The sequence below is a fragment of the Mustela putorius genome, unplaced genomic scaffold (genome assembly GCF_011764305.1).
Source record: "Mustela putorius furo isolate JIRA1106 unplaced genomic scaffold, ASM1176430v1.1 tig00003899_pilon_pilon_pilon, whole genome shotgun sequence".
NCBI classification, from domain to species: domain Eukaryota; kingdom Metazoa; phylum Chordata; class Mammalia; order Carnivora; family Mustelidae; genus Mustela; species Mustela putorius.
This window is the reverse complement of record NW_025422048.1, coordinates 16,509,831-16,581,919: the sequence shown is the minus strand read 5'-3', so window position 1 is coordinate 16,581,919 and position 72,089 is coordinate 16,509,831. Positions and strand designations below refer to the sequence as shown.

The following is a 72,089-nucleotide window of genomic DNA, read 5'->3' as shown; positions in this document are numbered from 1 at the left end:
TGTGGAAATTAAACAACACATTCTTTTTATTTTATTTTAACTTTCAAAAAGATTTTATCTATTTATTTGACAGAGAAGGAGAGAGTGAGAGCACAGGCAGGGAGAGTGGCAGAGGGAGGAGCAGAGGGAGAGGGAAAAACTTGTTCTCTCCTGAGCAGGGAACCCAATGTGGGGCTTGACCACAGGATCCTAGGATCATGACCTGAGCTGAAGGCAAATGCCCAACCGACGAGCCACCTGGGTGCCCCACAATACATTCTTTAAAAATATATATATATACATATATATATGTATATATATATTCATATATATATGTATATATATTTATTTATTTATGTATGTATGTATTTATTTATTTATTTATTGGTTGCCTGGGCAGCTCAGTGGGTTAAACATCTTCCTTCAGCTCAGGTCATGATCCCAGGGTCTTGGGATCAAGCCCCCCATTGGGCTCCCTGCTTAATGGGGAACCTGTTTCTCCCTCTTCCTCTGCCACACCCCCTGCCTGTGCTCTCTCAATCTCTCTGTCAAATAAATTAATAAATAATATCTTTAAATTTATTTATTTAAAGTTTATTTATTTAGTCATCTCTACACCCATTGTGGGGCTCAAACTCATAACCCCAAGATCAAGAACTGCACGTTCCTCCAACTGAGCCACCTAGGTGTCCCTAAACAATACCTTCTTAAGCAATGGACCAAAGAAAATATCAGAAGACAAATTACAGTAGACATTGAGATGAATATGAATGAACATGTCAACACAACATACCAAAATTTATGGGATACAGCTGAAGTGGAGGGATATTGACAGCTATAAACACTTACATTAGAAAGATTAAAACCAATAACCTAACCTTCCACCTTTAGAAACTAGAAAAGCAGGATGAACTAAATCCAAAGGAACTAAAAGGAAAAAATAAAGATTAGAGTGAAAATTAATGAATCAGAGAATAGAAAAGGGATAGGGAAAAATCAAAATTTAAATTTAAATTTTATTTTATTTTATTTTTATTTAAACCAAAATTTATCGCTTTGAAAAGATAAAAAAAAAAAGACCCTCACAAAACTGGAAAGTATTTAGCTCAACTGACCAAGAAAAAAGAGCAAAGACTCAATTTCCCAAAAACAGAAATGAGAGAACATCACTACCAAACTTGCAGAAATAAAAAGGATTCTAAGTGTACACTATGAATGACTATGAGCTAACAAGTTAGATGACTTACATAAAATAGAAAAAATTATTAGAAAGACACAAACTACCATAACCAGGGTGCCTGTTTAGCTCAGTGCAAGGAATGCACAACTCTTGATCTCCAGGGTCATGAGTTCAAGCCCCACTTTGGGCATGGAGTCCTACTTTAAAAAATGCAAATAAATAAATAAATAAATAAATAAATAAGACAAGCTACTATAACTCACACAAGAGGAAATAGAAAAATCTGAACAGACTTGTATTAAGAAGAGTTTGAATCAGTAATTTTAAAACTCCTCACAAAGAAAGGCTTGGGATCAAGAGGCTTCACTTCTACAAAGTTCTACAAAAATATTTTTAAAAGAAATAACAATTTTCACAAACTGTTCCAGAAAATAGAAGAGGGAACTCTTCCTAACTCATGTTATAAGGCCAATACTACTCTGACACCAAAATCAGACAAAAACATAGCAAGTGAAGAAAACTAAAGACCAATTACTCTTATAAAACTAGAAACAAGGGGTGCCTGGGTGGCTAAATCAGTTGAATATCTGACTCTTGGTTTTGACTCAGGTCATGATCTCAGGGTTCTGGAATCAAGCCCTGCGTCAGGCTCCCCACTCAGGAAGGAGTCAGCTTGAGGATTTCTCTCCCTCTCCCACTGCCCTTCCCCCTGCACTCTCTCTCTCTTTCTCTCTCAAATGGATGAAAAAAATCTTTAAAAAAAAACTACTAAAAACAAAAATCCTCAACAAAATACTGGCAAACCAAATCCAGTAACATATAGAAAGGATTATACACCATGACCATGTGGGATTCACCCCAAGGTTACAAGGTTGTTTCAACATCCAGAATTCAATTAATGTAATAGACCATATCAGTAGAATAAAATATAAAGCTTGCCTAATGAGCTCAATACATGCAGAAAAAGTACTTGACAAAATTCATTATCCCTGAATGATAAAAACACTCAACAAACTAAGAATTGAAGGGATCTTTCTCAAACTGATGAAGGACATCTGTGAAAAACCTACAACTGATGTCATACTTAATGGTGAAAGATTGAAAGCTTTCCCCCAAAGATCGGGAATGAAACATGGACGTCTGCTCTTGTCACTATTGAATATTTTTAAAAATTGAAACATACTTGACATATAACATTGTATAAATTTAAGATGTATAGCATGTTGATTGGATACATTCATATACTGTAATATGATTGCCATTGTAGCCATAATTGGCATGTCTGTCACCTCACGTAATCATTTCTGTTTTATGCCGGGAATAATTAACATCTGGTTTCCTTAGTAAATGTGATGATTATAATACAATATTGCTGTCTGTATTGACTATACTGAGCATTAGATCTCTAGGACTTATTTAGTTACTAATTGCAAGTTTTCACCCTCAAACCATATCACTTTTATTCAACATTGTATGGACAGTTCTTTTTTTTTTCTTTTAAAGATTTTATTTATTTATTTGACAAACAGAGATCACAAGTAGGCAGAGAGGCAGGCAGAGAGAGAGGAGGAAGGAGGCTCCCTGCTGGCTTTAACCCACTGAGCCACCCAGGCACCCCTGTATGGGCAGTTCTAACCAAGGCTTTGGTGAGAAAAAATAAAAGGCCTCTAGATGGAAAATGAGGAAGTAAATAAAACTATCTCTATTTGCAGATAGTATATATCAAATCTTAAGGAGCACGCTAAAAATATACTAGAACTAGTAAATAAGTTCAGCAAGGTTGTGGACACAGGATCGATGTACAAAAATCATCTGTCTTTCTATACGCTAACGATGAACACACCAAAAATGAAATGAAGAAAATGATTCCATGGGCACCTGGGTGGCTCAGTCGGTTAAGCGTTTGCCTTCAGCTCAGGCCATGATCCCAGGGTCCTGGCATCAAGCCCTTCATCAGGCTCCCTGCTCGGCCAGGAGCCTGCTACTCCCTCTCTCTCTGTCTGCTGCTCCCCCTACTTGTGCTCGCTCTCTCTATCAAATAAATAAACAAAATATTTTTAAAAAAAGAAAATGATTCCACTTATAAAAACATCAAGAATAAAAAACTTTGGAATATATTTAACAATAGAAGTGCTGACTTGTGGGACGCCTGGGTGGCTCAGTTGGTTAAGCAGCTGCCTTCGGCTCAGGTCGTGATCCCAGCGTCCTGGGATCGAGTCCCACATCGGGCTCCTTGCTTGGCAGGGAGCCTGCTTCTCCCTCTGCCTCTGCCTGCCACTCTGTCTGCCTGTGCTTGCTCTCGCTTCTCTCTCTATGACAAATAAATAAAATAAAAAAATCTTAAAAAAAAAAGAAGTGCTGACTTGTACACCAAAAACTACCAAATATTGTTGAAAGAAATTAAAAATCTAAAAGATTAAAAATCATCCCATATTCACACATCAAAAGACTTAGTATTTTTAAGATGGTCAATACTCCTCAAATCAGTGTACAAATTCAGCAAGGATTTGACAGTCCTCTATCAAAAGTCCAGCTGGCTTTGTTGAAGAATTTTATAAGCTGATCCTAAAATTCATCCGTAAATTCAGAGGACCCAGAATAGCCAAAACAACCTTGAAAAAGAAGATCAGAGTTGGAGGATTCACGTTTCCTAATTTCAAGACTTACTCCAAAGCTGTAATAATCACGGGAATGTGGTGCTGGCATAAGGGTAGACATACAGAACAATGGAAGAGTATCAGAACTAAACACTCACATTTGTGGTCAACTGATTTGCAACAAGGTTGCCAAGACAATTCAGTAGGGGAAAGGATGCTGTTTTCAACACATGGTGCTGGGGCAACTGGCTATCTACATGCAAAAGAATAGTTTGGACCCCTACCTCCCACCATATACAAAAATTAATTCAAAATTGATTACAGACTTAAATGTAAGAGCTGAAAGATCCTTTGAACAAAACTGTTGAACATGGAATACATACGTTTTCACAAAGTAAAAACATCAGGTTTTCAGATTTGTAAGAATTAGTTTCTAATTCCCCAAATATGTACATTCACTTTGTATCTTCCCCAAATATGTACAGTCACTTTGTATCTTCCCCAAATATGTACATTTACTTTGTATCTTCAAGTTACTTTTGGTAGACCAGCTGTTTGCCAAACAGGTCCTTTGCATCTGTGAACTCATCATAAAGGATATTCACGTCTAAAATGACCATAATTTTTTATAAAAATTTTTATTTATTTATTCAACAGAGAGAGATCACAAGTAGGCAGAGAGAGAGAGGGGGAAGCAGGCTCCATGCTGACCAGAGAGCCCAATGTGGGGCTTGATCCCAGTACCCTGAGATCATGACCTGAGCCAAAGCAGAGGCTTAATGCACTGAGCTACCCAGGTGCCCCCAAAACGACCATAATTTTTTAAAGTAGGCTCCACTGTGGGGCTTGAACTCATGACCCTGAGATTGAGAGTCAAATGCTCTACCTGATTGAGCCATCCAGGTACCCCAAAAATGTCCATAAGTTTGGAACACCATGAAATATATTGGTCATCATTATACGTCAACCCCCTTTTCCTCAGGGAAAATGGTTTGAAAGCACAGCAGTAACTCGAAATTGCAAAATCAAAGCTGGATCCAAATAAGTTAGAGTTTTCGTAAGAAATTGAGAAAGTCCTGTTTAATTTGACTGCCCTTTTCTGGTGACATTTTATTTTGATGTCTAAAGCCTTCTGATTTCCAAAATTTACATTGGCACTGTCGGCTGAATATGTAGATAGATGAGCAAAATTATACAAGATATCCACAATCTTTTGTTTTATGTTTTCTGCAGTTTCATTATGATCTTTGTAGAAATCAAGAAAATGATTTAAAATTGCTTTTCAAATCAAAGTATCTGAAAGCCAGGAGGAACATTTTTAGTTGCTGTGATTTCACCCATCAGTGGATAGACTGTAGAAAGCATAATCCTTGCTAAGGTCTGACAGAATCAGCTCTTGGAGCAAAATTTCCTCTTTTGTTCAAATACAGGACATTTTCGTTGTGACCTCCGAATCAGGAAATCTAACGTTATTCAAAGAGCAATCAAGAGAATGACGCAATAATGGGTGTTTGTTGCTGTGGGATGCCAAGCAAAATCAGTGGCCGCCAACGTTGACTGAGTTTTCGTGTTCTTTTTGGGAGACTAAAAACTTCAGATTGATGTGTAAGTCCTATGAGTCTCATCCAGAACTTCTGACATTCCGGCTCTGTATGGGCCTTCACATCCCCTTTTCTGGCATGCCTAGTCCCTAGTTCTTTTCAGCTTATTTTTTTTCAGAAAGCTGTGTTTTGGTTATTTACCTCCCTAATCCAATTGTATGTATTCTTCCATCTGTCATCAAAATGACATAGTCATTTAGCTTTCTCTTTGGAAGCTTTCTGGGTTAAGCTGGGGTTGGCATTGTGATTGTTTTCAGTTTCTTTATCTGAATACTTAGAATACATGTACAATATCCATAACATTAAAAATTAAAGTAACACTATCTCCACACAAATCACAAGAACTAATCCACAGGCAGTCCAAGACAGCATGTCACAACTCACGCTGGCAATGCTCTTAAGTTGCAAACTTAAGTTGTGTCCTTTCAAGGGAGCAGCAACAGCTATGATCCGCTATCGGGAACTGGAAGTCATGGTCAGGGTTGATGGTGACTGTGGATAGATAATCTAGGCTATATCTATTTGACACTAAAAAGAGTGTTGCTTTCAACTCCTATATTTGGAGCTGTGGTTTGGGTCTCATACCTTTCCCCCCAGACATGAGCAACCATTACCAAAAATGGATTTTTCACGTCCTGGCGTAGAGTTTCCCAGGATTCAGGACTCTCAGTGTTGAAACTGGGACAGTACCACGGAAATCAGGATGGTTGGTCACTCTCTTATACCTTTGGTAACTCTCCAGAGTACTGAAAGGGTTGTTTCTGATAGTTTTGTTCAGCATTCTAGTGGTTTTTGGGAGAAGATTTGTTACCCTCCTTCATTCATTGTGTCAGAAGTGAATTGCTCCCACTGTGTATTTTACGTATTATGAGTGTGTCTTTCTCTTACTAAAATGTAAACTCCATGGCAATAGGGAGCTTTGTGTGTTTTGTTTACTGCTCTATCCCCTGTGCTTAGCACATTGTGGGCAAATAGTTCTACAGTAAACGTCTTGATGAATAAATGAATTAATGATATTTGCAGGAGTATGGAAACTACTTTGGAGGAGGGGAAAACTGAATCAGATACGCAAGTCTGTAAGCTAGTGGAGTGGTCCAGATTAGAGCTGGTAGAAATGGTGGAGGAGATTAGGAAAAGTGGACTGATTTTAGAGATGACCAGGAGACACAATTGCCATGATTAATGATAGAGTGGAGATGAGCAGAAGTGATGGGGTAGGGAGCCGAATGGGGGTTGGTATCAAGGATGACTCCTTGATCTCTGGCCTGCAGAACTGGGTGAATAGAGGGGCCATGCAGTGAGTCAGCTAGCCAATGGTGGACGGGTACCAGCTTTATAGGGAGAAGGTCATGAGTTCTCTTTCAGACATATCAAGTTTGAGATGCCTTTGAGATGACGAAGCAATTTCAAATAGGCAGTTGGCTATATTGTCTTAGAATTCAGCAGACAGATGTTGGCAAGAGAGATGGATGAGTGTGTTACCATGTCCATGGGGGGTAAATAAAGTGATGAGTGTGGGTGATTACGAGGGAGAGTGAGGATAGGACCCAAGATCAAGCTACAGTCAAATCCCCATTGCATTCAAGTTTTCATCAGGATTAAAGAGATTCCTTGATGGGCAACTGATACCCAGGTTTTAAAGATTTTGAAATGCAACAAATAGAAGAGATTTCTAGGTTTTCTCCTACGTTTCCTTTAAGTCTTATTTTTACAGATGTTGTATGTTTCAGGGCAATGCTTGGTGTCCATTGGTTATGCCTAAAATTCGGGGTAAGGGTGACTATGGAGGTTTATGGTTCTAACTTTGAAAGTATTTATCAAGCCCTGTGTGCTTATCACTGTGCTGGGTGCTATGGAGAAGGTAAGGGATATCAACTGTGCCTACTCTTGAGGAAGTTTCAAGATGTGGGTGGGAAGAATTGCATATTAAAATCAGAAGAGACCTTAAAGGTCATCTAGTCTGATTCTGTCATGTTTTTCAGAATGTAAAAGCATGTCCCAGAAAGACGAACTGACTTTTCAAGTTCAAAATGAAGTGATAGAGATCTGATTAGAAGCCAGGCCTCCTGATTTCTCGCCTAACCAAGTATGTTACTCTTTTTCACTGAAAAGGATTCATTTAGACAACAAATATTAACTGAGTGCCTACTATGGGAAGGCACTGTTCTAGGCTGTTATGATATGACGTTCCCTTTCCATCTGCATCTGCCTCTGGTGATGAAGAGTAGGATTCAATAAGCAGAGTTGATTGACAACTGGGTGTGGCTTACAGCTGTCTCGTCTGCTTTCCATTCGTCATCTTTTCTTCTCCATGCTTGAAGGAAGAGGAAAGAAGTGGTACATTAACATATGAAGCAATTAGAGAATAATATATAGTAGACAGTATATGATGAGCTGCTGAATTGCACTGCGTGACTCTCTGTGCAACAGAGGCATGGGAGCCAAGGCCCAGAGTAGAAGACAAGGGCCTCAGACAGCAGTCACCGTTGGCACCACGACATGTTCCTTTGAGAAAGTTCAGTAGATGTTTATTGGATGGGCACTGGGCTAGGTCCCAAAGAGCTCTCTGTCTTCGTGGGAGAGTCAGAAGTATGTGTAATTTCAAGTGATGAGCTAGAGGTCTGGCCAGGATGCTATGGAAGCCTTGGAGGTAAGCTTTACCCAATCGAAGTGTGAGTAAAGCTTCTGAAAAGCTAAGGGCTGACACCTAAAGGGCTTCCTGAAGGCTGCTACATCCTGGCTAGTCCAAAAGGAGTTGTAAAGGAGTCTAGGGAGGCAAGAACAGTAGGAGTGAAGAAACAGAGGATGAAAACAAACAAACAAACAAATAAATTAAAAAAAATTTTAAAAGAAAAAAGAAACAGAGGCTGGATCTAGATGGTATTATGCTGAGTGAAATAAGACAGAGAAGGACAAATATCCTATGAGTTCACGTATATGTGGAATCTAAAGAACAGATCAAATAGACAAAGCAAAAACAGATCCATAAATACAGAGAACAAACTGGTGATTGCCAGGGAAACGGAGGTGGGGATGGGGCAACGTGGGTCAAGGGGGGTGGGAGGTACAGGCTTCTAGTTATGAAATGTATAAGTCATAGGGGTGGAAGGCACAGCGTAGGGAAGATAGTCAGTGGTATCATAATAGCACTGTTTGGGGACAGATGGCAGCTACATTTGTGGTATACACTTGTCAAATCACTATGTCATACACCTGAGTCTAATGGAACATTGTGTGTCAACTATACTTCAAAAAAGAAAGAAAGAAAGACAAGCTTATTGAAATAATAAAAAAGAAACAAAGGCTTTTTGTCTCTCTATTCCACTTCTCAGAAAAACTGGAGATCATTATTAGCTTCTCGTAAGTGATAGAAGATTAAAAAAAAACACTCTGTATCACCTCCTATAAAAATAGCTCTTGTAGTTATTATTTATTGCGCTCTATGGGCCAGAAAACATGCTAAGTGCAGTATGTGGATTATCTCATGTAATCCTCAAAAAAAAAAAAAATCCTTGAGAAAGTTACTTCCATCATTCGCAGTTTACAGATGAGGAAATCAAGGCACTAAGAATTTAATCTGAAGTCAGGATTCATGCCCAGGCCGTTCAGGTTTTTACCTCCCAGTATAGTTACACCTCATTGTGAGTATTAGCTCCTTCAAATCTTAGTCATGTGTAATTCTTTCAGATTTTGGACTGATTATCATACTATTTGAGATTAGTGTAGACCTTTCTGGTTTTGTTATTTAACCAACAGCCAAAGTAGGACCAAAAGGAACAAAGATGCTCAAGATCACCCAGGACCCAGTGGCACCTGTCTTCACTAAGATACATGCCGAAGAATGATATTGATCAGAAGGAAGTCTCTCAGGCCTGCAGATGTAACTGACAAAATGCCCAGGAGGTAAGAGTTTATTTTCGTTTTCTGTTTGAAGGCTGTAGGTTAGTGGTTCTCAAACTTTTGTGCATACTGTGGTCTTACCAGGGGAGCTTGTCAAAAATAAATTTGCTGGACCCCACTTCATGTCTGTGCCAGAGTCACTGTAGGGCTTAGGCTGCTGCATTATTCACCAATTTCTGAGATATTTTCATTACATTCCAAATGTACTTGTCCCCATTCTTCATGATATTCCCCTCCCCATTCTCTGTTTCTCCTCTTTTCCGTTCCCCATTCTCCATGGTTTTTCCCTCATTAAATATTTATTGCATATTTACTCTAGGCACAGAGTTCTCCAGGCTGGGGATGGAGCAGAGAACATGGCACAACGAAGCCCCTGCCTCGATGGAGACAGATAAAAAACACATAACCAAATAAAGAAGAAGTGCTACCTAGTGATTAAGAGTTTGGCTTCTGGAGTCAAAACAGATGTAGGCTTGACACATGGTTCTTCTTCCTAGGGCAAGTTACTTAATTGCTCAACAGTCTCTTCCTCTGTAAAATGGGCCTAATAATATTCCCTGCCCTTCACGGCTGTTGTAAGGATTGAATAAGATAACGTGCATAAAGCACTTAGCAGAGTGCCTGGTACACTGTCCGCGGAAGTCAGTTAACTCATTATTTTGCAAGCATCAGCACTATAAAGCTTAATTACTTCCCCAATATTGCCATCGATACATTATGTCAGCTTCTGTGTTTATTTAACATCCAATAAACAATGTCTTAGTGATGTCCACGTGCCTCTAAAGCATTTCCCTCTGCCACAGGTCGCTGGTTTCCTAGGCAGATTCTGTACCATACTCAACGTCAAACTGCTTAACAAGGAGAAACATCAGAGCCGGCCAAGGCTCCTAGTTCCTCAGTTAGGTACCCAAGTAGCTCCATAGCCTGGACTACGTAAAGGGTGTTCTAAAACCTCACTAATACACTCAGTGGAAGTTAAATAAACAAACAACAAAAACTAAGTAGAATAGCATAAGGGACCAAATTCTGGCCGCTGACATTAGCAAGTTGATCACTCAGATGATATGGCAGTTAAGGGATACACAGAAAAAATAACCATCCTTCGTATGGGTTGGGGCAAGAATATTCATGTACATCATTATCTGTCCTTGTTCTCCATGACAACTTTGCAAGTAATACCAGTCTCATCTGACTGATGTGTAAACTAAGTCTCCGAGAAGTCAAAAGAATAGCCAAGATCTGGTGTGCCTGGGTGGCTCAGTGGGTTAAAGCCTCTGCCTTGGGCTCAGGTCATGATTCCAGGGTCCTGGGATCGAGCCCCACATTGGGCTCTCTGCTCAGCAGGGAGCCTGCTTCCTCCTCTCTCTCTCTGCCTGCCTCTCTGCCTACTTGTGATCTCTGTCAAATAAATAAATAAAGTCTTTTAAAAAAGAAAAAGAATAGCCAAGGTCACTCTGCTAGTTAGTGACTGGCCAACAACTCAAACACAGGTCTTCTGACTATGCCCCCAAAGTGGGGCTCGAACTTATATGCTTGGGATTGAGAGTCGCATGCTCCACCAACTGAGCCAGCCAGGTGCTCCTACACAGAAGTATTTTTAAAAAGGCAGAAGCTGTCTACTTTAAAAAATAAAAAATAAGAAATGTAAGATGTATCCAATATACAAAATGCAAACTTCAGTTCCATATAGGGGATATTGAATTCTTTTTGTTGTAATTTTACATTTGTTTGTATTACTTGATTAAGGTCTGTCCGCCACTACACCAAAACGGACTACATCCATTTTCATCTAACATGTTGTAGGTGATCAATATGAACTTGATGAATAAATGAATGATCCCCTGGTGTTGATCATAGCTAGAACGGAGGTCACAGGCATGTAGTTGAATTTAGCCTTTGTTTTAGGCAGGAGTAGAAATATTAGAGGTATCTTACACAGAAAAACTGAAGATGGGAAAAGGAATTACTTTTTAGTTGCTGGAAAGGATGACTTTGCTTGTACTGGACTTAGTGATTGAGCTAAAAGGCAGGACCAATCCAAGAAGAGCAGATGGAGTTGTTTACAAGGTGAAGTCTAGATACCATTTCAATTCTACAAAAAAGAATGGAAGGCAGTTTCTTAATGTGTGGATCCTCAACAGATCTGCATCAGAATATCTGGGAAGATTAAGAAGTCATCTTCCTGAACCCACTACAGCATCCCAGGGCTGGGACGGGGGGGGGGGGGGCTGGTGCCAAAAATTTCTGCATTTTTCACAAGCTCTCCAGGTAATTCTCACTTCCAAATTTTGAGAATTGCTGGGCTGGAATCACAATAGACCTGCAGCAGGTCTAAGACTCTGACTAGGGAAAAGTCTGCATTGTAAGGTAAGAAGAAGGGAAACCTTGCAGGAACAGACTGGAAGCACGGCCAGAGAGCAGGAGTCATGAGTCTCCATTAAGGGCCAAAGAAGGTGACAGTTTAGGAATAAGGAAACTTCACAAAGTGTCAAATGTAAAGAATGAAGATAGAGAAAAGTTGTGAAGATGGAATCCAGATTTTTCTGGGCCTGGACCTGTCCTTCAAGATCCAACTCAAAACATTTCCTCCCCAAGGATGTATTTCCTGCTCCGCTGAACAGAGCCCGTCAATCTTCGTAGTATGTAATTCTATTAGAACATTTTGTCTCTTGTACTGAAATTCGGTTTTTCTTCCTCGTTAGAAATACCAGGTTTTCATCCTCATTAGACTGAGAATTCCTTGAAGGCAGGAGCTGTTTCTTATTTCTTTTCAAATCTCCAGTGTCTGCCATAGTTAAGAGAATAAGTGTGCCCACTGAACGTGTGATTGGGAAGGAATCGGAGGCTGAGAACACAGTCTGGGAGTGAGGGTAGCAGAATCTTAAGTGTTTGAGGGCAAACAAGAGAAGCGAATAAGTAGAGAAGCAGTTCGTCTAGAGCATGGAAGAGACGTGATTAAAACCACGGCCTTAGCTTTAAAAAGCTGGAAGGACAATTCTTCCTGAGTTTTGAAGGAAGCTATAAAGGGTGGGTGTTCAAGGCAAAGTCACTTAGCTCAGATGGTCCAACTCTAAGTATGTCAGGAAGTTAAGGCTTTTGCTGAGAATGAGGTCCAGAAAGTGGGATCTAGAGCCTGAAGAGGGACTGGAAGAGTGTCAGTGGGAGCATGCTGGTGGGTTTATAACAGATGAAGAGATCCTCTGCTATATCCTCAGGCATTGTTAATAGCGTGTTATCACAATCTGACTCTTTTCTGTAGCCCTTGAAATGACAGGCTGCATCTAGTCATGCTAGTCATGCTAACTGAAACTGGCTAGCAGACCTGGGGCCTGAAACTCACAAGGGTTGCTGAGCTCTTCCTCTCTGGAACATTTCCTGCACTTTCTTTCCACCTCTTAAGGCACGTGCTGCAGTCCATCTCCTATCATAGCCATTTGTTTTTTCCTTGTTAGATGGTAAATAGTTGAGGGCAAAGGCTGTGTCTAATTCACTATTGTGTTGTACCTTCGCATAGTGCTTTGTACGTGGTAGATGGAGGATGGCTGTACCAGGCACACACCTTTCTGTAGCATTTATTTCACTATAACCTATTTGTTTGCCTCTTTGTCTCCCTTTTTAGACAATGACCTTGAGGTTAGGGATTGAGTTGATCTGTGTCTCTTTTGTGTTTGAAACTTAGTAGTTTCGCAGATGTGTATTCCGTAAAATCTTTGAAATGAGTGCATTAATGAAAGAATGATAGCAAAATGCCAGGATTCTGGGGGAGGGATCTAAAAAGAGGACATACTGCACAGGCACTACATTTTGTCACTTTCACAATCATCAGTCTCATTCTGACACCAGTAGGTGTGTAAAACTGGTGAAAATAATGCTGGGGAACCTGTTTATAAATACTGTTGGTGTTTGGAACACACATTATGGATCTTATGTAAATTGCCAGCCTCTCCCTTTCACTGTAGAGGGCCTGAGTAAAAGGGCTAAGGGTCCTGTGCAGCTAAATCACTGCTTTGTCCAACCTTATTTGATACCTGTTTGTATGGGATACAATGTTACATGAACATGGTTACTGTTTTCTTTAGGATTACAATTTAACGTTGACATTGCAGGGAAAAATAAAAAGAATGATGAAACAGCATAGTAACAACATTGGGTCGCAACAATGGAAATCCACCACGCCTCCCTCCCCTCTTTTACAGGAAAAATAGCTACATAAAAGACATCTTTAAATTTTCATCTGTTTGTTAGGGCTTTTTTTTTTTTTTAAACCACTGACATTTAGTCTGTGAGTGTAAAAGAAAATAACAAAAGCTGACCCTTGCAAAGGGCATACTATGTGCCCCAAGTGTTATTCTACATGATTTACATGTATTAACTCATTTCTCTTACAGCTCTTTGAGACGGTTACCATTGTGATCTCCATTTTGGACATGCTGAAACTGAGGGACAGAGAGGTAATGCAACGTGCTCAAGGTCACAGAACTAGAAGTGGGGGAGCTGGGATTCAAACCCAAGCAGTCAGGCTCCATACATCAAAAAGGAAAGCGCTCCATGAGCTGTCGCGTTTACCTATGTTGAGTTACAAAGGAAATCACTTATCTTTTTCTGATTATGATAATCTCCGCATTTATAGAGGGCCTGTTATATGCGAGGGACGCTCATACACGCTTAACTTGCATTATCTCATTTCTTCTTCACAATAAACCCGTGAGATCCTATTTTTAATCCCCATCTTAGAGACCCCCCCCCCCCAAAAAAAATCATTCAGGTACAGAGATGAAAATGATCAGCCCGAGGACTGAAATCCGGGCCGACTGACTCCACTACGAGCTTCTCAGTCTCTCCTGGCAGTAAGATGAGAGAACGGAGGACCTCAAAGGGATGCCACGAGAGTACAATGAAATAATGGATGTGAAAAGGCCTCGGTGAACAAGTGCAAGGATCAGGCCTACCCACTTCAATCACTGTTGAAAACTGGCTACCCAGGGCCCCTGTCCAGTGGTTTCTAGTCCCAACCCTGCCCCTTCCCCGTCCGACCCACAGCGATATCTTTGAACCTCTTTTTCTCTATCTCCTCGGCTCCTGCCCCCAAACACTTGGCTGCGCGGCGGACCGGAGAATAGAAGGTACGCGCGCGAGCAGGAGGCGGAGCTTGCCGCCCCGATCTGTCCTGGGGGGTGGCCTCCGCACATGCGCCGTGGTTCTGAGGCTTCAGTTGCCCGGCCGTGCAGCCAATCGGGGCTCGCGGCGCGCTCGGGACGTATTAACGCTGTGTTGAGTCGTTGCGTGCGAGGGGGGCGACGTAAGGGCGCTCGGCGAGCCCGTCTCTCCTCGAATGAAAGGAAACAACCTCCGGCGACAGAGCCCCGCTCCCAGGCGCTGCCGGAGAACCGACACCGACTTCTTTCTCTTTCCCCTCATTGGCGCTTCTCCGCTGCCGTTCGCCTCCGGGCCCCGCCGGTGAGTCCCCCCGGTAGCTTGGGGCCCCCCATTCTCTGCCCGGCGGGAGAAGACAAGGAGGATGGCGGTGGCCAGGCCGCCGCCCCTGCCCGTTGTTAAGGGGGACTCTTGGTGGTCTCGCTTTATTGTCAAGGACCCCCGAAGCGCCGCTCGTTGAAGGCGCTTGGCGAAGAGGCTGCTGAGAAAAGTGCTTTGGGGGAGCTAAGGGAGAGGTTAGGCTTAAGCCTAGACTTCGGGGGAGGGGGCGCAGCATTTAGGGAGGAAAAAATACTGGGAATTTTTAGTCTTTGCCATCGCTTAGGACATATTTGGGAAGGAGGGAGACTCCCAGTTTGGGAAGCTTAAGAGGAAGAATGGTTAGGATGGCAAGAGGGTTAGCTTTACGGGATGAGAAAAAACTCTGGGGTGGGGGGAATTAGGGGCGAAACTGAGATCTGAAACGGAGACTCTTTGAGGGCGAACTCCTGGGGAAGGAGGGTTAAAGAAAGTGGTGGGATATTTGCCTGGATTCGGGAGGATTGGAAAAGGACGATTAGGGGACCCTGACTTGCCGACCGCAAGGACCTGCTAAAGTGTTTTAGAGGAAGATAGTTTTGCGAGTTGATCTAGCGCTTGATTAGAGGGAGGTCGTGGAGTCTAGTGTGTATTGAGGAATAAATAACGGGGAGAGGACCCGGTACATTATGTGTATCGTCCTTTATTATATGGACGAACAGCACGGCATTCTTCTGAAATTTGTTCGTTTCGATATCCTGCGTGGAAGTTGAAAAATCCTTTATTTTTGAAAACCCTTTTCTTTTCATCGGCTTACTACGTAATATCAGGTCTTATTCCTACAGTTCAAATTCTTTCTTACCCTTGGGTTTGAAACAACTGGAAAATTCCTTCAGTTTCCTTTTGAATAACCGCAAAAAGCAGTGCGAAGCATGTAATAATATCGTGCAACCAAATTCAGGTGCCCTTCCGGTTCATTTCTTATTCGTTTATTTCTCTCCGCTCTAACTTTCCTGACAGAAATACTGCTTCTTTGAGGATCACGTTTATGTATTCTGAACTGTGTATTTCAGCTTGATTGCGTGCGGGATTGTTTGATCTTCCGGAACTGCAGTTTTTGTTTTGTTTTTCTGTGAAAATGGTCTTTCAGATACGAGACATTGAATGAGCTCTCGACTTGGTTCTTCAATGCTCTCCTTGATGTTTCAGGTTATTTCTACCTTGGTTCTTTACAGCATCTTGTAAAATCAGGAACGCATTGATGGCTTCAGCGTAACTAATCGAGCTTTTATATTTTGCCAGATATTTAGATGTTTTTCACGCGGATACCTTTGCTTTTTTATTTCTGCTTTATAACACTGTCCATAATATTCTGTTTCTTTTAAGGAAAAGGTTTCATTGTTGGGCGAAAGCATCAAAGTTTGATCTCTGCATGCGCTGAAAAACCTTTTAGACTGAAATTAAAAGGCCATATTGCTGTGTGGATCATTATGAATCTCTTAATATTGGTCCTTGGAATGCCCTTATTCTCCCTAACTAGAGACCACAAATGAGACAGCATTAGATAAAAATCTGTATTTTTATGATAAAGACATTTTTGTTAGGAGTCATTGTTTCCATGATGTTCCCCACTTCATGTTTCACTAGGAGGCTGTAAAAAATTAGCAAGATATGCACAGATGCATTATTTGAATTTTAGTGGAAAAATCCATTTAGTCATTGTACATTGGGGAAAGTTTTTAATTGGTTTGATGCACTTTTTTAGTGTTTCTGTTCACTTTACCATTTTATACTGATTAAGACACTAGAATATTTTTGAATGTAAAATAAAGCATACCTTTTTTCTCTCTTAGATTTTTGGGTCTTTGATATCTGGAAAAGAAAAATTCTCAAAATTAGGAGCACAAATGTACCTGTTTATAAATTCAAAGAGGCAGAATTCAATAGATAGAATCTGAGGGACACCATTTTCAGGATTAATTTCAAGAATAAAAAGTGCTTTTCTACTCCAGGACTTTTTAAAAAACCTTAAACTGGTTTTATAGCATATGCTAGGATTGAACAGAAATTACACATTAAAGATGTCTGTACATATTAGATTCATTATGTGCCATCCTTTGAAATGGCCAGGGATGACCGGGAGAAATGCTGAATGCATTACAGTGGTTTCAGAGTGCCTACTCTTCATTGCATAGTAGTAAAGAAAGCTAATTTAGAACTCACATAGCAAATTTTAGTGCTATTTGTGAATTTTGGTGTTTCGCATGGTTAATTCTAAAGATTTGGCAGCTATATTCTTGATAAAGCAACTGAACACATATTTGCCTGTACAAATGCAAACACACTTCCCCTTTTGTTTCTTTTGTTTCTCTGTTAATGTCTTTTTTTCTTTAATCCTAAAAGTATTTGCTGCCTGTTTTCAATCAGTTTCATGGTTTATAGCCAGTGCTATGAATACAGTACTGTTGTAAAGTATCCGATGCCATTTGGAAGACTGAGGTATTTAAAATTGTCGATAGCATTAAGAGTTTGTTAAACCCATCAATGCGAAGACTGTAAAGGCCTAGGTATAAATGGATTTTAAAAAAAAAAAAGAACCGTTTCTTTGTGGCTTCACCTTAAATTGTAATCCCATGTCTGCATTTTTATATTGTAAAATACTGGCTTGCATCTTCCACCTTCCTGGCATCCGGCAGCTACTGTTCTTGATGGGGAGTAAGTGCCTTTCAGAGAGCTACAAGGTAGCATCAGTGAGTCCAGTTTTCAACATAGTATCATGAAAGCATTTGAGTATACAGAAAAATGGGAAGAATTTCGGGGGATTTTAAGACAAAAATTGGAGATGTTATTGATTGTGTTGTGTGTTGTAGCAGCCTGGATCCAGAACTGCTTAGGTTGGTCGATTTGGGAAAACCACACAAGTCACATCACTGATTTTACACTTGTTTAGATTCTTAAGAATCCCTGTTGAGATTGATGATCTAAATCTGACACCGTCTATGTCAGAGCTTTTCTCCCCCACCCCCTCCTTTTTTTGGGGGGGGGTTGACTCTGCTACCTATAATTATAACTTGACTAGATTTAAGGGTCATTCAGAAAAATTTTCCTTCCTTTTAGACAATATTGCTAATTTAATGTGGAAGTTACTACATTTAGAGCACCACTGTCAGTTTGTAGCTTTAATTTGATAAGCAGGCTTGTGGAGTAAGCCCCAGAGTCAGATAATATAGCTTGTTAAAAATAAATAATTGGTTCCTAAAGTATGCTTTTTGGAATAGATTGTTATAAGCTTAATTTTTTTCTTTACTCTAAAAAGGACTACAATAGCAAAACTTATTAAGGATGTATATACATGATTTTTTTTATATACTTAAAAATAATTCAGATTTTTTAGAGTAAGTGTTCCAGAGTCACGGTTAAGTGCATTCATTTGTCTTTTGTTGGTTTATCACTATGTGAACTTTAAGGAATTGTGCAATTTTAGAATTCTGTTCACTCTGCATATTGTGTCCTTCTCTTAGAAGTTTCTGCTCTGCTCTTAGATACATAATTCTTTGTCTCCTTGAAGAGGCATCTAGCTATATTTAAAAAATATTTTATATTAATTATGTCAGCAGATGGTTGTTTTAGTATCACACATTGTACATTTTTTTATCGATACACACAGAAATCTTTTTAATTATTTCACATATCCCCTAATTTGGAAACAGTTTGATTTTCCTGAATTATTTCATTACCTTGTCTTTATGCATACGTTCATTTTTTTTCCTTACAGAAGCGTTGTAGGTTTTAATATTAATTTGTCTATACTAAATAGCCATTTAAAAATGCATATGTTAAAACTTAGGTTAAATATTAAACAACTTACATGACTGTGCAAATGGGTATTAAAGTGAAATTAACCATTTTGTTGCCCTTTTTATTCTCTGTAGCATTTCTTGAGGCTTAAAGTGGCATTCTAAAAGCAATTTAAAAATCATGTCAAGCTCAGTTGAACAGAAAAAGGGGCCTACAAGACAGCGCAAATGTGGCTTTTGTAAGTCAAATAGAGACAAGGAATGTGGACAGTTACTAATATCTGAAAACCAGAAGGTGGCAGCACACCATAAGTGCATGGTAAGTATAGGCCGGCAACCAAGACACCTGAAACCATGAGAATCCTGACAATGAATATTTCCGAATACGAAAAAACTCAGTTAAATTTTTTAAGAGATGGTTTCTTACGAATGCTATGCCATTTTTACTAGAAAATTTCCTTGTAAAGTTAACATCTTATTCACTGTTGCACTGCAATTTCTTTAAATGTGAACCTTAATTTTTTTTAAATGTAATTTATAGCTCTTTTCATCTGCTTTGGTATCATCACACTCTGATAACGAAAGTCTTGGTGGATTTTCTATTGAAGATGTCCAAAAGGAAATTAAAAGAGGCACGAAGCTGGTAAGTTGGTATTTCTGCCTCTTGAGAATAAAACTTATTTTAAGCTCATTAAAGAGGAAATTGCTTAGTTTACAGTGTATTGCTTTATTAACATTATGATTTTCAATTGCAGTCTTTTTTTTTTTTTTTTTCACCCCCTGAACCAGAAATTCCAAGGTTGGGCTTAACTTGTTTACCACGCAACAAAAAAGGAGCGAATCAATATTTATATTATTCAAATTTTTTTCCTTTTCAAAGAGTCAAAATGTTCTTGGAGGCTGTGTTGACTCAAAAAAACAAGCAGTTTGCTTAATTTGAATATATCGTGTGTTGAATTCTTCATTCAAAATTTTCATGAACCAGATGCTTTTTCATCTTCTCTCATAAAGTCATTGTGGTCATCATGAATGAGGATGACCCTGCCCTTTCAGCAGGAATATGTTAGCACTTGCTGTATTGGACTGTGGTTCAGCTATATAACCCCGCATTTATAACTTAGTATCACTTTTGACGGATTTCACTCTTTGTCTGAAGCTCTGTTACACTGAATGGTCCTGTAATTGTTTTCTACCAGCAACCAGGTGGGCAGGATACTATGTTGCTCTGTTGGAAAAGTAACCTCATCTCAGTTGGCCTTTGTGATCCATTATGGTTTACTTCGAAACACGTCTCTTCATTTGGTTATTATTTTTCCCTTTGAACCCTTTGTTGAAATTATGTCTGCAAATGTGCCTTCAGTTGCTTCACTATTAAGTGCTGCATTATTTTAAAGGTGGGCTTGGCAGAACACAAAGCTGTGTTCTTCAGCGCTGGATGATCTCATGTTTCACAAAGAATTTGAGGAGCAGAGAGCTAGGAACTGTCATGTCGATGACCAGGAATAACCTATTTTTTTTTGAAGTTGTCAGTCTGATAGTAGCAGGGAAAAAAAAGCAAATGAAGAAGTTCAAGGATTTGAGACTGGCTTTAGGATAAATAGTCTAAAACCCTAGAATCAGTATTGGCACAAATGGGAATTCAGAGGCCAGTTTTTGTGGTAGTGAGACCTTAACTGAAAGTATTTCTCCCCCCCACCCCCAAAACTGTAGTAACTATAGAATGCTTCATTTTTTTTTTTTGAATGCTTCGTTTTTTTTAGTGTGATTTTTATTTGGTGGTTTCAGAATTCTTCCATGTTTTTATGGCTTGCTGATTTTTGAGAACCAGAGCAGTATGTTTTTATTTCCTAGTCCTTAAAAACAAATTCAGAGGTAAAGAAAGAATACTACTTACCAGAAAGTGGTTGTACTGTAAACCTCATCACCCCATTATTTATTCCCTGGCATTATGCATATGCCTGGAAATGCGTCTACATCCTGAGTCGTTAGCATTTTTGTCACTTGGCATGGCTGCTCTGGTCCAAACGGGAGCAGTTTTGGTCTCTGATGTTACTTATTATTAACGAACGCAGTGCCTGGTTTTACATGAAGCAGCGGTGTACATCTGGCAGCATTGGTAAATCCAGCGGGCATTTCATTTATTTGGATGTGTTTGTGAAGACAGCATCAGAACATTGTACAAGCTTCACTAATATAAATTGTTTTGATTAATTTTTAATGGTATGGTGGGGGGAATTCATTTTTCCCCAAGTGTAGTGAGTTATAAAGAATTAAGTTTGTCCCTTGATCTAGAAAGTGGAAGAACATTGGAGGTGCAGACCACAAGCTATAGTAAGTAACAGACTTGGATGTGACTCCTAGCTCTGTCGCTGACTAGCTGGAAGACCCCAGGCAAGTCATCTACTTCTCTGCGCCATGTTTTTCCTCCCCTGCTAAAAAGACAGGACTTGTCTCACAGGGCTGTTGTGAGAATTACAAGAGAGGCTGGACAGGACTTAGCATGGTGCCTAGCACGTGGTTAGGACTTGATAAATGCTAGCTACCACTGTAGTTATTGTTTATAGATAATAATATCCTGCTGATGTCACTGTAGGCTAATGAAAAGCATGCTGGGCTGGGAAAGTCATGAGGCTTTTTTTTTTTTTTTTAAATAACTCTGCTACTGACACATTATGTAACTTTAGCTAGGTCGTTAACTTATTTGTCTTTTTGCCAGTGGTAAACAGATAATGCTGTATCACCACTTATTAAACAGCGATGTCCCTTGGCTAACCAGTTCTATAAAAGACAGAGTGAGTTACCCTAGGAAAGGTGTTTTAAAAAGCTGTTTTGAGGCTATGGGCACCTAGTAGTAAGGAATAGGGTCAAAAGGAAAGAACTCTTGAGCCTAGTACGTAGTTTTGCTTCTTTCCCTTCTCCCAGCTGTCAGAATTTAAATCAGTTACATAGGGGATAGGGCTAGAGCAGCATTCATATATTTAACTTTGACTTCTAGGTGAAAAGTAGGTCATGAATACCTGTCGAAAATAAACAGGAGTGCTGGTCCCCGGGTGCTTTCAAGTCAGGTTCCAGGCTATACCTGGTGTTGGCTTAAGATAGGTGCCCACTCGCCCCAAAGAAAAATAAAGAGAAATGAGACTGGGGCTTGTGGTGAAGGTGTTTAGGTAACCAGATGGGTCAGAGTCTTGAGAGAGTGAGAGGTCACAGAACAGGAGGTACAGGTATATGGTTTCTGTCTTCTTACTGCCACAGGCAGTTTTCGGAGGTTTTCGTGTCAGTCGCAAAGATCAGGGGAGGAAAGTTATTCTGTGTGAGGAAATTCATCTCTTTTGCATTACCTTTGAGCTCCAAGATGGACTGGGAAGAATTTGCCAGGGTACTAAGGATTTTATCATTTGAGTCTTTGTTTTTGCAGTTAAGACAGATACGTATTTTTCCAGAATGGTTTCCAGTTTCTTCTGCAGCCATATGGAGACGCCACATCTGTACCATCTACTCTTAATTCTCCAGCCATCTAGCCAAGAAACGCGAATTTCCAAGTAAAATTATATGAATCATCGTCACCGTTTTCATTTTCTTTAAGGAGATACTTGGGAAGAGTATATTTGAAGAACATACTCTTTCTGGATGAAGCTAGGTGGTGAAATCATTAGCAGTATCTACGCTGGATAATAGTTACTGTTGGAAGTGGTAACTGTCAGATGTATCACTCTGAGAACAGGAGTTCAGAGGCCGTTTGGTTCACCTTCCCCACCCCCTATGCAAGGTTGCCTCCAAGCCAACCAACATAAGATTTTCATCTCTGCTATTCTTAAATATATCCAGAGGTGGTGATTCTACCCAAGCAGCTTGAATCATGACCGTAATTACATGACACTCTTCAGAATTGAGAAATTCGTCCTTCTTTATAATTTAATTATCTTGCTTAATTTAAGCCATTAATTCTAGGTCTCTCTCCTTCCATTAAAGGCAAGATTTGGGTTTTTTCTTTAATAAAACTGGAAAATCTTTCATATACTTGATGAGTATACTCAGGTCACTCCTAAGCTTTCCCCTTTTTGGACTAAATTTTATAGGTCTAAAGAAATCCTCTGAACATTTTTCCTGTCCCCCCCCCAATAGTAGAAATAGCTAACATTTACTGAACACTTAATATGGTGGCAAAGTACTTTAAATACAGGATTCTTTACAATCCTGACCATCATAATGTGAGATGGGAAGTTTTAATTCTCCCTTTAGGGATGAGGAAGCTGAGGCCGGCAACTTAAGCTGACTAAGGTCCTATTACTAGTAAGTGGCAGAGCTGCCATTCGACTTCAGGGCCAGTGAACTGCCCAGCTAGAATCTTGATTACCCCAGGTTATACTAGACTGCCTTTTAAGCTACCCAACCCCAAATCAGATTTTAAACAAATGTAAATATTAGAGCTTAGTAGTTTTTTTAAACAAATATGGAAATACTATTGGATTTAGGGTATAATATGACACCTTTTCATATGTATTAATAGCATTGTTTTTAGGACAGAAATCTTATATAGGTACTAGGTAAGAATATTCTGATTCTTCGCTACCCTCAAGATATTTTTTGTGGCCCCTAAAAATGGGAAGACCAATTTGACATGGTTCCAGTGGAGTGCTGGGTGCCCTATAGAAATGGGGTATCTAATTTTGAGAGTTTATGATTTAAATATTGGGTATGCCATGAATCTGTGTATATGACAATTCATAGATACAACTTTTTCTTCTGTGTGGGAGGAGGCTTGCCTATTTAGGTAAGACTGCTTCCTAGAGATGGTGAAGTTTAAAAAAAAGGGGAGGGGGGTGAGTCCAGAAAATAGGTTAATACTAGAGTGGGTCACTGAGACCTGCAGTAATGGAATCGAGTTGAGTAAGGTCGGATAATGGCAGGTTCTTTAAACCGTAGGCAGGAGTTTCACCTTGGGTAGGTGGGGGTGGGGATGGGCAAAGCAGTTTTCAGGAGAAAAGGGATGTACAGTAGTCACTGCGGAGAATGAAATAATCATGGTAGCGTGTTTGTCTGCTGTACATTGATGTCCTGCAGCAGCGTCTTAAAACTCAGCCTCTCTGAACCATTATTCATCATCTGCCTTGCCCTGAACCCTGAGTCTTTTTCAGAATCCTTTACCTTCAACTCTTCCTTCTTACATATCTGTCACACTGGTTCTCCTTCTGGGATGTCTCTGCTATCTTTTCTTTTCTTTTTCTTTTTCTTTTTTTTTTTTAAGATTTTATTTATTTATTTGACAAAGATCACAAGTAGGGAGAGAGGAGGAAGCAGGCTCCCTGCTGAGCAGAGAGCCTGATGTGGGGATCGATCCCAGGACCCGGGGATCATGACCTGAGCTGAAGGCAGAGGCTTAACCCACTGAGCCACCCAGGCGCGCATCTGCCATCTTTTCTTTTGCAGGGCTACCCTGTGCCTAGTCCTCCTTTTCCCATCCTTCCAACATACTGCTGCTAACTACTGGATCTCTACTTCCCTGACTTCGAACTTTTACTGATGCCTTCATGTATACAAAATCATACCCAGAGGCTGCCCTTCAGAAGTCATAACTTACCCTTTCCATCCTTGATCTGATTCTCTCTCCTCTTGGTTTCCCAGACATCCTCGGTGTGTCCCTACTGCTGTGCACATACTGACATTATTCATCCTCGCTGTTTCTTAGCTGCCTCTCAGTTCTGTTTTTGACTTCAGCTCAAACTTCACCTCTGTCATAGAAGTTTTTAAAAAAAATTGTTTTTATTTATTTGAGAGAGACAGAGATCACAAGTAGGCAGAGAAGCAGGCAGAGAGAAAGGGGGAAGCAGGCTCCCCGCCGAGCAGAGAGCCTGATGCGGGCCTCAATCCCAGGACCCTGAGATCATGACCTGAGCTGAAGGCAGAGGCTTAACCCACTGAGCCACCAGGCGCCCTGTTGTAGAGTTTAACATCACATGCATTGTGTTTGTTGCATGTGTGCAAGCCTTTCTTCCCCACTATATTCTGGTCTCTGGGAGGGTAGAGACTTCTTTCGGCCTAGCATAGGAGTAAGTGGGGATAATGCTTGGAAGACACTTGGCACAGCCCTTGGTGTCTCATTAGCATTCTGATAAATAGATGGGCACTCACTGATTGTTGGATTTGAGGAGAGAAGAGCTTCAGTTGGATAACAGTGGGAAACCTTAATAACGGGCTAGGTGTAGATTGGCCAGGGAAGTAATGGTAGAGCATAAAATGCCTCTTTTCTGGTTAATCAGTGCTCTGGTGGTTTGCATCTCTAGTGGTTTGAAAAGGAAGGGGAGAAATCTAGTGGGAAACGTGCTACTGGTTATTTTTTCAGGACAGTGGAGAGCTGTATATGCCTCAGCCAGGACCGTTTGCATGTTTCTTCAACATTCCCTGACCCAGTGTGGTATTATTTTTGTTGTTTCCTTAGGCATGGAATTTGTCACGCCCTTGTCCTAGAGTCTAAAATTCATCTCTCTGTCCATTTGTCAGTTATTTAATTTAGTGCCTACTTTGTACCAAGCATCATGTGAGACACTTCAGTAGGTGCCACTATGAATACATACAGTTTAGCCTTAGGAGTATGTAGAGAATGCCACGGGAGAGCTGGGATAAAGGACCATCAGTAACTCTACTTGAGAAGTCAGAAGGCTTCATAGAAAGTGACACTTGAAATGTGTTCCAGGGGGAAAGTGATGCCGTAGAAGTCAGAGGGGGAAGAGTTTCAAGGAGGAGGAAGTGGGCAAAAGTATTAGGTAAGTATTAAATGCCAGTGCTATTTAAAGTAGAGTGAATAGCTCATTTAGCATTCAGTAAGGGCAAAATGGAGTGCCCACAGTGCATAGAATGCTCCGACTGTTTACTGCATACAGAGAAGCGGAAGATGCCAGGTGATTGGTCAGTGGTGCTACTAACCCTTGGAGCACTGGTCCTGAACCAACTGTGAAATCTGAGTGGGCCGTGCAGGGGATTGCAGGCATATATTTTTTGAGAAAGGTTCCCAAAGGATTTTTTAAAAGATTTTATTTATTTGAGAGAGAGAGAGATCCCAGGACCCCAGGATCATGACCTGAGCCAAAGGCAGACACTTCACCAACTAAGCCTCCCAGGCGCTCTGCCTCCCACCCCTGCAAATGATTTCTGGTGAACACTTTTGGTTATGGACCATTGCCTCAGGAGAGGGGTTGGCAAACTTTGTGTCCAGGGCCAGATTATAAATATTTAAGAATTTGCCAGCTATATTATCTCAGTTTCAGTCACAGGCAATACTCAAAGAAATGAGCATGTCTGTGTTCCAATAAAACATTATTTACAGAAATGGCTGGTGAGCTGGATTGGACTTACAGGAACCCTGTCCAAGAGTATTTTTGTGGAAAAACAGGTAAATTCCTCCTGCAGATTTGTTCACTGGCCTTATTGTCATCTGTGCAACTAAGTGTAAATCCATCATGAGCGTATTTCTCTAAGTGTGTATTTTTTTTATAAAGCTCAGATTATGGCATGCGGATTAATTTTAATGCGTGCAAATATTTTACCTGTCATTTATATTAAAATGAATTTTGCTTTTCTTTGGAGACGGTTAAGGAGAATGAATATAAGGCGAAAGAGAAACTTCAAGTCCAATGATGGAGAAAATCAAGTCTTTGACTATTAGTGAATAAGTTAATTTTTTTCCCCTTTGCCTTCATTAAATACTTCTTTGTAACTGTGAATACTGTAAATTTATGTCATTACATAACTAGTTCTCATTTATTTGTGCTAATGGAGGAGAACCCAAACCAGTAATGTAAAATAATGTTTGTCTGGTTTGGGGGGATGTCTTGGTACTTACTTGAACATGGATGTGTATTTGACGTTCTTCCCCGATTAAGGATAGCAGGCAGCATGTTTAGAGTTCAGAGTAGCCTCAGCCTGAAAGACCTACCCCTGAGAACAGCCTGAACCTATTGATCTGTGCCCAGAAAAACTCGGTCTGAATGTTTTCAGGTGGAAACAAAAAAATACCCTTCAAAAGCTACAGTAAGAGAACTTAAATTTCTCATCAGTGATGACTCATAAAGTATGAGTATGGAGTATGTGATATTCACAGCAAGGTCAGGGACTAGGTTAAGGAAGAACTCGACAGGCTTACTTAGTTCATGGCCCTCCGGTTCTGAAAAGATTTCTGAACTGATTTGTTCAATAGCAGCTTAGATTTAGTCTGTTACTCTAGTAAAAGCTTAGATTTAGCCTGTTACTCTAGTAAAAAAAAAAAGTACTTTTCAGTAGCCCTGATTTTTAGAAGCACTTGGGATTTAAGGTCCTACCCTATCAGGTGTGTTTTTTTCTGATGACTTTGATGACTTTCAGATGTCATTTTTGCTTTCTAGCTTTCCATTTAGACCTAATTATTATGCAGAGTTTATTATTATTGATAATGTGAAGTTTGTGTTTTTATAAGACCCTCTTGAAAACACTGGACTATTTTTTTCAGTTGTAGCTCTAGCAGAAATCAGAAACAGTCCTGAGTTCATGTTCCTCCCCACCACGCAGTGCTATTCCTTTTAGGAATTTTTTTAAAAACATTTTATTTATTTATTTGAGAGAGAGAGCGAGCACAGAGGCAGAGGGAGAAGCAGACTCCCCTGGGATCAGGGAGCCCAACATGGGGCTGGATCCTAGGACCCCGAGATCAGGACTTGAGCCAAAGGCAGACGCTTAACTGCCCGAGCCACCCAGGCACCCCATAGGAATTTTTCTTAAGATTTATTTATCCCTTTTTAGAGAGAGACAGAGTGAGAGAGAGCAGAAGGAGGAGTGAGGAGAGCAGAGGGAGAGAATCTCAAGCGGACTCTGCTTTGAGTGTGGAGCCTGGTGCAGGGCTCGATCCCATGACCCTGAGATCATGACCTGAGCCAAAATCAAGGGTTGGTCGCTCAACTAACTGAGCCACCAGGCGCTTCTTTTTAGGAATTTATAACCAGTAAATCAGACAGCTGTCACTTAACCAGATAATTCAGAGGTCACTGAACTTTCTAACCATACTGGATAGGCGAGGGATTCCATTGCTTTACTTAAAGCAGTGACCCTGGAGTTTAGGAGCATTTTTTAGGCAGCTTGGAAAACTTACCCCAACTGCCTTGTCCCATGTTTTTACTGGAGGTAGTAATTATCTGTTACTGAAAACAGCAGACACCGGTGTAAGGTGAACTGACCTCACTTTATTTTTGTCTCATGTCTCCTGTGCAGATATCCTAGGTAGCCTGTTCCCAACCCAAGTGCTCTTGGGATGTTTTCTTTGCCTACAGGTCTCATTTTGGAACCTCTTCTGCGTTCTCGTAGGTTTATAGCCCTTTCTTGGGAGCAGATGTCAAGAGTAGTAACTACTTGGCCGTGAGTATTTATATCTGTACGGTGGTGATCAGTCCCTGATACACATTGTCTATACGCAGCAGTTAAGCTGGGCACAGCTGTCTTAGCAAGCCCTTTGTCCCTCGCTTCCCTGTGACTCTGGCTAGCCATCAGACTCTAGCTTTTCCCCCCGAAAGCCACCCCTTTCTGCCCAGCCTAGAAGTTGGGAATCTCATTTTAGTTTCACTTTGTGTCTCTCTGTGCCCTTGGATGAGTTTTCCCTATGGTTTACCCATAGCTATGGAGAAAGCAGTATTTCTCCTTTTATTCCGTAGGACTTCTTCCTGTTACAGACTGAATCTCAGCCCTGGCCTGGCTCAGCTGACTGAGGAGCAGGTACATGCCAGTCTCTGGCTCCCGCAGGACTTCAGCTAAGTCATCATCCTTTCGGTTCCCGTTGTCGGCTCTCGGGTGTGACTTAGTTCCTCTTTAATCTGTGGGTCAGCCCCTTGAGACTCAGCTTGTTGGGTACAGCTTGACATTAGCGTCAGATAGCTTCACAGCTTTTAGAATAGTGCTTACCACAGGCAGGGAGGGTGCAGACATGTTGGTTAAAGGGTACTAACTTGCATTTCACTAATTTTTAAAATATTGTGCCATATAGCCTGAATATATATATATATAACTTTTAGCAAAAAATTTTTAAAGTTAGTATAGCTTCTGACCATACTGTAAAGATTACGTGCAAACATCTGCAGTAGGATGGGGCCTCCCCCCCACTTCCCAGGCTCCCTATTTCAGAAGAGGTGATCGAGTTTTGAGGCTTGCTAGGTCTACTAGGTAGCAAACTGAAGAGAGGAGGGAAAATGAAAGAAAAATCATTATCAACAAATGTTCACCTCTACTTAAAGAGCTTGAAATCAGGTTGACATTTATACTTCTGTTGGGGGCAGGAAATCAGCCCTCAGCAGAGTATTTGCTGTGTGGGACAGACATTTTTGCAGGGGGAAGAGGTCCACAGTTAGTTCACCATGATCCTGTCAGGTTAACTTTCATTTTCCCACATTTGCAAGAGTCATGGGTAGTGTAAACTTGATATGAAATGGTAGCTCACAGTCCTTCTGCTAGGAGCCCAGTAGGGACTGTGACAAATTTGAGGGCAAATGTTTTATGTAGGGGCGCCTGGGTGGCTCAGTGGGTTAAGCCTCTGCCTTCGGCTTGGGTCATGATCCCAGGGTCTTGGGATCGAGCCCCACATGGGGCTCTCTGCTCAGCAGGGAGCCTGCTTCCCCCTCTCTCTCTGCCTGCCTCTCTGCCTACTTGTGACCTCTCTCTCTCTGTCAAATAAATAAATAAAATCTTTTAAAAAAGAGAGAGAGAAATATGGTATGACATTGCCTGGGTCCAGCACACTGCTGCCTTGCCATTTTGGAGACCCCATGATCCTGTGACTCTATTTCAAGAGAAGTCATCTTTGTTTTATCTCCCATAATTTTTTTTTAGGTGTACCAGAAACCTATCTGGTTTCCCAACTTCTTTAATTTTTCTTTTTCTCTCTTTTGATTCTCAACCTTATATCTCACAGGGCTAATCTGTGCCTCCCAAATAGTCTCACTTCTGTGCATTCTATGCCCCTTCTACTGGACTGTTCTTCTCAATTGTACCTTTCCAAAATCTAGATCAGACTGTTTAAATTTGTAGGCATGTTTAAAGATTATTCTGTGAAATCTGTAGGCATTAGAAACATATATGGGAAAAAATATGCTGGGAGATACTAAAATCTTCAGTAACAGGAAGCTTAAAATCAACACATTTACTGAGCACTACTTTGTAAAAGCACAGTGGCAGTGTTCCAGAAAACTCAATCTAGAAACAATTGATGGATAAAATCTATACATTTACAAATATAATTAGCCACGCAAGGAAGTAAAATGCGAAGAGCCAAAAATGAATACTATATCTTAAGTCCCACTGGAGTTTAGAGATGAAAGAATTATTTAGGGGTTAGGGTGTATAGCGTAGTACACTTCAAGGTAACAGTTGTGTCTCCATTTTGTGTTCATAGGCACACAATGATGTTTAAATTGTATATTTTGTTTTCTTATGGGTACTTTTTGCTATTTGGTTAGCATCTTGCCAGAATTTCATGTACAAGTGGGTATTTCAGCTTATATACGAATGCTGCTTAAAATAGATCCAGTAAATTCTAATTGAGAAAAATTCCTACTGCTAACCTTAAAGAGAATTTTCCACTCTTGGAAACCATTTTTAATGGAACATCTTCTTCCTTTCTTCCTTGAGGAACTGACAAAAGTGAGAATGAGCTTCTTCTCACTTAGAAATTGTATCTGTCCTAAATTACTGTAGTTAACTTGTGATACTTTGGGCAGATTTAAACTGAGAACCAGCAAAGACAAATTTTGATATATTTTGGACATTTGGTTTCCTTCTTATTCTCAACAAACTGACAGATGGGTATTAAAAGCATTGGCTAGTGTATTCTCCCAAGAATAATTTTTTACATGTGAAAGTATTTTTGCCCATTGTAGGAAAAAAACATCAGAAAATACGGGAAATTGTAAAGATAACCAGCCACCTACTGACAGTCCCTCAGCATTTTGCTGTATTTGCTTCCTCCCATTTTCAAAGAATTTGTGGGGTTTTAAAAAATTTTTTAAAAAGATTTTTATTTATTTATTTGACAGAGAGAGACCCAGCGAGGGAGGGAACACTAGCAGGGGGAGTGGTAGAGGGAGAAGCAGGCTTGCGCTGAGCAGGGAGCCTGATGCGGGGCTCAATCCCAAGACCCTGGGATCATGACCTGAGCCAAAGGCAGACGCTTAACAAATGAGCACCCAGGTGCCCCCAAAGAATTTATTATAAACCTAACTGTGATCATAATTAACAGAGTTTTGTATCCTGCTTTATTCTTCATACATAAACATTTTCCCATGCCCTTAAGTTTTCTTTGGAGCGTGGCTATAGACTTTCTGCCTATGGATGTGCTATAATTCAAAGATTTCTCAGTTGTTTTCCATGAGTGGTTTTACATTTTGGACTATTGCAAATAATTCTGCAGTGAAGATGATACATATATAAATCATTTGAATCTAATTTTTTTAGACTAGATTAATAGAAGTAAAGTTAGTGGATCAGGAAATAAGAACTTTTTAAAAGCTTTCTGATATATATGGCAAAAGCTGCTATGCAGAGTATAGTGATTCCCAGCAGGATACGAGAGTGCCCATGTCACTGTACTTTTGCCAACGTCGAGCCAAGTGCAGTATTTTTAACAGTCCCTCCCCTCCTTTCATTTTTGCTCGCTAATTGAATTCATAATCGTTTCTTCAAAATGTACCTGTGCAAACCCATTTTTGATGAAATTTCAAGATGAACTATTTACAGTAGAGTTCTTAATGAGGTGGAGTAATGTTCAACCTGTTTAGATTTAAAAAAAAAAAAGGTTGTAAAATAGTATGTACAGAATTACATAGACAAATACTTGCATGTAAACATTGTAACATACTCTAAGTGTATCTCTGGTAAGCAGGAGTTAGTTTGTTGTTGTTTGTTTGTTTTAATTTTCTTTTGCCTTCGTGTTTTCCAAAATGTCTGTAATGTGTTTTTTTTGGTGAAAGATATAATTTGCTAAAATGATAAAACTTCATAATTAAGCTGTAGTACAAATGCTGCACCTTCTCAAGAATTTACAAGCTCCCCAAAAGTGTTTAACAGCTTTTCCTGCTTGATAATTTGGCACAGTATTTCTTTTTAAGTAATACTCTGAAGTTTCTGTATTTAAGGAAATGGGAGTGTTTCTCTAATATTAATAATGGCACTAGCCCTCATGTTTTCTGGAATGTACCTGTATTGAGAATGTTTCTGACTCAGTATTTCTTAAATGACAGTTTGAATGAGGGGTTGAGTGTTTGACTTGCTTAGAGAAGTGTAAGGAATTTATAATAGCTTTCCAGTGTACCCAAATTGCTTAGGGGCCAAGTAATCCACAAGTTAGGGTGGTGAGTGTTCTTTATATTAAAATTAATAGAGGAAGGAGAACAGTTCCGAATGAGGTATCTAGCAACCAAGAAACGGTTTTTAAGATTTGCCTTACAGTGAATTTATTTTGGCATGGCATTTATAGCTCAGGAGAATAGCTCATTAAAAGTCCACTCAGTACCGTGTACAATGATACGTTAATCAAAACCACTAACAGTCATTGTTATGTGCTTTTTTTTAAAAGAGCTTTTTCGTAAATTGAGAGCATGAGCTAGTTAAACAATAGGAATTATCTAATAAAGTCAAAAGGTAAATTACATTAAAATATGTTTAAAGAGTCTGTTCTTCTATCTGCCTGAATTCATAACACGAGGTAAGTAACATAGATTAAATTAAAATAGATGAGTGTATTTTCACAATCAATTTGACATCACAAAATATTTTTAGAGCTTGAGATATTTAAATATCTACTTAATTTTTTATCCTTCTTCGTTCACTTGAAATTGATTTTACCAAGTTCCCCAATAATATGTGAGGGTTTTTTTCCCCCAAAGATTTTCATTAAGGAGAAATGTAAAGGAAAAATTTTTTCTGGTATGAGACATTTTCCACAGTTACCCATTTCCAGGAAAATCTGGATTGTGAAAAGGTCTAAGTGACATACAGATTACAGTCCTGATTCACAACATTTCAAATTTTCTCTTGACCACAGTGAAACAGTAGACATTAATAATATTCCATTAATTTTGTCAGCATTCAATCTTGGGGGAGAAAGTACCCTTAGTTGAATTTTATTCAGATTATTTCTAGGCAAGAAAACAAGAAAAATTGCATTATTAGTTACAAAACTTTTCAATAACCAGTTTGTTTTCCTTGACAGAGATTGATATGCCTCTAACCTGCCATCATGGCCTTAGCAGAATCGCACACTAATAATCATTATTTTATTGTTTTGCTGTAGATGTGCTCTTTGTGCCATTGTCCTGGAGCCACAATTGGTTGTGATGTGAAAACATGTCACAGGACATACCACTACCACTGTGCGCTGCATGATAAAGCTCAAATACGGGAGAAACCTTCACAAGGAATTTACATGTAATTATTTAACTTCTCTTTCAGTTGTTTTTTTTTTGTGTGTGTTTTGTTTTGTTTTAGCAGTCCTATTTTCTTTAGGCTTTTGTAAAAGTTTTTTTCCCATTTCAAAACATTTCATTATCATTGTAAAGGGTGTTTCTGGTAATGAGTTGAATGGTTAGACCCATGGCATAGGATGTTTAATAAGATTTTTGGAATCCAGCTTGTGAATGGGATGAAGTGTACTGCTCATTTTTTTAATCTGAAAAAGAGTTTAGTTTTTTGGCTTGGTAATTTTTGACTTCTTCATTTTTTTTTTTTATAGGGTTTATTGCCGGAAACACAAGAAAACTGCACATAATGCTGAAGGTACGTTGTGCAGCCACTTTTCAACATCAGGAAGAGATTTGAGTGAATTCTACTATACTAATTTTTACCATAAGGTGTATCTCAATAGTGAATACATTTCAAAGAATTAACAAAAGTGTTAGGATAAACAAGTGCATAGTGAAAGAGATATGGATTTTTGAGAAAATATTTACCCCTGAAGTTCTTGTAAGGAGTATGTTGAGATATATTTTATCTTTAGGAAAAAAAAGGATGCTAGTGATTTTGGATTTCTGTGCTCATGTAAGTGTTAGTAGATTGTAAAGGTAATAATAGGGATCCTTAACTACTGTCGGATGAGCTAGAGTTATTGGTACATTTTGTGATCACCAGGCTTACTGTTAAATTTTTAACATTTACTTTTTTGTACTTTTGTACAGTTGTACACATTGTACTTTTTTTTGAAAATACAGACATGTTCATAAGAAGTGATCAATCTTAAAGTATGTTAACTTTTAAAATGACTTTATAGTTTATTTCTCCTTAAACTTATATAAAACAACATTGGGGTGTTTATAAATAGTTAGCCAAGTTGTCCTTGGTCTTGGAAGGGATGGAAAGTTCTTAAATTGAACTCTGACTTGGTTCACGCCTTTGTAAACATACGGTTTTGATATTTTCACTAGCTATATAGAAAGGCTTAGATTTAATCTGAGATTGTTCTACCCTTCCAGTTAAATTAGAGATCTTTGGTTTTTGGTAGCCTCTGAGAACATGTTGCTTAGAATTAGGAGGGTTTGAACCTGCCGATTTAGGAAGTGGTTTCCCATGTTAGGGTTTACCTAATTATTCGTATTAGCCTATTAAGAGTTTGTCACCCTCTTTGTTTGATATCTTAGATCGTGGCTATAACCTCCACTTTGGGACTCTAGATTAGTTCCAGTACTTAGTGTAGTGTAGACTTAAAAAAACTTGTCTTTAATGTAAACAGATTGGATAAATAGTAAGACCAGAACATTTTAGAGGTGATAAAGTACTACTGAGAAACCTTTACACTGTTTCCCTTGGTTTTTTTTTTTCCTCGTTCAGTTTTAGAATTCAGTCGAAGACCTTGTTCAAAGGTTAAGAGGAAGCTTGCCCACCTTTCATTACTTCAGATTTTAACAATGGGTTTGATTCTCTTTAAGATTGTGGTGACCAGATGTGTATGGTAAAGCAAGGGTTAAGAGCTAAGGCCCTGAAGGAACCCAAGTACCGGCTGCTCTGGGGCAGGAGAGTTGAGTGCGGCAACCATGTTTAGTGGAGCCGGCTTCCCTTCTATTCTCTAGCTTTCTGAAGCTGATAGTACCATCTAGTGGTAGGGACAAGTCACTGCAGGCTGCGTAAAGTAAAAGAATTTTGATCACCTTTTTGCTTTGAGAAACTTACCGAGAAAGATCTAAATTAATACTTTTCAGGATGATTGTTTTTTAATGTAACTGGCAGGTTCCTACAGTTCAAATTCATGATATGATTGTTTTGAATTTTGGGTTCAGTGTATACTTTCGTAGCACTATGGGACCTCATGCCGTATTGATGTATGAACAATGTGTTTACACTCACATTGTAGAACTTGAAGCATAATTTTACAATTTAAAGACACTTCAGGGTTTGTATTTATTGACTTTTGGCTTTTATCACTTTTATCTAGCTTTAATTTGCTTGATATTGAGGGCTTTGTTAGAAACAGATTTCCGGCTATTTCATTGTTCTACTAGGAAACCATTGTTCTAGTAGGAAAACAGGGGGCTCCAATAGGAAATCTACTTTATGATTCTAATTTATGGTTGGGGTTTCTAGGATTGTGTTTCAGGATGGTAGTTTGTGCAACAGAGAGGAATTGATACCTGTGGCCATATCTCCTGGTCATTTGCCTTCGGCTCAGTCATCTAGTTTGCTAATACTTAAAATGATAAATCCTCTGTGATTCAGTCTGTTCATATGAGTTTGATGTAATATGAACTGTGTTTTGAAATACTAAATTTGAGATTCTCTTTACTGTCTCCACAGTTTTGCCTTTTCCAGAAGGTCATATAGTGGGAGTCATACCCTACGTAGCCTTTTCCAGTTAGCTTCTTTCACCGAGTTGGCTGTTTTCTTGGAGGGCAACGGATTAGTTGATATGTAAATGCTTATGAGAGAGGCTGTGATAGGCGAGAAGAGATTGAAGGTCTGGGAAGGAGGGAGACTCAGTGCTTGAACAGAAGAATTGCCCTGTGATAGGAGAACATTTCCTTTGTAATAGGAGAGCGGGAAGAGGGGGGATGGTTCCTAACTGGTCTGTTGTCTCTGTGAGGGAAAACGTAGGGTGAGGCCTGAGGGTTGGAAATCAAAGGCGGGAGGAGAAAGTTTGAAAGAACAGTTGTGAAGACTGGGAGAGGAAGTTTGCCTAGAGAAGTTTCCCGAGTGGATAGAGGGCTCAGTTAAGGTTGTTAACCATTAATTGACATAGTGATACCCTCAGGTTGTGTGACTTCCTTCAGCACTTCAGGATCCGTTGTGTAGCACAGAGAGAGGGGTTAGTTGGTTGGATCAGAATTGGGATTTTGCCAAGTGGGTTCAACAAAGAAGTAATGGTCAAAGGGAATTTAGGATATCTGCAAGGCAAAAATCTGAGGGAAGTGAAGGCAGGAAAAAAAGAAATAGGAAGGAGTTAATAGATTGGGTGTCCTGGTAAGGTTGAAGGTCAATGAGAATGAAAGTACTCAGGAAAGCAATCATTTTGTGGTCCCAAAGTGTGTGTGATTTATAGTGATTTCAGAGGTTAGAACCATTTTTAGGTGATTGTGAAGGTGTCTGGGTGTGATTATCGGAATTGGGTAGTTGATGGAGAACACCACTGAAGGTCACGGAACTTGCTAGGATTGTCCCATAGGCTGTTGAAGTCACCCAGGATGCAGCGGGGGCTAGGAAGGAGAAAAGAGCTGTAGGCTGTGCACTACAGAAAATCTGAAGCGGGGGTAGAATGGAAGGGAGGAAGGTAGCATAGTCAGTGACCAGCAAAATTGGCATCATCTGGGAGTTGGTTAGAAACGCCTAATCTGAAGCCCCACCCCTGACCTACAAAATAAGCATCGCCACTTTGACGAGATCCCAGGTGGTTCGTGTGCACGTTAAAGTTTGAGAAGCAGTGCTTTAGCTGAATGTCGTGGATGTCAGGCGCAGGGCTTTTACAAGGGGCTACAGAACTAATGGTTCAGCAAGGCTGTCTAGTAGAACTTACGGTGTCAGTGGACGTGTTCTCTATTTGCACTGTCCAGTATGGTAGCCACTAACCACATGTGGTCATTGAGTACTTAAAAAACTGTGTAGTACCCTCCTAGTCTTAACAGGAATTTATACATTGGGGCACCTGGGTGGCTCTGTTGGGCATCTGCCTTCTGCTCAGGTCATGATCCCAGGGTCCTGGGATTGAGCCCCGCATCCCTCCCCACATCCCCACATTAGGCACCCTGCTCAGTGGGGAGTCTGCTTCTCCTTCTGCCCCTTCCCCCAACGTGTTCTCTTTCTGTCAAATAAATAAAATCTCTAAAAGAATAAGAATTTATACATTAAAATTGGACAGGAAAAGCCAGAACTAAATTCTAAAGTGGTATTTCAAAAATGTCAAACATTAGCAATAGCATGTAGTTCTAGCTTGTAACTGCTGCTAGTTTCTGAATTGTAGAAGTAGTTAAACATGACAGCTCGTCATCAGTAAACATTTGAGTACCTACAAGGAACTGTGATTACCTCTTGTGGTTCTTCTAAAACCCTTTTCATTAAGGGGTTAAAGCTTTTCTGTTTAATAATTTACATGGAGCAAAGTCATCTGTGGTGAGATAGGAAGCAGAGTAGAGGCTGAGTGTTAGTTCCTTGCAGCAAGAATGTGTAGATTGTTAAAGTCGTGATCACAATCAGAACCTCAGCTCAGTTTGGGTTCTTGACATCGTAAGTAGCCAAACTTGTGGCTTATTATTTTTGTTGAACTACCCAGTGCAGAATGTTGTGCTCAGGATGGACACGCAAGAGAAATCTGTGATCTCTTTCCTTTGGCTTGAAACAAAGCATGGTATGTAATGCATCACTTATTTTGGGGTGACCTTTCTGTCGCCTGTGATTGCTCTTGTACTGGATGTTAGTACACAAGATGAATTAATAAAACAGGGTTTGGGGTTTTTGGGGGGGGACATCATTTAGTGACAGATATGTGACGAGCTGATTAAAATACAGTGGTGACACATGAAAGTACTTAGAGGTAAAGGGGTATCATGCTTGTATCTTAAACCCTCAGAAAGTAGTATATGAATGATAAAGCTGATGTGGTAAGTTGTTAACATTTGGGTGAAGGGTATAAAGGAATTGTTTCTGTCAATTTTTATAAGTCTGAAATTACTTAAAAATAGCTTAGTGGTGGGGCGCCTGGGTGGCTCAGTGGGTTAAAACCTCTGCCTTCAGCTTGAGTCATGATCCCAGGATCCTGGAATCGAGTCCCGCATCGGGCTCTCTGCTCAACGGGGAGCCTGCTTCCTCCTCTCTCTCTCGGCCTGCCTCTCTCCCTCCTTGTGATCTCTGTCAAATAAATAAATAATAAAAATATCAAATTAAAAAATAGCTTAGTGGTAAGTGCTATAATTACTTGCAGTGGCCATAAAAGACAATGTAAGGGGGGCGCCTGGGTGGCTCAGTGGGTTAAGCCGCTGCCTTCGGCTCAGGTCATGATCTCAGGGTCCTGGGATCGAGTCCCGCGTCGGGCTCTCTGCTCAGCAGGGAGCCTGCTTCCCTCTCTCTCTCTCTGCCTGCCTCTCTGCCTACTTGTGGTCAAATAAATAAATAAAATCTTTAAAAATAAAAAAAAAAAGACAATGTAAGGGACTCTTTTGTGCCTAACCTTGGAAGAGCTCATCTTTAATGGACAGTTTGGAAATTTTTTTTTACAGATTTTATTTTTTTTACAATTTTTTTTTTTACAGATTTTATTTATTTGACATAGAGATCACAAGCAGGCAGAGAGGCAGGCAAGGGGGGTGGGGGGAGCAGGCTCCCCGCCGAGCAGAGAGCCTGATGCAAGGCTTTCACCCCGGACCCTGGGATCATGACCTGAGCTGAAGGCAGAGGCCCAATCAATCTACTGAGCCACCCAGGTGCCTCCAGTTTGGAACTGTTTATATTGTCAAATCATTTAACTCAATTTGTGTTTCAAGAACTAGAGTCATCATAGTTACATTAGAAATATATTGTGTGTTGTTATCCATGTAGATTCGAAGCCTTTGCCTACTTGAATATTCCCTTAGTATTTTCTTTTCGTTTGTTTTCTCTGGAATGTGCTGCACCTTCCAGTCCTCATTACTTGTATCAAATGGAAGTTTAGGGAGGTTCTACTATGATACCAAAGTCTTTAAAACCTTTTAGGTTTTGTAACATTGAATAGATTTAGGAAGTACTAGAAAGGCAATTTTGTACACTGGTTGAATATGGGCTCTGAAATCAGATCTATATTTGAATCTTAGCTCTGCTACTTACTAGTCACATGGTCTTGGGCAAGTGATTTAGTATCTCTTGGAGCCTTAGATACTGCATTTGTAAAATTGAAAAAAAAAAAAAAACCCTACCTGGAAGAACTGTCGTAAGGATTAAATGAAATAGCTTGTGTAAGGGCCTTAGCAGTGTTCTGGGGACATCGTCAAGGGCTCAGTAAGTACTACGTGCACGCGCTCTTCCTTGGGAGGTGATAGAATTTACACTGTATTTGGGATTTAACTTGGAAAATGTTAGTGATGTATTCACATTGTGCCCTCTGCTAGAACGGACTCCCTATTTTTTCTTCGATTCACCAGCTTTGTTGACTACCCCCGTGCAGAGTGCTGTGCTAGGCACTCTTGATGCTTATCTTTCACTTAGCACGCTTCACAAGCTCGTTATCAGAAGTTTCAGACGTACACAAGAGTATGTTTGAGAAAAAGCCCCATCACCTGGCTTTAGCAGTCATCAGCTCGTGGCCAGTCTTGTTTCATCTGCACCCCTCACCTACTTCCTCTGGATAATTGGGACTGAAGTTCCAGACCTATTTCATTTTAGCACACTTAATTAAGATTTACTATTTTTGATGTATGTTATGTGTTTATATATGCATCTGTATATGGATATGCATAAAATCATTTATCTCCCAACTTTACCAACAAAGCAGAAAGCAGAGTTGAAGCCGAGCAAAAGCACATCGTGTTTCCATGGGTGAAGGCAGGGCAAGTGACCTCCAGGCCTCCTGTGGTCGCAGCCCTATAGATGCAAAGCAGAGGTGGTGACGCTTGCCCCCCAGCCTTAATGCTCGTCAGTTTGCTTTTGTTTTCAAAATAATTTCACCACACATTTATTGAGTGCCTCCTGGGTGTGGGCTCATTGGGCAATTTAGAAAATAAGCCCTTTGACAAAGAGCTTACAGGCTACACAAGGTATGAGAAGAATAATAACTAACATCTGAATAGAATTTTCTAGTTTACAAAGCATTTTTCACATTTTCTTAAGGCATCCTTTTCAGGAAGATGTGAGCATTAGTTCCCTTTGATACACCAGGAGACTTCACCTCGTGGGCATTAACTAGCTTTACCAAGTTTTAAGACCTGGAAGGTGCCTGTCTTCAGACTTTCTATCCAGGGGTCCTTTCTACCTGATGTGAGACTTTGGGGAGGAAAGGCAATGGAGCTAAAACCAGGAGGTGAGAAGATGGGAAAAATACTGATTAGGAAGAAGAGAATTGGTAAAGGAACAGGTCGGGCTGGACGGTACTAGGAGGAGGAGAGTTGGGGCCCTGGTCAGTTGGTCACTGCTGTGCCTCCTAGTGACAGTCAGAAGGGTAACAGACAGGAGCCTGGCCTTTCGGAGGTGACAGAGATGTTTAGGAGCTGTACTCACAGCAAGTGGATGGGAATGCTTGGTGGCCCAGGAAGGAGCACAGCCTTGTTTTGTCACCTCCCTTACCAGCCTGGGTTTGTTGGAGTTGAAGCTGTGAACACAAGGGTAAGGTTTTGGGGGTTTATTGCTCTCATTTGTTTGAAAAGGTATATGAACGTTGTACAGGAGCCAGCAATATGCCAAGAGTATCCACTGTTCGCGAGCTTTCCTTCCATCCCTCCGCTTCTATCTGTTCCCAGATTCCTTTGCTAAACGCAACCACTGCTGGCTGTTTCCTAAGTACCCTTCCCAAGCCTTGCTCTGCAGACACAAGCAGATGTGAAGCCGTCCTCTTTCTAACTTCCGGAGCACCTGAAATGGTGTACTTCTGTGACAGTGGATATTACCACTTTAGAAGCATGTCGGAACTCACTGGCATAGATTTGTCCCAGCTCTGCCACTTCCCAGCTTTGTGACCCTGGCTAAAGTTATCAGACCTTTCCCAAACTTTTCCTTATCTGTAAAAATGAGGGATCTGGACGGTGGCGGATAGAACCTCGCGGGGCAGGTGGTGAGGCTCCAGCACGATCGCGTGTATAATTTGCGGAGCACATGTGGCACAGTCAGAACTCCAGAAGCTGAAATGTGAGCTCTTAGATTTGGGCTCTTTCCAATTTAGAGATTACACAGAAAAGGGCAAGATGCAGAATAGGATACTTAGGATCCCATTTGTTCGTGTCTCCTTTTAAAAAGCCCATTTGCACACACAGGGAAAACAGTAGCTAACAGATACGGAGAGGGTCTCACCGGCCAGGCGCTGTTCTTGAACTCCCTTCTTTACACGGGCGGACTCATCCGGTTCATTCTTGGGCCCTGTGAGGTGGCTCTGGCAGTTCCAGGATCCAAAACCAGGCTCTCAACCCTTGAGGTTGAGAAGAAAAGCAGTCGGGGGGGGGTTACTTGAGGGAGAGAGGAGGGGAGGGGAGGCCAGAAAGCCACGGCGCCACTGGGAGTGCCGAGCCGGCAGAATTAGAAGGTGGAAAGGGAGATTTTTACCTTTTTTATGCAGAGTTCCTTTATAATTATTACTGAAGAAGGAAACAACATTTAATGTTAAAACATTTTCACGCTTTTGAAATGGGGGTGGACCTGTTGTAACCGTGAAAAATTTAAACAAAAGCGCTGTGACTGGCCTCATGCTCCTTTTTCCATGTGCATTTTCAGTGATTTTTTTTTTTTTAGGGTAAATTTCCCAAAGTCCAGTCACTAGGTTGAAGGGTTGAGTCTTCTTAAGGTTCCTGAGGTCTGTCGCCGTGTCACTTTCTGGAAGGTTGTGCTGGCTTGTGCTCCCATCAGCGGTGGAGGAGTTTACCCTCCTTTCAGTGCCTTGGATGATGGAAGTTCTTTCAGTTATGGAAGTAGTTCATTTTCCATTGTTTCATATGAAAATAGTACAGTAATACTAAATTAAAGCAGATCAGTGAGCCCTGGCCTTGCCCTGAAGTCACTTTCTTGAGGAGTAATTGGTAGTCAGTTGGGTGACTGAGCCATACAAACCTGTGTAGCTAGTGTCTGCGCGCACTTACTGGTAAATACGGTGGCATCATAGTTGATGTACATACTATGATGCTACTTGCTTTTTTAATTCTGTGATTTATCACAGACCTCCTTCCCTGTTGGTGGTTCCAGATTGACCGCATTCTTTTTGCTTTTATTCCATTGAAGCAATTTTGTCTTTTTTCCTATCAGTTGACCTCATTCTTTTCCCCATAGAATAAATAGAACCATAGCGTATTTAAGAATTTCTCTGTCAAATAAAATCATTTATATCTATTTGTTTCACTAAAACAAACGAGACTGCATTGATCTTCCTTGTACATATATGTTTACTTACCTATACGAGTGATTCTATAGGATAAAGTTTTAAAAAAGGGGTTTGCATTTAACTTTGGGGAAAGGACTTTCACACCCAGATGGGTTAGGTTCCCACCAACAGTGTATTTCCTGCCTCTGTGCTGGACCTTATCAGTCCTTAATTTTTGCAAATCCTGTTATCTCATTTAATTTCCATTTCTCTTATCACTAGTAAGGTTGGCCTTACTGTTCAAGTTTTTTTTTTTTTTTCAGTCATTTATATTTTTTCTGTGAATTGCCAGTTTCTGTCCTTTGTGCATTTTTCTCTCTGGGTTTTTCCTTTTGAAATAGATTTGTGAGTGAGTGATTTCTGTAATAGGGGTATTAATTCCCCGTCACTAAATGGGAATGATTTCCCAGTTTATCATTTGTCTTCTATTTCTGTTACGGTGCCTTGTGCCATGCAAAGGTTTGTTTGTTTGTTTGGTTTGGTTTGGTTTGGTTTACAGATCTATTATTTATTTGAGAGAGAGAGCGAGCACGTGCACGCAGGTGAGGGGGGGTGGGCAAAGGGAGCCTGAAGCAGACTCCCTGCTGAGTGCAAAGCCCCATGCGGGGCCCCATCCCAGGACCGTGAGATCATGACTCGACCCCAAAGTAAGAGACAGCCACCCAACCACCTGAGCCACCCAGGTGCCCCCATGCAAAGGTTTCTAATGTTGAGTCAGATCTCAGTCCTTTCCTTTATGACTTCTTAGGTGACTTGACCCAAGATTATAAAAAATACTCTCCTCCATTTTCTTCTTTGTTATATTTATAGTTGGTTATTTTATGATAAGATTTTTCTCATATGGTGTAAGGAAAGGAGTGTCAGTGTTTAAAAAGTGGATAGCCAATTATGCCATCGTGTCTTCTCCCCACGCATCTGAAATGCTACCATTATACTCTGAATTCCCATATGCTTATGGATCTATTTTCAACCTTGCTTTCTCTCTTGCTGATATAGGTCTCTTCCTGTGACAAGATTTTAACTGCTGTTTCTTTATAGTATATTTTGAGATTTAAAAAAAAAAGTTCTTGTGTATAATATATTTACTCTTTGAGAAAACAGTGGGATCAACCATTTTATCAGAGTTGCATTAATTAGGTTAGTGAGAGCTGACATTCTGATGTTGATCCTGTTTGTCCAGAGGCATGGTGTAGCTCAGTATTTCTGTGGGGCTTCTTCTAGATTTTTATTTCTAACTCATTTTTTGTTTATTCTTACTTTTTATAAGTCTGCTATTTTGATAGGTGAAAATGACATATCACTTAATTTACACTTTGAGTCCAGAGAAGTCAAATTTCCTATAGAACTATGTTTAACTACTTACTTTCTGTGAATTATTTGATCATATGTTTGGTCCATTTTTTCAGTTGGGGTGTTAATCTCTTAGGAGCTTATATGGTAAGGATAGTGATCCTTTTTCACAATTACAGCAGGTTTTTCTCGTTTGTTTGCCTTTTAATTTTAACACTGTCTTTGCTATGTAAGTTTGAAAATTTAATATAATTAAATTTGTCAGTCTTTTACGATTTTTACTATTGCTTTTAAAGTCCCCTAAAATTTTACACCGAATTGTTCCATATTTAGGACCAAAAAAAGAAGGCCATTTGGAAAACTAGTCATGTTGGTCTGATAATGGAATCAGTTAAGTAATTTCTTTAACGGTGTTTAAGAATGCAGTGTTACAGTGTTAGTGATTATTTGTTTTCATTGTAACAATATTATGTGTATCACATGTATGGTATAACATGCATCAGAATGATTGAAACATTTGCTTATGATTTTTTATTTTAAAGAACTTTTAAATTGGGGGCAACTGCAAGTAATTCTGACAGTCCTAATGAAATTCTGTTTCTTAGAAGCTGTCAGTTTGAATGTTTGAAGTCTGTGATGTGTTCTGATAGGAAATTTGCTATAATGTTAAGATCAGAAGGTATTTTTGACTTCTCTGTCTTCACAGGGAATTAGCCATATAAATTTGCCTTGTTGCCTATAAAATGCTGTCCACTTCTACCTTTTCCCCTTTTTTCCTCCTTCAAACCCTACTGCAGTTATGTGAAGTGGCATTGATATAAATTTTTATTAACTGTTTCACAAACAGTCTGATGCTTTCGTTTCAAGTTTTATGTATTCAGATACAGTAATTAAATTACCCTTTTCTTGTCATAATGACTATGCTTTTATTTCTAAAACAATAAAAAAATTTAAAACCATTGTAGTATTTATTAGGAAATATATTAGCATCTATGATTCGAAGTTGATATGCTTTCTCATTGAAAAATTAGTCCCTGGAATCGAAGACTTATGTTAAAAGAAAAAAACAATGGAAGCATTAGAACTGTGCCTAAAACTTTTAGTTGGACCCTAAAAGACAAGTGAATGTTTGGTTTTTATACTTTTTTACACTAAATACATTGTCTTACGTACAGTAGGGCCTCAGTAAATGTTTATAGTGAATGAAACACCCTTCCGTTAATGGTAGAAATTCTTTTCAAATTGTTGGGAAATGTAGTGTAAAATTTCTGCATACATTTTGTTTAATCTCTTAAAGTATACAACTAACTTGCAACACAGCTTTTTTTTAACCATTTATGTTAGAAATGCCTTTTATACTTACCATTTAATTACTTGATCAGTAGTTAGTTCATTTGTACAAGACTTGCTCATTGAATATGATCATCTGATTTTTATGACAGTTCAAGAAGCTATGCTAGAACTGCGATGTCTGATAGAACTATATTTGTGATGATAGAAACATTCTCTATCTGTGATGTCTGGTATAGGCGCAGCTTGCCTCATGTGACCAGTAATAAGCACTTGAAGTGTGGTTAGTGTGAGTGAGAAACTGAGGGTTTGGTTTTGTTTAATTATAAGCAACAGAAATTGTAAAAAGCCACCATTTGCTCACGGCTACTATACCGGACAGCACAGATACACCTGCTTTATTTTCATTTAGTTTTCCAAGTTAGAGTAAGTTTATTTTCTTTAAGTGTTCTGATTTCACCAACAGTGTGAGGGAAAACGCTTTGAAACCTATGGTTAAAAAAAAAAAAAAAAAAAAACCAACAGTATAAGTGCTAGTTCTGAGAATTGACTTATTAGAGTCTGAAAATGTTTACTGACTTATGTGCACAGTCAAGATTCCAAAACTCATTTTTATAGAATTATAAACTCAAAAGGAATAATGACAGTGATTATAATAAAGCTATGTTTTTATATTCAATTTTTGTTACATTTATGTGAAACATTAAGGTTGCTCTAGCGAGCATACCACAGACAATTTCCCTTCATCTCTGGAGGGGATTTCATTCTGAGGAGAAATGCATATTCTAAGGACCCATGAACAAATGTTCATTTTAAGATGAGTCCGTGTCAAGTTTTTGTTCATTTTTGAGCAGCTGACTTAGAAGAAAGTTTTAACGAACATGAATTGGAGCCCTCATCACCTAAAAGTAAAAAGAAAAGTCGCAAAGGAAGGCCACGAAAAACTAATTTTAAAGGGCTGTCGGAAGATACCAGGTCCACATCCTCCCATGGAACAGATGAAATGGAAAGTAGTTCCTACGTAAGTAGAAAAACGTGGGATTCTTTTTGTTGTACCACAAGTATTTCACTAAACCGTGTGTATAGGTAAAGCTCATCATTTGAAATGTTAACGAAGCTTGAAGGTACTGATAATATATTTTTAAGTTTTTTCTTTTTTTTTTTCTTTTGCATTTGCAGAGAGATAGGTCTCCACATAGAAGCAGCCCTAGTGACACCAGGCCTAAATGTGGATTTTGTCATGTAGGAGAGGAAGAAAACGAAGCAAGAGGAAAGCTGCATATATTTAATGCCAAGAAGGCAGCTGCACATTATAAGTGCATGGTAAGCATGGTTCTTTTCATGTGCTTTTAAACCCAGGTTTTTTGGAAAGGCTTTTAGCTAGTAACCAAATAGGGCACTTTTCTCTCCAGCGTAAGTGGTATAGAATTAGGAATAGTATATCCTGTAGTTCCATATCCTCTTAGACCTTAGGATTTTAAAAATAAAGACTTTATGATTTAGTAAGATCTAAAGGAGTCCTAATTATAGTTCCCATATTCTAGATAATGACAGTTAACTATTTTGTGACTGTACACCTTTGCGCTTTATAAACTTGTGATGGAAGATACACATTTGGCCTCCCCTGTAGCCCAGGTCGTGTCTGTGTGATTGTCCCCCCTGCCGTCACTTATGAGCCTCTCCCGTAACAGACTTTTAATTCCTTAAAGAGAGGAACTGTGCTTGATCTTTGCGTCCTTAGATCCGGGTCTGACTTACAGGATACATAAACATTTTTGAATTTGATTGTATTCAGTTATTCATCCCATTTATGGTTAGGTTTTTTAAATTGAATTTATTATATCCGGAGTTCTTGGCCAGAGATGTGTATCAGATTTGCCTGGGGAGCTTTTTCCAAAATACACACCCCTGGAGTATATCCCAGAACTGTCTAGTCTAAAAAAAATATCCCCAGGTAATTCTGATCTACGTCTGTGGCTGAAATTTGCCAGTTTAAACTATTTTTTAAAACTTTGTGGAAACATAAAACAATGGAGACGACTGGGTAACATTGTTGAAATCTGCATCGTTGAATGAAATATTTAATCTTGGGTCCACACTGGCAACATTAGTTTTGATTTATTTTCCTTTTTTTAAATTAAGGATTTATTTATTAGAGAGAGAGAGAAAGAGAAAACACATGCACGCGAAGGGGCAGAGAGACAGGGAGAAAAGCAGACTCCCCACGCAGTGCGGAGCCCCACACAGGGCTCGATCCCATGACCCGGAGATCATGGCCTGAGCTGAAACCAAGAGCCGGAAGCTTAACCAACTGCACCACCCAGGCGCCCCTGTTGTCCTTATTTTGGATTATATTTTAATCAGACATGTGAATGTGTTAAAAATACTGGAGTTGATACTTGATTTTTAAAGAAAAGTTCTCTTTCTCAGGATACTGAAGTTGTAGAACACATTTGTTATTCCATTGTTTAATCTTTTTCTCACAAGGGTTCTGAACATTAAATATTCCTGCATTTTTCTTTCCTAGTTATTTTCTTCTGGCACAGTCCAGCTCACAACAACATCAAGAGCAGAATTTGGAGATTTTGATATTAAAACTGTACTTCAGGAGATTAAGCGAGGAAAAAGAATGGTCTGTGGTTTTATATTTATGCTATGCAACGTTACTCTTCTGACTTTCTGCTTTAAATTTAGAACGCATCTCAAATTTATCCAGTCATTAAAACATCTAATCTAAAGTAGTTCATATGTTAAAGCAAGTATATATTTGACTTATTTGTAATACAATAAAGGATGCTGATGTTTCTGGAACTTACTCCTCTATGTAACTTCAGTACCTAAGAGAATTACACTGAGATTTATATTTCAGGGTATCTGAGAGTCTTTTAATAAAATAAATGAAGATGTGAATGTGACACACCTTACTAAGTTTAAAATGTTAATATTATTTCAGCTTGCTTAAAGAACAGTTCCATAATCCTAATAGATCATTGGGAACTTCCCCATGTTGTTCATTATTTTTTTTTCTTTTTCTTTTTTTTTCAAATAAAAGGAAAAGATTTTTTTCAGAGCCTTCTGTTTAGTTAACGTTCACATACACAGTTATGTCTCTTAAAATGTTTACCATAGCTTTAAAGTTTTCTTTATAAACTGTGCCTAAGTCTCATGTTTTTAAACATACTGAATTACTAATAAATAGCTTTAAGAAATATTGGCATCTTTATTGATTACTTACTCCTTTACAGTTGATAAATATTATAAAATGTCAATGGAATGCTAAATCTTTTAAGACCTCAACTGTCTCTAGAGATGACCTGAATTAAAAAAATTTTTTATTGTGAAAATTTTCAAACATCTCAAAATTAGAAAGACTAGTAACACACGTCTGTCCATCACCTTGACCCTTCAGTTATCAAGAGCTTGCGGCACTCGCTTCATCTCTGCCTTTTATTCTTGTTGCTTGAAGTGTTTTAAAGCAGAGCTGAGACTTCTTATCATTTCACCTCTACATTATGTCAGTATGTATCTCCTCAAAGTTGGGCATTTTCTTACCTAACCACAATGTCATCACACCTTACGAATTAACATTGAGTTCTCAGTGTTATTTAATACCCAGTTCGTATTTGTATCTCCCCAATTGTCTCAAAAGTACCTTTTTAAAGTCAATTCGTGTGACTCAGTATCCAAAGGAGGATCGCCCATTCCATTTGGTGGTTCTGTATCCTTGATGTAACAACCTAGGGCACTTCCCTCTCTCCTTGTCTTTGTTGTGTCTGTTTTTGTTTTGTCGTATGCCATTGGCTTGTTGAAGAAAATGAATGAATTGTCCTGTAGACAATATCCCATGCCCCATATGTTTTATCTGTCTGCTTATTCATGATGCCATTTAACTTGTCCCTCTGTCCACCAGATTTTCTTTTAAAGTGGAAGTTAGATGTAAAGGCTTGATTAGATTCAGTGTCAAGATTTTGGGGGGTAAGAATACCCACGGGTAGGACTCTGCCATCCGTATTTTATCACATCAGACTAGTCGTAATGTCTGATCCTTGGATTCAGGAGGTGAGTCTACTCCCTCCCCCCTCTGTTGTGAAGTTCCCCTTCAGTGTCTCATCTAGTGGTTTGCCATGTTGGTGAGCTTTATGTGAATCCATTAGAGATGCCCCTTTCTTTGTGGAGCTGCATTTCTGAAGGTGTGAAGATCGTTGATGTGATCTGTCCCCCTTAAATCCAGTTTCTGTTTTGATACTTCGATTACTCTCGTAATAATGAAACTCCTTTGAATCAGAATGTAGAATCCTAAAAAAATATAAGGGAAAAATCTCTTCGGCTTACCGTACCAAGCAGTGTTGTCGTGTCATACAGCTGCGGTCCAAGTAGGTGACTAGTGTAACAGTTCAGTCCTTCTGGTCAACTCATTCACCTCTGCCCGGTTGAATGTTCATGCAAACACCAAACTAGCACTTTCCCAAGTGTGCTCCAAAGGAAAGTAGTCCGACAAGATGCCCCCCCCAACCGTCCAAAAATATAAGGGCATCTAGAGTTCAGTAATTTGGGAACTGTTTACTGTACCCTCTTTCTTGCAGAAAGGCTGTGAGACGTTCTGCAGTCAAGCAGTCTGTTTAAAACTAGCATTCCTCACACTTACTTGACTGTGAAACCCTTTTGTCAACAACCACCTTTGAATCTCAGAACATTCTTGAGGCAAAGCTGGCTGACCGAGGCCAAGACGCGATGTTTTGAAAAGATTTCAGCCCCTTCAGTCTCCCTCTGCCCTTTTACCTACTTGGTAGCAATCCCTCTTGGTGGCGAATTGCTTTCCTGTCTTCTCATTCTTCAGTCATCACAGGAAAGGAACTGGTTCCAGGGAGCAGAAGAAGCCAACCACTAAAGTAACAGAATCTAATTCTTTTTGTGTTTGGCGGTATTGAGGAGTGTCTTATTTATGTTTGGATGTCAGATCTTCGAAGGTTAGTATAGGTAAATAATGGAAGCATCAGGGAGGGACTTAATATCAGAAAGTCTATCAAAGTATGGTTTAACTTGCGGCATGATTTAACAGATCTGCTAAACACTAAGTTCACTGTACTGTTTTTCCGTAGAAAACTGGCTGTTTTCTTTGTAAACTAGAATGTGTGGCTGAAATATGGCTAAAATAGAATAAATAAGGTTGCAAAAACTTTGAAATACTGCTTATGATCATTCTTTCTCTTCCCTTAAACAGAAATGTACACTTTGCAGTCAGCCCGGTGCTACTATTGGATGTGAAATAAAAGCCTGTGTTAAGACTTACCATTACCACTGTGGAGTACAAGACAAAGCTAAATACATTGAAAATATGTCACGAGGAATTTACAAGTAAGAGAACAACAATTGTCCATTTGCCTAAACTTGTCAGTAAGTAATTGCCCTTAAATAGATGGCATTAGTTTACTTGGTCATGATTCCTAGGTGGTATTTAGCCAAGCGTAGAATACTTAGGACCCTTATATATAAAGAAACAAGTACTACGATTGGCGTTTTCCTCTGACTACACATCCCTGGATTCGCATTCATTCGGCTAGTATGCATCATGCTTACCAAATGCCAGGTTTTGTGCTGGGAGCTGGGCATACAAGAATGATCAGTGGGGGCGCCTGGGTGGCTCGGACAGTTCAGCCTCTGCCTTCGGCTCAGGTCATGATCCCACCATTCTGGGATCAAGCCCCGCATGAGCCCCGCATGAGCCCCGCATCAGGCTCCCTGCTGAGCAGGGAGCCTGCTTCTCCTCCAGCTCCCCCTGCTCGTGTTCCCTCTCTCACTCACTCTCTTTGTGTCTCTGTCAAATGAATAAATAAAATCTTTTTTAAAAAAATAGAGTGATCAGTAGAGGCACAAGCTACGTTCCCGTGAAGCCTGTAGTCTAGTGGGAGAGCCATATTAATTAAATGAGCACATAAATAAATCTACAATTACAATCTACTTAAGTGCTGGAAAGGATCCATTACAAAGCACTACAAGAGAGCCAGCAAGGGAGGACCTGACTCATAGTCTGTACTGCAGAGTGTTTAGGAATTTCCTTAATGAAATAGAGCTCGAGCTGAAGAGCTTCATCTTCTTGGGTGAAGGTCAGGGTGGGCATTGGGACGGTGTCCTTGGCAGAAGGAACAGCACACGCCAAGACCCGAAGTTGGGACAGAAGCAAGGGTGCAGATGGGAAGGTGAGTTGGGAGGCTCCTGCTCAGGGTCCAGGTGAGGGTTCGTGGTAGCTTAGAAGCAGGTGCATTTGTGAAACAGAAGGCCAGAGACCCTCTTAAGCCTGTGATGAAGGCACAAGGTTTGGAGATTTGGGATGACATGTTACCTTCTGTTTTCTGGGTCTTTCATATCCGTGCGCATCTATAATGGTTCCATTTGTTTGCTTGAATGACAAGAAGTTGGTGGGGATCCGTGGATTTTTCGACTTGCCTTTGCGAGTTGTAAAGCACTTCCTTACATTCCCAGGATGCAGTAGGCCAATGAGTAAACACCCTACTGGCCCGTATACAAAGTAGTTTATACAGACAGCCGCCATGCATTTGGGTAACTGGATGAGGCGCGAGGGCTGTATTATAAAATTTGCCAAACTCTGTTTAATAATAAAGGCAGAGCTGTTTTTCAAGTGAGTTCTATCAAGCCTTTAAGGAACAGAGAATTCCAGTACTATTTAAAGAGGTCGAGCGCATAGCAGAGATGAAAGACTTGGTTCATTCCTTAAAACTTTGCATAACTGAGAGACCAAACCTGACAAAGATAGCATTTAAAACAAAAGCAAATAAGAAAGCTATAGACCAGTCTCACTGTTATAAATAATATACCAAAGTCCTAATAAAATGTTAGAACATTAAATGCAGTGCTGTCTTCTAACAATTTGAAGACTGTTCAGAATTAGGAAATCTATTAATGTGATCCATTGCCATTAACAGAGAAAGAAAAATCCTATCACCTTCCTGGTGGATGGTGAAAAGGCATTTCATAGCATTCAAGACCCATTTCTGAACTTTAAAGTGCAGTACCAAGGGTCCCCGTGGGAAGCGGGGGGCCCTGATGGAGCATTTATGAGAAGACAACAGCGAAGTGTTAAAGGGACAGTGGTTCTTAACCAGGGCTGAGCCTCGAACCACCTGAGGGTGGATAGGGCCCTCTTTAAAAATGTTCGTGCCTGGGCCCCAGAGATTTTAAACTCAGTGGATTGAGGCCCAAACCATGTTTTTCGATGACTCTCCAGGTTATTCTCAAGTTCATCTGTAACTGAGAACCACTATACTACCAACTACCAATGTTACTTTTCAGCGTTCTTCTGGAGGGTTAAGCCGCTGCAACAAGAGAAGGAAGAAAAATGTCTAATAAATACCATGAAGGAGCAAAATAAAATTGTCAGTATTTGTTATTGATGTCATTGTCTACCAAGAAAATCCAAAGGGACCAACTCCATTTACTAAAATTAATAAGAGCTCAGTAAGGTTGCTGACTATGAGATGAAGTTTTAAAAACAGCTCCAATAACAACTAGTTAGAAAATAGCAAGGAAAAACGTCACCCTCTACCCGTTGCCCACAGACATTCGCACACCACAGTTGAACCTTTAAAACAAACAAACAAAAAAAACCCAGTGTTTTACATGGGACCCACATGGATAGTAAAATGTATTATGTTCCCTGATGGAAAGTTACTCAACACTGAAAGATACCTGTTCTTCTCAAATTAATCTATACATCAAGTATAATTTTGATGAAATATAAAATGTTGATGTTTTAATCTAGAAGAGTGAGTGGGTTATTATTTTCTACTGGTAATGATTAAGTTCCCTTATGAACAGGGAAGAACTAGAGGCTTAAACAAGATAGAAATTTGTTTCTCCCTGCAAGATGTCCCAAGGAGTGCAGTCCAATGTGTTAGCCTCTTCTCTGTGTCATCCGAGACCCGGATTACCATGTTTCTGCTCTCATCCGCGGGGTGTCCTTCCGGAGCCGTAGGAAAGCGGAAGGACGAAGTGGCAGTTCCTCCAGCTGACGGGTCTTTAATCGTCCTTCCAGGAGGTTCCACACACACTTCTGCTCAGCATCTCATTAGCCAGAATTCAGTCACCTCTCCAGCAGGGGCTGGGAAATGCACCCCTGGTGGGTACCAGGCTACCCAAATCTGCTTCAGTGCTACCAAGGGAAGAGGGGAAAGTAGGTCCTGGGGTTGTGGACTAGTCTTTATTACGTGCAGCCAAGAACAAGTTTAATGAGATCAAGAGGGGAGATCACCTATTAGCTATCAAACCCACTCACCCAGTAATTAAACTGGTACTGGCACAGTGACAAAGATCACAGGAAACTGATCCATGTCTTTGCTGGGTAATTTCGGTGGTTCTAGATCTGTGGAGACAGGATGGATTGATTATTCAGTATCTGATCTCTGTACAGTTTATATAATTGGCTCAATTTAGGAAACAGTTTGAATCCTTACCTCAGACTGTACCCCAGGAATACCTCCTGGGCTTTAAAAATCGAACCCTAAGTAAAACAGAAAATGTAGGAGAAATTTTCTAGAATCTCTTTGAGTACAGATGACCTTTCTAAACGTGTTAGGAAACTTGGAATTTTTGACTACATTAAAATTCGGCTAAAAAGAACTCCAAATCCTTGAGAGAAAGAACCCAGTTTAGGGGGGATAAAATGGGTGAAGAACATGAAAAGGCAGTTTATAGGAGAACTAGCCGGGGGTTATAAGCATGTGAAAAGCCACTCCCCCTTAGTAATGAAAGAAATGCAAATTAAACAAGATCTTACTAGTTTTTGCCTATCTGATGGGCAAAGATGAGTAGGATTCACCTGTTGACCAGGTTCTGGAGACCTGGTATTTGCATTTGATAGTGAATTAGAATGTAACTTACAATTTAGGAGAGCAATTTAGCATTGGAGACCACGGCCTTTAAGAAAATAATGCATTTTGCTACTGGTATGCGTAGTAGGGATTTCTGCCAGGGAAGCAAGAAAACAGCTCAAAGATGTATGCGCACGCAGTTCCGTTGCCCCGTGAAGGATAGCCGCACTACCCACTAGGGCACCCTGTTGACGCACCTGTGCTGGGATTGGCGTGATTAGCGCAGATGGCATCAGTCAGCTTGGGGATAGAGACAGGAAGCGCAGCTGGCCGGCAGGGCAACATCTGCTGCCTCGAGAGAGTGCTTGCGGTACGCGGGCGGCGCAGGCCCAGTAAGTTTGGATTCGAGCTGTGGGTGGGGCCACAGGGGATCCCCCGGCCCCCGGCCCCCCCCCCCCCCCCGTCTTAAAAGCTGCTTACCCCATTGAGCCAGCACCTGTTACGGGATAGTCGTCTAGGCATAGGGCATTTTCAGGTCACACCACACAGGGCCAGAGAGCCGGCTCATCAGAGTAGAATTCTCCTGAGCCGTCTCCCATCTACCAGGTGGAAGGGGCGGGGGCGGCTTAGTAAAGAAGCAGACGCACCGTGCCAGTTTTGGCGCAGTTGCCAAGGGAATAACCGCTAGAGTTAACCAAAGGTGAAATGGGAAAGGAATTTTTTTACCCTTTAACCCACAACAGCAAAAATCAAGCCCAAAACAATGTCTATCAAGAGACTCAAGTTTTAGTAGGTGCATTTAATGGAATACTATGCAGCAATGAAAGACTGAAGTCGATCCATGTGGAGAGTCATGGAGAGGTGTTCTGGGGTCGAGAAAGGTGAAGCAATCGAGTTGTGTGACCTGTTCTGGCATATAAAAAACACACATGTACAAGATACGTGTCTGTGTTCATAAACGTACTTTACCAGTTGTTACCTCATTCACTGCATGGAGATGGGAGAGAAGCAATTTTCTTTATACAACTTACTGTTCGGCAGTTTCATATTTATATAGTTCAGTGGCTGAATATTTTTATAAGCAGTCCGTTATTTAAAGTGGCATTAAGATTTAAAAACAGGCCCGTGCTAAACATCTAAAATCAGATATGTGGAAAATTCTTGTATTTAAATTTCAGCTCCATTTACATACTGTAATATTTACCCATTTTCACTTTGAGGGGGAAAAAAATGGAAAATAAAGATAAGGGGAAAAGGCCTAATGTGAACTTCAATTCTACCAGCAGAGAGAATTTTAAATCTTCCAGGATATTTTCTAGACATGTATGTGATTGTGTATGTACATTTATTCATAAAAAGATCTTATATATGCTTTTGTAATCTGTCTTCCACTTGCTATATCTGAGACATTTTTCTGTGACATTAAACAGTTTTATATCACCATTTTAATGGTTGCATAGTATTCCATTGTACGGGTCTATCAGTGTAATCAGTTCCTTTTTTAGACATTCAGATGGTTTTTAATCTTTAGCTATTAAGAAACCACGTTGCAGTGACCGTCTCTAAAGAAAATATTTACACCAGAATCCACAGTGATTTGAATTACTTTTTATTTTTTCACATTGAAATTTGTTTCTGAAATCTGCTTATGGTGCGGATTCCAGATTTCGTTCATAGAGACTGTTGAGTTCAAATGAGTCCGTGTGCAAGTAGTTCGGGGATAGAAGAACGCACAAATAGGAAATGCAAGGAGAAATACTTCTGAATGAAGTGGCTTCCCTCTCCGGCATGTGGCTTTCCTTCTTTACTGGCTCCTTCTGGATCCTGAATATATTCATTAAATTATTACATTAATCTATACATTAGATTAAATGTATTTGTTCCTTAAGAAGGTGAGGGAAGATTCCATACATAGTTTCTCTGCTTATCCTGTTTTATTGTCTCTGTTGTATTACTAAAATTTTAAAAATATGTATGTTTAAAAAGTGAGTTCCCCACCATAAAAAAGTAAATTATGTGACAGGGATCTTGTTTGACAGGATGTCACCTGTGGTCTTGGTGTCTAGATTGGCAAAGGACACGTAATGGGCCTATGGGAGTGAAAAGTGATGCCATAAAAAGATTAAAATCTGTTTTAACAACTAAGGGCTCTTACTGAAATTTTTCAAAAGTATACAAAAATAGGATACTGTAGCCGCTCCCCATCTAAGCAGCTCCCGAGTTACTGCCACACTTGCTTTCATCTACTGTTTTTTTCTTTTTGCTGAAGCAGAATCCCACACCTCTTGTCAGTGTGTCCCTACATACATCAGGATCACTATGCATTACCACACTTTGTAAAAATCAGCAGGAAGTTCTTAGTGTCATCTCCCAAGTCCACATTCACATTTCCCCAGTTGTCTTAGAAATGCCTTTCCAGACCCAATTTGTTCAAATCTCAATACATACAAGGCCCATACACTGCATTTAATGAATATGTCTGGTAAGTCTCTCAAAATAGAGCAATCCCCACTCCATCCCGCCTTCCCCCCTATTTTTGCAGAACCCTGATAAGTCGTCCTGTGAAAGCCCCACCTTCTAGATTGATTTTTTTGTCTTTTCATGATGCCATTCACCTTGTTCCTCTATCGTGTAATTTACAAGTTGGCTTAAAGGCTTAATTCAGGTTATACTTTGGAGGAAGCCACTTTATAGGTACACTATAAAGGAATTCACTCCTGATAATTTGAACTGAGGCTGTTGGTTTATTTTTAAGTGATTGCCAACATGTAGCATTTGAAGAATACAGATTCTCCATAGTTCTTTGGAAATCATTGAAAATGTTTTAAAAATTTAAAAATAAGCAAAACTAGGTTGGAAGTCAGTTGTTATTGTTGCTCCCCACCCCCCTCCCTGCCTTTTATTCTACTCACATGATAGAAACTCTTCATGTTAAAACTAGTTTTAGGTCATTTGTGTCAGAATTAGTATATGAATGTCTTACCTATTGCTGACCACAAGAGGGCACCCACTGAACATTTTTAAAGCATTGTTCCATCTTGTCTTGGTATATATAATTGACCTAAAACTGAGCTGATGTCAGCTCACCCATTGATTACGGTGGGGCGCTTAACTATAAAAACTATTGGTACATATACATTAATTGGCCTACCTACGCCCTTGTCCTAAATAACACGCATTGCTTTTTTTTTTTAATTAAAAACAATGAATGCCAAATAAACAGTGTATATACCCACATAAAAGGTTGTCAGAATAGCCAGACGTCAAACCACTCCAGAGGTTGTTTGCTGATTTTAAAGGAGGAAAACCTACTTGTACAATGGAAAAGTCTGGCTATCACCACCACTTTAACCAAATGATCCAACAGCATCACTAATAGTGGGGCATTCTGAAATTAACATGCCTCCTGAAGTGTGCAGGGTCCCCTCTCAAATATCCTGGACTCACAAGGAAAAGTTGAACCTAGAGTTAACCAAACCCTTAGACCTTATTTCCAGTTTATAGGAAATATGGGGTAAGAGAGAACCAAATGAAACAGGCCCACAGTTAGACAAATCCAGAATGGTACAGTTGAAAAGGTAGTTGGTCTAACTTTTCCCTAAAAGTCAATGTCATGGGGAAAAAAGAAGTTGGGAGGAGCCAGTCTAGATCAAGAGAGACCGAGCCAAATGAATGAATGAATGAATGAATAAAAATAGAGACCGAGCCAAATTGTTAGGGGGTTCATGAAGGGCCAGGACACAAATGATGAAATGACATTGTGGGGAGTTTGAATAAAAGTGTTTCATGTAATACGAGCAGAAAGCAGCAGTATCTATAGAGTTTATATTATGTCCTAAAATGTGCTTTTGAATTCTGTATCTGAAACGTAGAATTGGACTATTCGTCTACATACCTGCAAATTTATATGTTCAAGTAGGCTGGAAGCTTTATTTTTAATCTCAATGCGTAAAATGAGGAAATGTCTATATCTTTGGGCATACACGACAACTTTTATCCTAAACCACAGGTTTTATTTCAGATGAACTTTTTACGATCTCATTAATAGTGTGCTTTCCTATCATTCAGATAGAAATGGACGACCTGTAACTAATTGTAGCATTCTTTAAAAGCATAGCTATTTTAAGTGGGCACCAACCTCATCTATTAATGGCATAAATATATTCTCATCAACAGCGAAAAAACATTTTGAGATTTTTATCTTTCCTCATTGTAGACTGTACTGTAAAAATCATAGTGGGAATGATGAGAGAGATGAAGAAGATGAGGAACGAGAGAGTAAAAGCCGGGGAAAAGTAGAAATTGACCAGCAGCAACTAACTCAGCAGCAACTTAATGGAAACTAGGTATGAACGTTACGTGTGTCGGATCCGTTGTCGGGATACAGTACTCGCTGATAAATAACGTTGTTGGAGTAATGGTATATGCAGTATGATTTTTTAATGCTATTATGTTTAGTTCAGCATGTTACTAGAATGCTAAAGGATTGTGTAGGCTTGCATAGTTTTTTTTTTTTAACTAGCTGATTTTGTAACCGTAAAAACAAGCGATCTGCTTTATCAATCAGCGTAGCTGTAATGTCGAACCAGTAAGATGTTCTTGCTCCTCAGTAACTTGATTATTTATTGTGCTCCCCTCAAACATCATATTTTACAATTTTTTATCATCTTTTAAACAGGTTCATGGGACAGAGTTAGAAAACTGGGAATGAATAAGACATCCATAACTACTATTCTTTTTTCACTGTTTTCTAAAATCAAAAAGGGTTTGTCACTTTTTACTGCCCAACTCTTAGATCCTTCATTGAACTGCCTAAAAACGTCTTGTTTGTTTTATGAGCCTTCACTAGATGGCAGAATTTAACATGTTGATATTACTAGCTGTAGTTTGCAGTTTCTGGGAAGCAATCGAAACACTATTAACCCTGTGTATAGTGTCAACAGTTAAAGCAGACATTGAAATGAAGTAAGCTATATTTCTGGACTGAACAAAAGTTCTACTGTTTAGAGTGTCTAAGTTTGTTTAGTGGACTCATACTCAAGGGAAAGCATAAGCAAATTTCACTTTACAGTAACACGCCTCTGGGGGCAACACATGGGAATTTGTGATTTTCTTTTTTTTCACACTCAAGTCACGGAGGCTAGAAATGAAGAGAACCTTCTTTTTCTCTTGGCTTTGACAGCACATGCTAAAATCTCTTCCAGGAAGTGTGCTAAAGCTTTTCATTTCGTTCCTGTTAAAGTTGTTCTCACTGACCAGCATGCACTCGGGCAACTGGCGATGTTAAGTTGTGAGCTCCGGTGCTTACGCCAAAATTCCCTTGACAGTAAACCTCTTCTCTTATCATGTCCTACAAAGAGCTTCTAGCAAAATGATTGGATCCTTTCAAGTTTAAACTAAGATTTGGCAGCAGCAAATTAAACCTCTTTAAGATTGAAAGGGTTACCACTCACGAAGGACTTCAGCCACCATGTCTGAAACTGGTTTCTCTCAGGTGCCGTGTGGTGTGGAACACTTCATATATTGGCCCAAAGTACACGAGGAGGTCTCAGCCGCTGTTGGAATTAAAAAAAAAAAAAGTCTGCATAAAACAGTATTTATTTTTCATTTTGTGACCACTATTTTTTAAAAAATTATTTAATACTTCTCATGTTTTCATGCATTGCTTTGCTTATCTGTTGACTAGGCTTTCGGTGCCCTACGTGTTTTGTTTTTTCCTGGTAGGGCTCGGTGGTATTTTCTTAATCATCAGAGTTGTTTATCGAAGCCTAAGAATGCAGCTGTTTAGAAAGGATTTTCACACTGGCATTTCCAGCTAGGGATATTTTCTTCCACTTACCTGCTGAAGCACATTTATGTATTTCTTTATGGCAAAACCAAAAAACTTTAGTTGTGGTCTGCCTAATATTACCATAGCACCTCAGTACCAAGGGTAGGGACTCTGATTTCTGAATTCTTCGTTAACCTACCACATTAAAGCAAATCAGCAAATAAGAAATAATATGTTAACTTGACTGTACATCATGATATTCTGCAGCTTATGGAGAAGCGTTTTTAAAATGTAACAGGTGGAAAATTACACTGTGCTTAATGACTGATTTTTTTTAACTGCTAGTCCCTTAAGGTCACATTTGTCGAGTGTGTTATTTACACATTCACTTCAATCAAGGGACTCAATGATTGCTTTATTTTAACCATCTTTTATTATTTTTAGAAGGAAACTAGCTTTAGTGGGGTTGCCCTATGTGTTTTTCTCTTTTTGCTCTAAATATGCCATTGGGCTTTTGTGTGTGTGTGTATGTGATGAATTTTCAAAATTCACCATGACTTGAAGTGCAACGACAGATCTAGATGTTTGTTTACCGAGCTATGTGACTTTTCCCAAAGGATCTGTACTTTATTTCCTTACAACAGCTTGAAACCTGTTATTTTAAAATCTTCGAATCACTGTGTCTTGATCATTTTTACATTGTGTGCCATAGACTTACCCGTGGAACAGTAGGGCACCTTCATTTTCGGACAACTACTGTAATTATGTTTTTAGGAAAAATGGAAGGTGCCGGGGTAATAGTGGCCAGCCAATGATCATATCATAGACTTCACATACTGTAGTTATTAGTCAATGGATTTGTTATGTAATCAAGTGCGTCAATTCCTCTGGGTGTCTTCACCCCTTTCTCTGCCACTAGCAACCAGAATAGCACTTTACCTTTTGGTTGGCTAGAATTAAGTGGCTGGCTACCTATTTTTCTCACTGTGGTGTGATTGGCTAAACAGTCTTTCATTCAAAGTTGAAATGTAAACTGAAGTCACATGAAAAATCACCTTTGGTTGTAAACCTCCAATACTTTGATTCTCCATCCATGTTTTCGTCACATGCTGAGTAAAAAGTGCCTTACAATGTAAAAATTGTACAGTACTTATGTTCCCAAGTAGAGTCATCATCTTCTGGGTAGTAATTACATTGTGGTATGAATATTTAGGAAAATGGACCTCAGCAGTGTATTTACTGTTCATCTCTTAAGTCCTTAACTGTAGTTTTAATAAGCATGACATTATTTGATAAGTATATAACATGTACATCCTTTCAAAAAAATACTGCCATGACTGTCTTTTACGCATATTTTAGCTTGAAATTTCAGAGCGTCTTTTCTTTCTTTCCTTTCTTCCCCCCTCTTCTTTTTTGTTCTGTTTTCGTTATTGATATTCAACAGTGTAATCTTTGCAAGCGTATATTGAAGATTATTCTGGAGCATTTATTGCCTTACCAGAACTGTTAGTAAGAAATGTTCTTTAGCGTAGAAAGATAGACTTGAGTTTCTATACTTTAATAAGAGCTCTTTGTTCCTGGGGGGCGGGGTGGGGTGGGGTGTGAATTTTACTTTCATCTCAATTTATTAAAAACCCACAGCTGAAATAGATTTTATTTCAAAGATCAGCAATTTTAGAATTTCAGATAGTACTTGCTCAGGAGTACACGCTACTCAAGATATTAAGAGAGTAACAAGCTATGTAGATCTACTGTTGAATCAGAATCTATGTACTTGAACAAATGTGTGAATCTTAAATATCTCAAAGAAAAAGAAATGTGTTCTAGAATGTTGTTGCTTTTTTGAAAAGCACTAAAGGTTAGACCAAGGTATGCAGTTTTGTTCTAACAGGCATTTAGGTTCGTTGTAAAGATAAGGAATGCATTATGGGTCAAAATCAAACATTCCTCTCATGTTATGTATATTTTGTTCCTGTTATATTGGCTTTATTTTCAAAATGGTAGTTTGTAGTATTAGTTTCCTTTTCTTGGTATCCTTGCATATACTATTCATTCAATAAATGAGTTACGACTTTCATGTTTGTACGCTTGTCTTTTTTGTGAGAGGGTCTAATGACGCGCACAGCGACAATAGGACGGTGTTCCCTTTAGTCTTAGAGACGAGATGCCTACTTGGCGTAGGAACTGGCGGTCAGAAAGTGCATTCGAGTCCAGTTCAAGGCGTCACAGCACAGAGGTTTCACCATGGAGAGAACCGGCAGTCTGCCGGGTACAGCAGAAGCGCGTGACTCCTCGCTGCTCTTATTATTACGTGATTCGGGGAGAACCCTGGCTTCTACTGGGTCCTTGGAACCTAGGTAGAAGGTGCTTTTGAAAAATAAGCCAAAACTCCTAGTGTGGTTTATCTGCTTGGTAATAAGGGTGAAGGGATTCCAACTTACGAATTTAACCCTTCTCCTGGACAGCTGACTTCTAGTAGCGCGCTCGTACAGTGAGGTACGTGTAGCCAGGGCGGAAAGCAGTTTTCAGTCAGTGGAACGTGCTCGTTCCATACAGAAAAGTCCTCACCTGCATTCCTACTCGAGAGGAAAAAAAATTACGGAACAGGTTCCGATTAACACCAGAACTGTGGGACGGCGTGCCTGACTGCAGACATTACCTAGTCGTGCTTGGTGCGTGTGCTTAAAATATATTGCTTAGTTTCGTCTTTTGGGGTTTTTGTTTTTGTTTTTTTAAAGATTTTATTTATGTATTTGACAGACGGAGATCACAAGTAGGCAGAGAGGCAGGCGGGTGGGGGTGGGAAGCAGGCTCCCTGCTGAGCAGAGAGCCCGATATGGGCCTTGAACCCAGGACCCTGAGATCATGACCTGAGCTGAAGAAGGCAGAGGCTCAACCCACTGAACCACCCAGGTGCCCCGTTTTGTTTTTTTTTTTTTAATTTAAGATTGTATCTAAAAAGAAATTATTTTTAAGTAATCCCTACACCCGAGGTGGAGCTCGAACTCAGAACCCCAAGATTAGGAGTTGCACACTCTATATCCCCTGAGCCAGCCAGGCCTCCCTATTACTTTATTTCATTTTTATTACCACCATAAAGACCTAGAGAAGGGAGATTCTGTGCTTTTCTTCAGCTAACTGAAACTATTGGCAGCTGGGGGCTTTGGGGGGGGGGTTTGTTCTCCTTTTCCAGCTTCAGTCATCAGCAGGTGCTGAGGTCATTCTAACGTATGAAACTGGTAGAATTTCCTAGGAAAATTCTATGGCCAGCAAAGGGCTGGTCCATCTTTTTTAGGGAAAACCCTCCTTATTTATGTATCAGAGTCCTCAACTGCAGAGACGGTGCTGCTTTGTAGATCAACCAACGTTCACATAATTTTGCCTTGTTTAGATAATGAGGCATCTGGACATTAAGGACCTAAAGCAAAAATGCATTCTTGATTTCTGTTCAGGGGGTGGAAACTAGAAAGTCACTTAGGAAAGTAAGCAGCCATGTTCTGTACGTGGTCAGTGTACTGAAGTCATTTAGACCTGGATCTTTGTCAAAAGATAGGAGGTCCATAAACACCCAGATTATGCCTTTGTCTCTACCTCTCTGTGACTCTAAGTGTGTTTTTACAGTGGGGGTGGGGGCAGTGCCAGGGAGATAGGGAAGATGATGCTGGGATAAATGATCTCATAAACAGACTTAGGCGGAAAAAAAAATGCTCTGTGAAGGGCCAAACCTTTGAACTGGAACCTGAGTCTATTCAAGTGAGCGCTAGGAGGAGGAAGATAGAAATAAACCGTGCTTTAATATGGACATTGGATTTAGAACTGCTGAGCTTCTACAAAGAGATTTGTACAAAAGGGTGAGGCGGTTTCCGAGTGTCTTTATTTTTTTTTTTTTTTTTTTTTTTAATCAGAGCTATTTACAGATTGTTTTCTTTATTGAAGTCAGGCACGGCTGTTTAAAGAGCTAAAGAACTGATCCCTGCTTGAAGACTTAATGCTAAGAAGCCAGGCACCAAGGATCGCATCTTGTATGGTGCCCTTCTTTTTCCCTTAAAGATTTAATTGATTTATTTATGAGAGCGAGAGCATGAGTGCACGAGAGTCGGCAGGGGCAGAGGGAGAAGGAGAAGCAGGCTCCCTGCTGAGCAGGGAGCCCGATGCTGGGCTCGATCCCAGGACCCCAGGACCAGGACCGGAGCCAAAGGCGGACGCTTCACCGACTGAGCCACCCAGGCACCCCTGCCGTTTGCCCTTTATGTGAAATGTCCGGAAGCAGCAAGTCCACAGAGTCAGAATGCAGATTAGTGGGTGCAGAGAGGGGGCCCCGGGGAGCAACTGTTAGCAGGTACAGGGCTTCTTTTTGGGGTGATGTAAATGGCTGGAATTAGGTAGTAGTGATGGTTACACAACTTTGTGAATATACTAAAAACCATGAATTATATACTTGGAAAGGGTGAGTTTTTTTATTACATGACTTTAACCTCGATTTTTAAAAAGTACTGTGTGGTCATCGTACACAATTAAAACATACAGAGATCTGTAGGGCAAAATGTGAGACCTCTCCTTCCCCGCCGCACCGCGTCTGCAAGCCTACTCCCCAGGATGTGACATGGGTCCTTCTAAAGTATTTGTGTACATCTCTAACTTCTACACTTTTTAGCATAAATAGGGTCATGCTGGGCATGGAGATCTGCACCTGTCCTCTTCGCTGGAACACCACCACAAGCTGTCAGAACAACTAGATTTCTCGCCTTCTGTTTAGCAGCTCGGTGAACGGGCTGGAATGGTTCTGTCTGGTCTCACATACATCTTCGTGTTCTTATTCAGGCCATTTCACAAGCTAAACTTCCAGAAGTGGAGCTGCTAAATAAAAGGTATATATACATTTAAAGGTTTTTTTTTTTTTAAAGATTTTATTTATCTATTTGACAGAGATCACAAGTAGGCAGAGAGGCAGGCAGAGAGAGAGGAGGAAACAGGCTCCCCACTGAGGAAAGAGCCTGATGTGGGGCTCGATCCCAGGACCCTGGAATCATGACCTGAGCCGAAGGCAGAGGCTTTAACTCACTGAGCCACCCAGGTGCCCTATACATTTAAAGTTTTAATAAAAATTGCCATCCAAAAAATTTACACCAATTGAAAAGTTCACCCAAAGGGCTTAAGCTTCTCCGCTCCAAAGGAATGCCTTTTAATGGAAAGAATTACGGTACCTTCTTTTTTTTTTTTTTTTAAGATTTTATTTATTTATTTGACAGACAGAAATCAGAAATAGGCAGAGAGGTGGAAACAGGCTCCCTGCTGAGCAGAGAGCCTGATGCAGGGCTTGAGCCTGGGACCCTGGAATTAGGACCTGAGCCGAAGGCAGAGGCTTAACCCACTGAGCCACGCAGGCACCCAGTACCTTCTTTTAAAGAACGTGATACATGCTTACGTGCTCTATAGGAAACTCTGGGTTTTTCATTTTGTCATAAGGCCCATGTAGAGTATATCTCAAAGTAGAATATGGATTATTTGGGAGAATCTCATTTGTGAAATGAGTCAAGGTTTTGTTTCATACGTATTAGTAACAGTAGTAATTGGTGAATCATTTCTCTTCCTCCTGCTTTCTGAAATGTAATGGATTGTTCATAGCCGTTCATTGTTGCCAGATGATCTGTTTCTCTGTGTGTCCAGCGTCATGTGTGGTTTGGTTTGGTGCATTTGAAGGGGTCGTGTACTGTTGAAGAATTCCTATGACCTTTATCTGTTGTGATGGTTCTTACTCCCCATCCGTGTGTCTAACAACTAGTCAATTGTGTAAAAACAAGACGAAGCCGTTTGTACTTTCCACTTTTCGACTAGTTGTTTTGTCCTTGTATGCATAACAAATCTAAGACAAACCAGAAAAATTGGCTTGATGTATATATCATGCTTTTAGCTCATTTGCTAAAGAATGATTTGCTTTCATTTAAGAATTTCAAGCAACAGTTACCTGCATGTCTAAAAATAAACTGTTGGCAAAAATAACACAAATATTCGGTTATGCTCCTCAGTCAACTTGCCAGTTTCTAAGTAAAGAATAAATTGAATTGTAGTCAGGGATGATCGGTGTCACCCGAAAAGTAGTTTTTTTTCTAATTCTCAAAATCGATTAGTGCTAATTAGGTACTTACGACATTAGCCAAACAGCCATTTTTTTAAAAGATTTCAGTCAGATGCATAACCTATAAAAATAATTCTTTAATGTTTTACCAATAACAGAACCTTTGATCATGTTTCCCTCTACTCATTTCTTTTATGTTTATGAAATAATGAAGTCTGTAACAAGGGGTAAGAAAACACCCTGACTCCATGAGTTCTTCTAACTTTGAACTTCAGTGGTCACAGAGACTGCCCTTACTTTCATTACAGAAGTTAGCCAGACAATTTAACACAAAGGCTTATTTTCAAATGTTCCTGATCCTTAAGCCCAAGTAGGCCTATGTTCTATATTTAGTATTGATTTAGTATTACCAGGAAGCAATCCTTCTTGGGATCCTGGTTTCACATGTTCTCGGTTAGAGAGCAAGCACAAAAGATGAGTTTCTGACAGTTTGCAGATCAGAGAGCTGGAATTTTTTTTTTTAAGATTTTATTTATTTGACAGAGAGAGAGAAATCACAAGTAGGCAGAGAGGCAGGCAGAAAGCAGGCTCCCCGCGGAGCAGAGATCCCGACGCGGGGCTCCATCCCAGGACCCTGGGATCATGACCTGAGCTGAAGGCAGAGGCTTCAACCCACTGAGCCACCCAGGTGCCCCAGAGAGCTGGAATTTTGGCATTATCCTCAAACACAACAGTCATTCCGGACCTGCCTTAGAGGAGTTGTCCTTAAGCATTTCAACCTGTCCCAGGTGCCCAAACGGCTTAGGGCAGCTGTCCAGTATGCAGGGGCTGGGGACGGGGACACAGGGAGAAGGGTTAACTGGGGTCCCTTCATTCCATGAAACTTGGAAATGCAGCCAACTCTAGGCCATTTCCTAGAAAGGTCAGCACAAAACTTGGAACATTTCACATCTTTATTCCTTTCTTCCTTTGATGCTTTCCTGGAAACCCTCGTACCTTCATTCCCATGATCTGTACCACGCCTTCAAGATGACTCCTTCGCTGGCCCTTCTCCCCAGCCCTGACCGACGGCAGCGTTCTGGTCTCTGCCGTCTTGCACTCTTCTCCTCCTGAGCATTTGTACCCAGTCTGCAGGCTACTCTGGCGTGTTAATGACGCCATCCATCTCTAGGGCTGCACCCGGTCTGGTTCCATCTCCACGTCTGCCTGCGAAGTTCCTGAGGACCCGTCATTTGTTCTGTCTCTTGGATCCATCCTCTCCACAGTCTCACGGCTGATAAACTAGTTTTGATTTTACCTGGTGTTTTGTTTTTCTCTTTCACCTTTTGCTCAGAATCCTAACTTCCGTTTCCACTCTGCACCCTTGTTCATCAGACTCTCTGTTCCTCCGTTTTCTTTGGGGGCACTTCTTGGCCTCGCTTCCTTTCCTACTCAGTCTGCGTGAGATGCTTAATAGACATCACTGGCCACGACCTGCCGCTCTGCGATTCTCATCTGCCCTTCCACGTCCCTGTGCCTAGAGTTCCTTCTCCTGTTCCATCGGGGAAGGAGAACACTAGAGATCACCACCACATATGCTGCGGAGTCATGCCACCATACACACTGGGGTTTCGTCCCAGGTTCTCCACATCAGTCTGCAATCCTTTTTACTTGTCTTTCCTTTTATACCTAGAACCTATTACAAACATAGGTGTATGGACTCTAGGTATGGGTGGCCTTGGCTGGGATCCTGTGTAACCTTGATCAAGTTACTGGATCTCCACCTCCATGATGTCATCTTTAAAATGCCCATAAAATTAGTACTCCGTGGGACGCCTGGGTGGCTCGGTTGGTTGGGTGACTGCCTTCAGCTCAGGTCATGATCCCAGAGTCTTAGGATCAAGTCCCACATTGGGCTCCACTTCAGGAGTCTGCTTCTCTGGCTGACCTCTCTCCTCTCATGCTCTCTCTCTCTCTCAAATAAATAATAAAATCTGGGGGAAAAAAAAGGACTCCATGCATAGACTTGTGAGGATTAAAGGAGAGAACAGACTCAAGACTTTCCCATCCCCTGACACGCTGGCCCTCGTTCCTGTGTTCCCTCCTCGTTTTACATTGTTTCTCTCCTCTTCGCAAATAATTTTCTGGAAAGCCGAGTCCCCACTCCATGCCTCTGCTTCCCTATTTTTATGACTTAGTCCTCAGCTTCACTGCACTCACTTTCTCAACTACACAGACACTGTTCCAGCAAAGTCCACCAGTGGCCGTTGCTAAAGCCCATCGGTCCTCTTCAGTTCTTCTTTCCTTGACTTCTTGACTCTCATGTCCCTAACTGTCCAAGCACTGTCACATGGTTATTTTGCAGATAACCCAAGAGTAAGAGTAACACATTAGATGACAGGGCCGAGATTGGAAATCCTTTCATAGCTAGTCCCCTTGCCTGCCACACGTGAGCCTCCATCTCTTTGAAAAGCTTTTTTTGTATTTTCACCATTTGCACATGAATTAATGGTCACTGAATCCAAATTAGAAAACACAGAGAAATAAAAATAAAAATTTTAAATCTCCCCTAATCTTATGAACCATAAGGCCACCATTACATTTTTTGTAAAATCTTCAAATGTGTCTGTGCATATATGTAATCACACAAAATGGGCGCATTCTGGGGGCCTGGGTGACTCAGTGGGTTAAAGCCTCTGCCTCCAGCTCAGGTCACGATCTCAGGGTCCTGGGATTGAGTCCCGCATCCAGTTCTCTGCTCACCCTTCCTCTTTCTCTGCCTGCCTCTCTGCCTACTTGTGATCTCTCTCTGTCAAATAAATAAAATCTTTTAAAAAAAAAATGGGCACATTTTATATCTAAGTTGTATTCTGCTTTTTTCCCCACCTAAAAATCGGAAGTATCTTCATAGTTCAGTACATAAACTCTATCATTCTTATTAGTTGCCTAATCGTGCATTTTGTGGCTCTGTCCTAGTTTAGCCATTTCCCTGTCCTTAGATCGCTAAGTTTCCGGGTTTTGCTGTTGCTATTACCTCGCTGTTGCAAACAGTGCCGATCTGATGATGAAGAAACAGCAGAGGACCCCAGGTTAAAGAATATTCTAGAGAACAGCTGGCCTGTACTTGCCTTGAATGTTTTGAAGATCAAAGCAAGCCTGAAAAACGGTCCCACATTAAAGGCAATAAAGAGACGTGACGACTGAAAATAATGTGGGATCCTGCCATGGGGACTGGTTCAGCAAAAAAGAATTCTGACGTTTTGTGGATGACTGACTAAATGTGAACATGGACTGGAGATTGATACTATGATGTCAATGTCAATGTCCTCACTTTGATAATTGTGGTTATAGGAGAATAGTCTTATTCTTAGAAAACAGATACCGACGTGTTTAGGAGTAAAGGTGTCATGTCTGCCTTTTACCTGGTTCAGAAAAAAGGAGAGAGAGAGAGAGAGAGAGAGAAAGCAAATGGAGCATGGTACCACATGTTGATGAATCTTGGTGGATGGTATGCAGGAGCTCTTTGCACTGTTATTGCCACTTTTCTATAATTTTGGAAAAAAATCTAACGTTGGGCCTACCAGCAGAAATAGCAGCCAGTATTAAGGGAGCCTGAAGAAGGGCCAAACTCAGGGAACGGGAGTGTCAAGACATCCTTCCGAAGGGTAAGGGGAGGGTAGGGGAACCACACTCTGGAGGAAGGAGCACGAGCTATATTTGGCTCAAGTAACCTAGAGAGGAAGGAACCCACACTAAGGAACCCAGAGGAAGGAGCACGAGCTATACTTGGATCAAGTTGCCTATCTATAAACGAAGGCCACCAAAGGCCACTAAAGAACCACAATCTGGAGGAAAGAGCATAAACTGTATTTGGATCAAGTGGCCCAGAGAGAACGCTCTCCCTCCCCAGTGCTTGGGGTGATTGCTAACCTTTTCTGCTGGAGTACCCCCGAAATGTAGGAGACTGGCCTCATGAGCTGCTTCCACCCTTCAGCTGCGCCTGTTTTGTTTCTATGTCGGTGTCCTCGTCTGTCTTGGGTTCCTTTTTCATTTTGTTTAAGTGACATTTCCTTTTTTCTTATAGGAAGCCTCGGTAACGAATGATGCTGAGACAAACACTCTTTTTTTAAAAAAGATTTCACTTATAGGTGAGCGGGAGAGAAAGCGCCCGAGCCAGGGGAGGGGCAGAAAAGCAGACCCCCCGCTGAGCAGGGAGCCCTGTCCTGACTCCGTCCCAGCACCCTGGGATCATGACCCAGGCCAAAGGCAGACGCTTAACCGCCTGAGCCACCCAGGCACCCTGAGATGAACATTCTTCTCCATATAGCTTTCTGCCCTTCTCTGATTATAGCCTTAAGATAAATTTCTTTTTTAAAAAAGACTCACTGCGGGGGGGAGGGTGCAAGAGCGGGAGCCAGAGAGAATTCCAAGCAGATTCCCTGCTGAGAGTAGAGCCTGAGGTGGGCCTCAATCTTGTGACGACCCTGAGAGCATGACCTGAGCCAAAATCAAGAGTCGGACACTTAAGTGACTGAGCCACCCAGGCACCCCTGGACTCCTCAGTTTTTAATAGAATTTCCTCATTGTCTTCCAACCACTGTTTAAATTTCTCCAATGGTAAGTGCAGCTTAAGTGTTTGCTATTCTTATCTAAATTTCCAGCTTTCTCAGGGGGGAAGGGAGATGTAAACACAAGTTCCTGAGGCTTTTGAAATCACCTCGAGGTCAGCACTCACTTGCATATAATTACCCTCTCGGTATTACATGTGTTACAGGAGTATATTTCAGGTAATTCTAGTATACTGTATAAAACTAGATGCTTATGAATCTAGTATTATACTAATTTAAACTCCCCAAAGACACTTAAGAATTATTAAGAGATACAAAACGGAGATAAAATACAATTGCTAAATAAAATTAATTTTTACAAACCCATCAGATAGTACGCCTTTAAAAGGCCACACATAAAGCTGAGTAGAAACATTTCTATACACGTAAATTTCAGAATGTTACCTGGGTTCAGCTAAACAAATTATTACTCAATAGCTACCAGCAAAAATGAGTGAAAATTCCATTAATTTGTTGCCCAGTCAATCGCTTTTAAAATTTCTAACAAATGGTGGAAATGAGACCTAGTCTTAATTATGTAGCATGCAAAGTCATTATTAAAGTCATTTCTATTCATGATAATGCAATAATATTCCTTTAAACTGCCTTCCTCTATTAGGAAAATGTTTCTAGCAGAACAAAACCCCATGGTAACTCATTTTCACTGGCAGCTGTCGCACGTAGCTATGGACACGGGTGTGGGAGGTGCTGTTGGTGCCCTGCTTCCCTGACCAGCTAGTGCCCTCATCCCACACTTCTTCGGTTACTTGCCCTTGCCTCATGGGAGCCTGGGAGGGTACCCTCCCCCTTCCCAAAGTAGCCAATGATTCTAGGATACAAAGTCCTTGTATGGGGGGGGGGGTTGGCTTCCCCTGTGAGTCAGGCCAGGACATATTCTTGCTCAGCTCCCTCCCTGTCCCTATGCTGTTTTGATTTCCTCGCCTTGCAAGATTTTTTTTTAATTAAGATTTTATTTATTTGAGAGAGAGAGCATGCATGTGCATTAGCAGGGTGGGGGGGAGTGGGATAGGGAGAGGGGGAGTGCTCAGCAGGGAGCAGGGACCCCCCCCCCCACCTCGGGCTTGATCCCAGGACTCCAGGATCTTGACCTGGGCCAAAAGCAGATGCTTAACTGACTGAGCCACCCAGGCGCCCCTACCAGGTTTTCTTTAAAAGCACCCCTCCACAAATCAGGTAATTGATATGGCATTAACAGTCAAGGAAGGAGCTATGCTACTGGTTTAGAACTTGAGGCTGGAGTCCACTGGTAAATGGCATCGATACAGCCTGCTAAACTGAGGGCCGGAAGAGAGAAAAGAGAAAGGGGGGCTCTGGCTCTGCTGCCACAAAGAACATTCAGAACAATTCTGATCTAAGACACCTGTGACTCGGTTTCTTATCAGTTTTACTCTGTCCTACTTTGCTTTCTACTTAGACTAGCAGTCTACTTTTTATTTAAATAAACTTTTTTTTTTAAAGATTTTACTTATTTGAGAGAAAGCAAGAGCGAGAGATCACAGAGGGAAAAGGAGAAGCCGACTCACCACTGAGCAGAGAGCTGGATGCGGGGCTCCATCCCAGGACCCTGAGATCATGACCCAAGCCGAAGGCAGACGCTTAACCGACTAAGCCACCCAGGAGCCCCAGCAGCCTACCTTCCTGAAGTGTTCCGATTCTGGGCTAAGATAATCCTAGAAGTCCTGGGTCTTTGGTATACTGGAACAGTCTGTCAGTCTTGGGCCCCTCGTAGCAGTATCAGCTTACAGAGAAATCAGCTTTAGTAGAGCCTTCCCTGTTCTTTGTCATTCCTCCTGGAGGTCCCACTCTTTCTACAATGATGGAAATGCTCTCCGGCCGTCCATGTGGGCTAACACAGCAGCCACCACCTGTAAGTGGCTACTGAGCATTTGAAATGTGGCTAGGAGGACTGAGGAACCAAATTTTTTATTTAACTGTAATTCATTTAAACGTAGACTAATGGCCACATGTAGTTAGTGGCCGCCATACTGGATAGCACAGCTCTACTTAAATCACAGCAGGGATCTTTGGGCAAGCCCAAAGGGAGAGCAGAGACCATCTATGGAAAGACCAAATTGTTCTAGTGGTTCCTTAGGATAACCAACAGTATCAGAATGGAGGTGAGCCGAACACCTTAGCAGGGAACAGTACACAAGGGAAAGGATCCGCTTGTAACTAGTGGTGTACGATAACCTTGGGGCAAGAACATTTCATAAACAGAGA

At 40.4% G+C, this 72,089-nt stretch overlaps 1 protein-coding gene across 5 annotated transcripts; it reads left to right on the top strand.

Moving 5' to 3' along the window:
• Window positions 1–14,528: 14,528 nt before the first annotated feature.
• PHF6 (PHD finger protein 6) lies at window positions 14,529–61,261 on the top strand. Of its 5 annotated transcripts, none has more exons than XM_013048916.2 (11): window positions 14,536–14,714; window positions 18,641–18,824; window positions 19,047–19,148; window positions 32,802–32,935; window positions 33,240–33,283; window positions 45,446–45,612; window positions 45,771–45,914; window positions 47,119–47,223; window positions 49,813–49,946; window positions 57,633–57,762; window positions 58,911–61,261. In XM_013048916.2, exons 2-10 carry the CDS (start codon window positions 18,687–18,689, stop codon window positions 57,760–57,762), a joined length of 1,098 nt encoding a protein of 365 aa, XP_012904370.1. In that variant the 5' UTR covers window positions 14,536–14,714; window positions 18,641–18,686; the 3' UTR covers window positions 58,911–61,261. The 5 variants fall into 5 exon arrangements, with proteins under 5 accessions (XP_044923953.1, XP_012904370.1, XP_004778466.1 ...); XM_004778409.3 differs by having other exon boundaries at window positions 58,095–61,261; XM_045068017.1 differs by lacking the exons at window positions 57,633–57,762; window positions 58,911–61,261 and adding an exon at window positions 51,900–52,253.
• The last annotated feature ends 10,828 nt before the right edge of the window (window positions 61,262–72,089 follow it).

Bases quoted from the DNA above. Each gene is read 5' to 3' on its own strand.
- PHF6 (XM_013048916.2), top strand. From the start codon at position 18,687: ATGTCAAGCTCAGTTGAACAGAAAAAGGGGCCTACAAGACAGCGCAAA. The intron at 19,149-32,801 runs GTAAGTTGGTAT...GTTTTGCTGTAG, and splicing joins TTAAAAGAGGCACGAAGCTG to ATGTGCTCTTTGTGCCATTG. The intron at 49,947-57,632 runs GTAAGAGAACAA...TCCTCATTGTAG, and splicing joins ATGTCACGAGGAATTTACAA to ACTGTACTGTAAAAATCATA.